The following is a 72,089-nucleotide window of genomic DNA, read 5'->3' on the forward strand; positions in this document are numbered from 1 at the left end:
CAATACCATTCCCCTCCCCTCCCTCCCACCTGTGCAGTATCTCTCCCCTCCCCTCCCCTCCCCTCTCCCATCTACTCCCCCATCCATGCCCCTTCTCTATCTCTCTCTCTCTGTCCCTCCCCCTTCTCTCTTTGTCCCACTCCGCTGATCCCGCCCAGTCCTGCAGAGACATAAAGCGTTATACATCATTTATTTTTCTGTTATTTACTAACAGGAGGCATAGATTTTGTAAGGATAGGGCATAGACTGGGCAACTGTGTGTGTGTGTGTGTGTGTGTGTGTGTGTGTGTGTGTGTGTGAGAGAGAGAGAGAGAGAGAGGGAGAGAGAGTCATCATTATAATCACTTTTAATAATGTTGCTAAGTTGCGGGTAAATTTATAACATGTATGTACCAGTGTATCAAACTTTATTCAATTCCTTCATGGTAGACAACAACAATAACATTCCCCAAAGTGTAGGACCTTATACCGAATGATTAATAAAGGCTAAATATATAAAGAAAAGCATAAAAAACACATCTATGGCAAGTCACTCAGTCTCACCCACCCCCGCGATGTGTCCTTGGATGGCACGGCCGTCGCCTGGGGTGTGGGAAGTCGCTCTCGTTGATGTTCTCATGTTTATCTAGGCATTTACACTCTGCCACACACACTAGAAGCTCTGTAACCCTCACACATCCACACACACTAGAAGCTCTGTAACCCTCACACATCTCATCCACACACACAAGAAGCTCTGTAACCCTCACACTTCTCATCCACACACACTTGAAGCTTTGTAACCCTCACACTCCTCATCCACACACACACTGGAAGCTTTGTAACTCTCACACTTCTCATCCACACACTCTAGAAGCTCTGTAACCCTCACACATCTCATCCACACACACTAGAAGCTCTGTAACCCTCACACATCTCATCCACACACTCTAGAAGCTCTGTAACTCTCACACATCTCATCCACACACACTAGAAGCTCTGTAACCCTCACACATCTCATCCACACACACTGGAAGCTTTGTAACCTCACAATTCTCATCCACAGACACTAGAAGCTTTGTAACTCTCACACTCGTCATCCACACACACTAGAAGCTCTGTAACCTCACTCATATCCACACACATTAGAAGCTCTGCAACGCTTCACACTTCTCATCCACTCTCCCATCACCCTGTCCTTTTCCAGTGATCGCCCTTTACCAATCCTTTTTTAGTGTTTGCCGGTTTGTGTAAATACTTCATTGTTCATCCTGTTTATATATTTATTTATTCAATTTATTTGTTATGGAGGATAATGGAGGTATGGGTAATTAGTACAGCCGTTAATTGTTTTACAGAAATGGACAGGTTAATTATACAGCCCCCTTGCTGTATATTCAGGTGGGAAAGGGGCAGGTGTGTGATTTCAATTGGACATTAAGGTACGAGTATATATGATTAAGATGTGGGCGGGCAGAGTGAGCTTGGGGTCAGCTGAGAGGATAGGGACCAGATGTAAATCAACAGGGTGCTTAGGTGGGCTGGGCAGGGTATGAGAGGACTGCTGGATAGTTGCAACGAAAGGCAGGATGATGATAGGAATGGGGTGTATTGCAGAGACAGGTGGGCGGGAATCACTTCTTGCCATTCCACTGAGTCCCGTTTCAGTAGAAAGTTATTTTAATCTGTATCATTAACATTATTTGCCATTAAGCTGAATGTTTAGCTACTCAGTCTCGCCGCACACACACACACACACACACACACACACACACACACACACACACACACACACACAGCGGAAAATATCACTTGGGTTCCAGTCTGTCGTATACAATAGTTTCAGAACTTTAATTATTAACAACCGTACATCCAGTGAATATGGGCGATGCAAACTGAGAAGCATTAGTAGTGTGAAAGTTTAAACACAACTTTCTCCAAGAACTTGAACAAAAAATGTAGGCACTCTTTGCTGTCACGTACTTTGTGTTCTAAGCAGGTACAAAAGTAATGCAACACCTCTGTTCCTCTAACACCAAATAAATATTTTATTAATGCTAACCTGTCTTAGCTTAAGGGTTAAATCTGCAGCCAGCATGAGCACCTTTAGGTTAGTATACATAGTAGGTGTCCAAGGGCAGTCGAGGTGCAAGTGGTAGCGGAGGCAGAAGCAGTACTTTAGAAAAAGGCCGTGGACACAGTGATGGACATAGAGCGTGAGGTGTCCCGTGGCCATAGTGGTGGACATAACGTCAGTGGCCACAGTGGTGAAAATAACCTCAGTTGCCCCATTTGAAGGTTAGTCCAAGCTCAGCGGTGTGTTTCTGGATCCACTGGTCCATCTTCTGGTTCAGTTCTGGCGACAGGTGATTCTTCCAGTCACCTGACACCCCTGTGGGAATAGGGCACCAGTGTTTGCTTTCAGTGACCTGTACTGATTCACCCATATTTCCTAAGCATTCCATTTTACCAAGCTTACATAATACGGTTCCCAGGGATTTAAAACTCTCAACGTCCTCATGCACCTCACATCCCTCCCCCCTATCTATGCCGTACTCTACGTCATCTTGCTTCCTCTTCCTACCCTATATCAGAATTTACTGTATCCTGCTTCTTCCTTTCAAATACCAGTGTCTGTGTGTTTATTTACTTGTTTGTTTTGGGCACGACAAATTTTCATGATATACAGAGATTCATACACCACCTTCGCAAAGCACTATCTTTCTGTATTTAAAAACTAAAAGTATCATGAGTATGCAGACCTTTTAATAGTTATATTGTATTCCATGATATTCCTACGCTGTTCACACACATTTTTTCCGTGCTCATCATCCACTCACTTCCTGATTTCTTTTATTATATGTGTTGCATCATTTACCATTTCCAATTCCTCAATCTTTACACGTTCTTGATACATTTTAGCCATATCCCTCTATGCCTTTTATTCACATTACATCCAGGTCTTTATTTGAACTGTGCATTGCCTTTCTTTTTAATGCTGTCATACCCAATTCTGCTTCATTTGTTTCTGGTACATCCTTCTCCACATCATTCAACATTCTCACTGTAACCTTATCCTCATGTACTATACTGTGGTTCCATTCTCATAGGCTCTCGTCGCGTAAGGAGACTCCCTATCACCTCTTCCTTAACGATTTATTTTCCCTTCTACCCTTTAATATTCCCTGTTTTGCTTATTATGTCATTTTTAATATCGACATAGATTGCATGAATAACACACAAGAATGTAGTAATAGGGAAGAATCAGAATTAAACCGGTACGGAAAAGGTGTCATTAAGTTTCCTGATTGCACGGGAATACCGCCTATAATCTGATATATTTGTCTCACCCTGATCTTATAACATTCAGCAGTTTTGCCCTTCTATATGCTCTTTAATCTTGCTTTTCCATTAGTGACCTCTGCTTTCTCTCATGGACTGTACTTTCATTTGTTTTTAATTTTAACCTCAGCTAATACCGCAACGTTGTCTGGAAGTTTTGATAACCATCTTATTGATGTTGCATCTATAACTCATCTTCTAAGCCTTTAATCCACCATTACATAATCAATGACTGCTTTTATTTATTTTCATCTCCAATCTGCCAGGATCAGAACTCACCTTTTCTGATGTATCCCCCGGATTTCTCGAGAACCTCTTTGTTAAAAGATTCCTTATACAGAGGTTCGCCCCGTGATTTCATTGAGGGGAAAGCTGCTTGTTTGGCTACCTGAGGGGAAAAAAGATTTAAGATGTTTCAAGACCCGTATTTCATGTCATAAAACATAAGACTCATCATATTATTTCCCGGGTTTAGATGAGGTGAGAACGTTTGGAACAAGGAGTTTTGTTTGTTGTGAGGATATAAGTCAGAGGAAAAATGAGGCCAAAGTTGTCTCCAGTCCCTCTCCCCACCTCGTGAAAAATAATTCAAATTAGTGCGGTCAGCCAGACTGGATTTTTCTCTACTGGTTACCTGCTTCACTATTTACTGCTTGATAAATACAGCTTCTAGTTTGTTTGTTCGAGTGCCAGTACCCATCCATACTATGTACAGTAAGCAACAATAATTGTGTCGTGAAATTTGGTGAAAACATAAGCTAATGGGCTAAGCGTCTGGTACATTCCGACGTCTGTCATACGGACGGTCCATAATGTTTCACGAGTTACATTTAATTTTCGGACAAAACCGCGACACGACTACTGTTGCTTACTGAACATCCTAGGGACTGTCGTATTCTGTACTGGTGTCATGGTTTATGCCGAGGTATTTTACTGACAGGTCAGTGGGTAGGTAAAAACACACCTTGTGAGGTGGAGGTCTTTACCAGTAACATCGTTTTGCTCTGAGTAATTTGACGAAGCTCAGTAGAGTGAAACGATATTGCTCAGTTAAAAACACCTCACGAGGTGTGTTTTACCTGTTCTGTCGGGTTTACCTGTTCTGTGAGCATTATCTGCCATATAATCGTTGCATGTCAGTGACACTTATAGCAGATTAATTAAAAGACTTTTTAACACAATTCAGACCCCATAAACTGTTCACTGTCCCAGCCTAAAATAATCGCTTTACCTCTTATTCAATTCCCCAGACCATATGAATCTGTCAGGGGTTTTGTTTTTTGAAAATCACTATATCTCTTATATATATATATATATATATATATATATATATATATATATATATATATATATATATATATATATATATATCCATCCATCCAATCCTACGTTGCCCCATGAGGAGCGTAGGAGCCCGGGGCTAGGCAGTTGGTCCTGACATTTAAGATGAGAGTGACCAACCTCACTCATCCCTGAGTGGCATTACGTGAGCATTAAACCCCAATCATCCCTTGGATATAAACCTTCACCGGCTCAATCCGATTGGAGCACAATAATTACCCGCTAAACCACCAGGCGCCAAAATTTGGTTATATGGTTACCACCCAGCGTAGTAAATGGTTTCCTGGTGTACAGGAAACTATTTGGCTTGTCACTCAGTGTAGAGTCACCCACAGGCAGAAGGAAGGGGAAAGAATGAAGGAATGAAAGACAAAAGAGGGAGTGTAAAGTCACCCGCAGGCAGAAAGACGAGGAAACAATGAAGGAAAGACAGAAGAAGATGGAAGGAAAGAAGGATGGAGGAGAGGACAGTATATATATATATATATATATATATATATATATATATATATATATATAGAGAGAGAGAGAGAGAGAGAGAGAGAGAGAGAGAGAGAGAGAGAGAGATATCATCTCACCAGCCGTTTGTGTGTCCACTGCAGGACCGGCCTATCCCGACCGAAGTGGGGACGACACAGCAATTGTATCTCTACCAAAGTGGCTTAGGTTGTCTAGTAGAGGTTTTATGAAAGGTCAGAAGTGCTTGTAAGTGTAATTGTAGTGTTGGAGTGACTTTGGATGTGTGTGTAGTCTGTGAACCATGTGTAATCGGCCCACGCAAGCCGACTGGGTGCAAGCATACTTTATAGTATGCGACACTGGTTCAACCACAGCACCCCTTGTGTCCGCCAATGCAGTACGTGGAAAGAAGAACGCTCCCAAAGGTTATTTCTCCGGCGGGGCGCGAACCCTACATATATATATATATATATATATATATATATATATATATATATATATATATATATATATATATATATATATATATATATATATTAATCTGTCTTGATAATCTAGTCACCAGCAAGCTTATTGTATGCTGTAATAAAGTACATGCATTGAGTGAGTGGTTTTGACAAAACTCCATACTGGCTTACATTCTCCAGCTGCTTCTGAGTCAAGTTGGTTCCCAAGAACTTGTTAATCTTGTGAAGTTCCGCCATGATGTCAGCTTGTAGGTCCTCATAGAAGACAATGAGCAGGTATGGATGATCTCGCCGTCGCCATGCATCTGCCAGGTGGGGCCAGTAGGGTCCAACTACCACTGTTGGCAACACAATCATTGCATTAACACTGAGCATGGCTGCTTGTACAGCAGATGTATTTGAGCCAGAAAATTTTGAATCATATGTGAAATCTGACATTTGTACAGTATAAACCCTGTTGGAATACTGATAGTGTTGGACAGAACCAGAAACCCCAGGCTTGGAGTCTCTTTAAACTTTTTTATACCATGACCAGTGGGGAGGAGTTGGGGTTGTACTAGTCTTTTGGAATTGTGGCCTTAGGCTCATCTGAACTTGAAGGCGGTGGACTACACGCTGAAGATGCCTTCCTGTACTACATCATTCTTCAATCCAGGTACAGGGAGGAAGTTCAGGGTCATTTATATAACTGCCAGTTACATCGATTCTGCCACGAAGGTGTACCTCTCATGCACCTGTAATTGTTTCTGCATCTGCCAAGGAAACCACCCTGACCACTAACTCACAATGACAGACCTGAGCCAGGAACATCTCGTGGGCTCTGCATGCCTCCATTATGCTTTTTCAGCTAGGGTGGCATCCTTGGTAGATGGCAAAACTGTACAGTAGCATGGGGGGTTGTGGCTGTCTGCGCCCTAACGGCAATGTCTGTACACACTGCACCGCACACCAGACAGAAACGTAATCAATTTGTCTAAATCATTATTGATGGTAATTTTTTATGTCTTGCATATATATTGGATAAAAACACACTAGAAAATAATAAATACAAAGATACTTGCAATTTTCATTTATAAATTCTTCAACAAAGTTCTCGAAGGTGCCTTGATAGCTGAACATTTTGAGAGAACGCCAGAAGTGATAATACGACACAACAGTGTCCTTTGGGTTCCTGGCCACATACACAACCTGCAACAACCAAATTATCACCATTATAACCAAAGTTCTTTTTATTGAACTTCAGTATACAGTTAGCCCCGAATATTCGCGTGGAATACGTTATAATATCCCTCGCGAATGGCTAATATTCATGTATAATGCGTGTAAAAAGAGTAATATTATTCCCTAAGATGGGTCCAGCAGTCCGACATTCCTCGATCCCAAGGCTTCTGTTAGTGGCTACACATAACTCGTTTCCTCATTTCATTAGTCATTTTAACCTAACCATACCCTCAGCTAGTTAACAAGAAACTAACTACCTAAGACCTGTTTAGGTATTGTTATTAATTCAAAGTGAGAGTGAGATGCGTAGATCGAAAACAATGTTGTTGCAGAGGCATGCGGTCTGTCACTGAGCCCAGACTTTTTCGGCACTTTCATAAATACATCATAAATAAATAGTAAATTAAGCATTATGTGGGTTAGATATGCACACACATGGAGCATGGAGTGATGGTGCATCGGTAGATTGTCAACAAAGTCAGCTGAGTACCTGCCATCAGACGCAAGGCAGCAGTGAAAGATTTGTTTATTCGTGTATTTCCACTTGAAAGAAGTTATTTAATACAAGATTATTTTCCGCTCAAAACTTACTACTAGATGTTGAATGTGAATAATTTAGTACCTTTTTGTTTATTTATTTATTTATTTTTACCAGGTCATCTCAATTTTATTATTATTTTTTTTTTTTACAGAGCCTGGGGGAAAAAACATCTTATTAATAATTCATATGCAACATCCACCAGTAAGTTGTGATGGTAAATTATTTTGCGTTAAATCATTTAAAGTGGAAATACACGAATTACAAAATGATCACAACCGCCTTGTGTTCGCTAGCAGGCAATCAACTGACTTTGTTTATAATCTACCAGTGTGCTTGGCGTGGTGCAGTCAATCCAAACTGTGTGTGTGTGTGTGTGTCTATCCAAGGCCGTCTTGATTTAAGACGGCCTTGGTCTAGCCCACAGAGTGCGCAGTTTGCTATATCTTTATAAAGAATATGTAAAAAATGTTATCGTTCAGTGATAGCTTGATATCTCCACGGCCACACTTCAAGGCTACTTCTGCATTTTTTAATATCTTGTATTTTCCTTACTTTCTATATGTGCATTTTTCGTCGTTTCTCCTTTTTTTCCCAAACTGATTCCCGAATAAGACAGGGACGCTTTGTTTTTTGTTTTGTTTTTTTGTTTTTTTCTGTGGAAGTTCAGCCTTGCTCTAGATACTGATGTTACATTACAATTAATTTCTGTTAATCTATTCGTACAATTAAAATTGCCCATAAAACTGAATTACAGAGCATGGATTAGTGTACCCAGTAATCTATGCAGTATTGTATAAGGTATGTAAGGAAATAATTCTTAGTCAGCAGTCGAGGCCACTTGTCAGATTTCCTCACTTGGTGTTGTATCATGCTGTCAGGGTGACGAGGCTTTTTATCAGGTTTATGCTTGTGTCCAGGAGGTGGCTGAAGGGGTAGTGTTAACAAGTCCCTTCGGTGGGACGAGGGATGGGATATTGCTAATGGGCACCTTAATATGTAATGTGGGAAAGGAGTGACGAGGCCAGTTTTAATAGGTATCTTAATGCAGTCAAGTGTGTAAGATGGGAGGAGGGTGATAGGATAGCGTTAATAGGTACCTCAATATGTGATGTGAGACGAAGGTGATGGGGTTAATGGGTACCTTATGTGTGCTCTGTGTGGGAAGAGGGTCTTGAGGTAGTGTTAATGGGTACCTTAGTGGTGTCGAGGAAGTTAGGTGGGAAGAGGGTGATTGGATAGTGTGACTTGATGACGCAGGGTCCTTGCATGACCTCCGCTATCTGCAGCAACACCCCGTCCTCATGGTTCCGGCCTGGGCATAGCTTGTCCAGCTTGTTGGTAAACAGCTCCGGCCTCATGTCGGGTATGGCCTTCCCATCATGCAGCATATCCTGACTGTACCGCGGCAAAATGAAAAATGTAATGTTAATCATCTAATCCTAATATGACACAGTCTACAAAAATCCAGCTGTCTTAGCCCAGTTTTCTGCGATAAAGGGAGATCTATAACACAAACCTATATTTTTCTTCCACATATAAATCAAGGGAAAAAAGATCCCACCTCTCTTGTGTTATCGGATAAATTCAGATTTTTCTAAACCATCAGCCTTTGCATACACAGAGACAGTGCTCAAGTAACGCTGTAGTCTGGACATTTAGGAGTTTCTTCCAGGCCGTTTAGGATTGTACAAGCATATGTTTTATTACTTACAGACACAAGAATCGTGTCATATTCTGCAGTCTGCCACCCACTGTATCACGAACCTACGAAATCAAGGTTTCCCCAGGGTTCCTATATTGCCATCTAGAAAAATATAGTAAAAAATAACACATACCTGTTGTCGGTCAGCCAGTCTATTAAAGTGACATGTGACAGATTTTATAGGCCTGTTGTGAAACAGTAGTGGATAATATTGACAAAACGCTTCAAATAAGCTCTTACTTGCAATGAACTGCATAGGAGTCTCGATTTTCATATTTTTTGCGACTTTTACATATATTTTCCAAGCCTCAGAGTGAACGGGAGCACTGTTAACTGACGCATCAACTTATTTTATCAGCTCTAATTCTGCGTGGAAGGGATCAATTTTCCGTTCAAGTGGAATCATTATATATATATATTTATTATGCCACAGAAGGTGTATTCGTGCAAGCGAAACCTGCACAATGCAAGGGGCGATTATACTGTACGTGTGACCTGTACATAAGAGTAAAAGTGATCAGAAACTCATTTATACCTAATATCCGGAGATCGAAGCAGGAGCGTTTCATTGGCGTCTGGGTTGTCGAGGTTTGGGTTGTGGAGCATCGTCCAGAGGATTTCCTGCGTCCACGTACCAGTCTTGGGATGGGTCACCACCACCACATCATCAGGACGGAACTGGAACAGCAGTTGCCACGCAGTGCATTTTCAACATAAAGTACTGGTATATATTCCACTGTAGTGAGCAAGAATGACTCTGTCCACTTATCCAGTGTACACTACATGCCAGTTTGGGCAAGCATAATTTAATGTACCCATAGATTTTTGTAAAAGTTGATGCTAGCCATTCTTCACATTGTCCAAAATAGATGATTGAGTTCTTTTAGAGCTTTTATTTTGTGCTGTATATTTTACCTCCGCCGACGAAAATGAGAGGAGGTGATGTATTTACCCCTGTTTGTCTGTGTGTTCACACGATATCTCAAAAAGTTGTTGATGGATTTCAATGATATTTTGTGATTTAATGGTTCAGGAGCCAAAGAAGGGTTGATTAAGTTTTGGTGATGTGACTCAGGGTCTTGGTTGAAGACATTTATTGTTCTTTTTTTCTTTTCTTGTCCACAAGATATCTCAAAAAGCTGAGGATGGATTTCAATGAAATTTGTGATTATGTGAGTCCTCGTCCGAGTTTATTATATTTTGGTGGTGGTCAGAGCTCGTGTTGCAGTTCAGGATTTTTTTTTTCACATCTCAAAATCTTATTAATAAATTTTAATGAAATTTTGTGGATAAATTGGTCATGGGCCAAGAAAAAGTTGATTAAACTTTGGTGGGAATCTGAGTTGTCTGGTACTGGTATTGGCGGGGGTATGCACACTGTGATGGCTGTCTACTTGTTTTATATTTGTACATTTGCTGTGTTTTAGTACTAAACTATTATAAACAAGTCCTTCCTTTATCAGCTCTCAATGTTACATGGAAGCTCTGTGTATTTCAGCACTTGGAATAACAGGAATTATATGTTCAGTAGAGAAAACGAAGAGTCTTTTCATTCATAAATTTTATACATGCAAAATGATTCCAGTTCCATGGATGCTGAAATGTAAATGAATATAAGTTGACTGATGTGCAGCTACCAGCAGTGAGGGACTTTGTTCATATGAGCATAGGAAATTCCAGATTATGTCTTCCTTACAAGGATAACTCTGCTTCTGGCTGGTAAAGAGTCCCTTGTGTTGTTCTGAAGGTATACGGATAATATACCAAGCGATAACAAATTGTACTGTAGTTAATGTACAAAGTATACTATAAGAGAAGTAGTCTTAGACAGCTTTCTTAGCCCGTGAAAATACTGTCTCTAGGAAGTTAAGTCACCTTAAAATGTTGCAATTTGTCAAGGAAGAAGGTTGCCGTGGAGGGGTAGAGCCATCCCTCTGGCATGATGCGCACCATTCCTTTGTTGAAGAGCTGTCTTGTCTCCGGCTTCTCTGCCATCCACTCCTCACTCATGGGCACCACCTCATGTCCAGAAGCCAGCTGCTTGCTCATCCTGCCTCAGACACCTGCCTTCCCATAGACAGTTAATTGTGGTCAGTATTTTCCCAGCCCACACTAGCTATACTTCATTCATTTTAACTTGGCCTAAAATTGCCATCTTTCCATTTTGAATGTTGAGTTTCAATAGAGATTAACACTACAATATGATGCTGGGCACGAAGCACAAAATAAAAGGAAAAGAGCTCCGTTGGGCCACTCAGCACTTATCCACATTGATCCCGTCTGTAAATCACACACTGCTTTGCAGGAAGTGCTTTGAAGGTCGAGTTCCCAAATGAGGATCATTTCTGAACAGCTACCACCACCACCACCATAGCCACAACAACCACCATCATCATCACAGCTACCATCACCACCACCACAGCCACAACCACCCCCATCATCATCACAGCTACCACCACCACCACCACAGCCACAACCACCACCATCATCATCACAGCTACCACCACCACAGCCATAACCACCACCATCATCATCACAGCTACCACTACCACCACCACAGCCACAACCACCACCATCATTATCACAGGTACCACCACCACCACAACAGCCACAACCACCACCATCATTATCACAGCTACCACCACCACCACAACAGCCACAACCACCACCATCATCATCACAGCTACCACCACCACCATCACAGCCACAACCACCACCATCATCATCACAGCTACCACCACCACCATCACAGCCACAACCACCACCATCATCATCACAGCTACCACCACCACCATCACAGCCACAACCACCACCATCATCATCACAGCTACCACCACCACCATCACAGCCACAACCACCACCATCATCATCACAGCTACCATTGAACCACTGTCACTACCACAGCTACCACCACCACCACCACAATCACAGCTACCACCAGTCACAGCTCCCACCACCACTATCACAGCACCACACCACAGTTACAATCACCACCATCATCAGAGCAACCACCACAACCATAATCATCAAAGCCATCACCATCATCACCACCACATTCACCACAGCTACCACCACCACTACTAATTATCACAGCTAACACCACCACCATAACAGCAACCCATACCATCATCATCACATCTACCACCACCACCACAGTTACCGCTACCACCACCATCATCATCACAGGTATCACCACCACCAAAGCTGCCACCATTTTCTGCCCCCCCCCAAAAAAAAAAAAAAAAAAAAAAATCTTTTGTTCGTAGCATCAGTGAAGTAACTGACATCGGACTGTAGATGTACAACCCTCTCTCTCTCTCTCTCTCTCTCTCTCTCAAAAGAAGAAGAAGAAGAAGAAGAAGACGAAGCATGAAACAATGAAGCTTCACGGAAATGCCCTGCCATCTGTTCAACATGTGTGTAATGTAACACCAGTGGGGACAATTACTGGGGGCCAAAACACCCCCTCAGACTGAATCAATCGACATGAAATTGAAGCTGGCCCATCAGGGACCCAATTCCATCCATCTTGTCAAGTTTCATCAAAATCCGTCTCCCAGTTTTGGTTGTGTCCTCCTCTCCCCCCCATGCACACACACACACACACACACACACACACACACACACACACACACACACACACACACACGCCCGGGATTATAGTATATTAGATGCAAAGCCGTAGCATTATCCGTATCTGCCACTGGGCTTTGGGAATTAAGCTGTAAAAGGACGAGAATCAGGACCAAAATTAAATGAATGAGCTGTTGAATCACTGTAGTTCAGATCACACTAAAATAAACACAGGATAATTTTTTTTTCCCAGACGGTAAACAAATACTAACCATGACAATTCCAGACCTTGATCCTTCTATTCATTAAGAGTAGGGGAAATTTTTAACACACTACTCAATACTGCATTGTGTTCTTTCTCATTTTTTCATGCCAGTTTCCTCTGGTGTGTATGGTGAGTGGGGGACCTCGTTCTTTACTTTACGTCTCTTATCTAACTACAGTAGCTTAGTCACACTTGTAGGAGCTGCCTAGCGTGGGTCAACTGGCCTACTGCAGTTGTCCTCTCTTTTATGTTCTTTATGCAGCAGTTGACGTCGGTACCGGTAGTTACTTTACACTCTAAAAACAACTTTAAAACTAAATAATTTTTAGTCAGGTTCAAACTACACATAATGAAACTGGAATTCCAGAAGTATAGATAAAACAACACGGTAAATCGAATACCTGTTTCATAATACCCCTTTTGGGCAGGGGAGAGCAGACGGATGGGTGATTATGGACTTTTTAGAAATTATAAAATGAAACACCGATGATAGTCTTTTATTTATTGACGATTCGCCTCACGATTTCTCCAGAATACTCGTACTTCTGCAGAGTACATATAGTACAGTAGCACCTCCACCCCACCGCCCACACACCTTCACCTCGCCTATTTCCGTCTCCTTAGCAGCACCTCCACGCCACCCTCCCCCCACACCACCTTGCCTCACCTCTCCGTCTCCGGAACAACACCTCCACGCAACCCCCCCACACCACGTTACCTCACCTCTCCGTCTCCGTAGCAACACCTCCACGCCGCCCTCCCACACCACCTTGCCTCACCTCTCCGTCTCCGGAACAACACCTCCACGCAACCCCCCCACACCACCTCACCTCACGTCTCCATCTCCATAGCAGCACCTCCATGCCACCCCCACCTCTTGTATGTAGTTGTAAGCCAGTCGTGTGTCTGAATAATTTCTTTCTTTACCCTCTCGCTTTCAACGATGGCATGTCTGGCTTTGATTTGCAGGGGAGACACGGATTATTGCCTTCAACTGTACGCGTTATGTGTACGGTATACACATCATAAACATTATATACACGCCATGCACACCATACAATGCCCTCTGTGTACACCATAAACGTTATACACACGCCATGCATACCATACCACACACTCTCTACACAACATAAACTATATATATAAAATATGCACACCATACCACACACGCCATACACATCATATCCACCCCATTAGATGATAACTGTCACGAAGAAGTGCTATGGGAACGACCTAGATCAGCAGCAGCATTTTTTTTTTTCTGCCATAGAGCTACGTGAAATAAGCATCAAAGGGACGAAAATCTGTGCCAGGTAAAGATGAATCAACTATAGCAAGTAAAAAAAAAAAGGAGGGGGGTCCAAAACTGGCATTACAAGACAAGTATTATGATAGGAAAGAGGGAGAGCGTTGCATCAGAACAGCGGGTGAGAATGTGTGTGTGCGTGTGTGTGTGTGTGTGTGTGTGTGTGTGTGTGTGTGTGTGTGTGTGTGTGTGTAACTCTAAAACAACTTACAAATGACGTCTCCGAACACCCTGAATGTTAGTCCGCCTCCTACTCAACCTAGAAGTAGACTGAGCTGACCTTGGAGGCTTGAGTCATCTCATAGTACTTATGTAGCTGCTGAGTAACCGAATAGTACTTTTACGCATTCTTTCTATATCTTTCTCGGGGTTTTTTATATGCTCTCACCTACGGGTATCACGTAAACACCCTCGCATAGTTCCCTTCCCATTCCCCACGACACCCCTAATCTGCAACAATCCTTCCTTAACCCTCAACATGTCTCTCTTCTTCCCCACCTTTCTCACCCCTTCGCTTCTTCACTGGTTCCTTTCTAAACTCTCCCCCTCCTCATATCTCCCCTTCTCCCCCAACATCACTCTCTCCTTAACACTTCTCTCCCTCTCCACCCCTCCCTTCCTCTCCCCTCCTTACCAGTCCCATCCTTTGACGAGGCTTTTCTAGCATTCCTCCCTTTTCTCCACTTCTGCCCCCCCCCCCCATCACTCCCAGCTACCTCCCTGCATTCGCCATCTCCCCTCTCCTGGCTCTTATCCTCCCCTATGCTGTTCACCTTTTTCCTCTACTCTTACCTCTCTCCCCGTTTCCACACCTTCCCTCACCATCCCCTTTTTATCCCGCCTCCCCCCACCTTTCTCCTCCCCTCCCAAGCCCTCTCCACCTCTCTCCTGCCCTCCCGAGCCCTCTCCACCTCTTTCCTACCCTCCCAAGCCCTCCCCACCACTCTCCTCCCCTCCCGACCCCTCCCCGCCCCTCTTCCCGTCCTGGCAAAGAGGGGAGGTAGCGTTTCCTATATTGAGGCCACAGCAATCTGCCCCTCGACATTCCCTTATGGCTTTTACGTTTATAGCGCTTGTTAGCTGCGGCAGGCCTGAATTACTGGGTAGTCTGCCGAGTGGTACGGGGCGGTGAGAGAGAGAGAGAGAGAGAGAGAGAGAGAGAGAGATGGGGGGGGGCATGGACAAAAAGGCACTAGGGAGGGATGCTCTGAGAAAGGAAGGATATGTTTAAGAGGAAGTGTGTTGAAAAAGATAACTCGATCTGATGTGAGAGGTGTAAGACTGAGAGGAAGACCACGAATAGGATGGATGGACAGTGTGAAGAGAGCGCTGGATGCGAGAGGGATGTCCGTTGAGCAAGGAAGAGTGGCTGTGCGTGACAGAAATAAATGGAGAGAAATTGTGAATGAATAAGTGATGACGCAGCCCTGAGGGGATATTCTCCCGCATTTGGTCTGATCAGCTAGTCAGGTCAGGTGCGGGTAAGGGGATGGGTCTGTTATGATGTGGCAGGGGTAAACCAGTTCTGCTGTCGGGCCCTGCTGTGGATGTCACTGCTTGCATTGCGCAGTTGACCCTTGTGCGGTGTGATGCGGTGAGGATGTGTCCGTTCTCCCCTTTGGGGCTAAGATGCGAATGAATGTGTTTGAATGGATGAGTAAATGGAGAGTGAGTCGTCCTGTCTCGGCTACCTCCCTTTCCTTGGGGGAAGCAGCCTAGGTATATAGATAGATAGATAGATAGTGTTGAGAAGGGACATAGGTGCAGGGGGAGGGGGAGAGCTGCTGGGGTAGGAAAGAAGGGAGGGAAGTGCCGGGGGAAGAAGAAAGATAGGTACTGGGAGGGAAAGAAGGTACTGAGGAATAAAGGGAGGTATTTGGGCAGAGGGTAGGGTACTGAGGAAGAAAGGGAGGTATTAGAGGAGAGAGGAAGACACCGGGGGAAGGAGGGAGATGCTGGTGGAGGGAGGAAGGTGCTGGGGGTGGGAGGTACTGGAGGGAGGTGCTGGGGGAGGGAGGAAAGTGGTGGGGGGAGGGAGGTACTGGGAAGAGAGAGAATTATTACCTAGGTGCTAATCTCATACCCTTAAACACCTGAATAACGAAGGAACATAACCCCCCTCCTTCCCATACCTTTCCCCTCCCCTCCCTCCCACCTGTGCAGTATCTCTCTCCTCCCCTCCCCTCCCCTCTCCCATCTACTCCCCCATCCATGCCCCTTCTCTCTCTCTCTCTCTCTGTCCCTCCCCCTTCTCTCTTTGTTCCACTCCGCTGATCCCGCCCAGTCCTGCAGAGACATAAAGCGTTTACATCATTTATTTTTCTATTATTTAGTAACAGGAGGCATAGATTTTGTAAGGATATGGCATAGACTGGGCAACTGTGTGTATGTGTGTGTGTGTGTGTGTGTGTGTGTGTGAGAGAGAGAGAGAGAGAGAGAGAGAGAGAGAGAGAGGGAGAGAGAGTCATCATTATAATCATTTTTAATAATGTTGCTAAGTTGCGGGTAAATTTATAACATGTATGTACCAGTGTATCAAACTTTATTAAATTCCTTCATGGTAGACAACAACAATAACATTCCCCAAAGTGTAGGACCTTATACCGAATGATTAATAAAGGCTAAATATATAAAGAAAAGCATAAAAAACACATCTATGGCAAGTCACTCAGTCTCACCCACCCCCGCGATGTGTCCTTGGATGGCACGGCCGTCGCCTGGGGTGTGGGAAGTCGCTCTCTTTGATGTTCTCATGTTTATCTAGGGATTTACTCTCTGCCACACACACTAGAAGCTCTGTACCCCTCACACATCTCATCCACACACACAAGAAGCTCTGTAGCCCTCACACATCTCATCCACACACACTTAAGCTTTGTAACCCTCACACTCCTCATCCACACACACACTGGAAGCTTTGTAACTCTCACACTTCTCATCCACACACTCTAGAAGCTCTGTATCTCTCACACATCTCATCCACACACACTAGAAGCTTTGTAACCTCACAATTCTCATCCACACACACTAGAAGCTCTGTAACTCTCACACTCCTCATCCACACACACTAGAAGCTCTGTAACCCTCACACTCCTCATCCACACACACTGGAAGCTTTGTAACTCTCACACTTCTCATCCACACACTCTAGAAGCTCTGTATCTCTCACACATCTCATCTACAGACACTAGAAGTTTTGTAACCTCACAATTCTCATCCACAGACACTAGAAGCTTTGTAACTCTCACACTCCTCATCCACACACACTAGAAGCTCTGTAACCCTCACTCATATCCACACACATTAGAAGCTCTGGAACGCTTCACACTTCTCATCCACTCTCCCATCACCCTGTCCTTTGTCCAGTGATCGCCCTTTACCAATCCTTTTTTAGTGTTTGCCGGTTTGTGTAAATACTTCATTGTTCATCCTGTTTATATATTTATTTATTCAATTTATTTGTTATGGAGGATAATGGAGGTATGGGTAATTAGTACAGCCGTTAATTGTTTTACAGAAATGGACAGGTTAATTATACAGCCCCCTTGCTGTATATTCAGGTGGGAAAGGGGCAGGTGTGTGATTTCAATTGGACATTAAGGTACGAGTATATATGATTAAGATGTGGGCGGGCAGAGTGAGCTTGGGGTCAGCTGAGAGGATAGGGACCAGATGTAAATCAACAGGGTGCTTAGGTGGGCTGGGCAGGGTATGAGAGGACTGCTGGATAGTTGCAACGAAAGGCAGGATGATGATAGGAATGGGGTGTATTGCAGAGACAGGTGGGCGGGAATCACTTCTTGCCATTCCACTGAGTCCCGTTTCAGTAGAAAGTTATTTTAATCTGTATCATTAACATTATTTGCCATTAAGCTGAATGTTTAGCTACTCAGTCTCGCCGCACACACACACACACACACACACACACACACACACACACACACACACACACACACACACACACACACACAGCGGAAAATATCACTTGGGTTCCAGTCTGTCGTATACAATAGTTTCAGAACTTTAATTATTAACAACCGTACATCCAGTGAATATGGGCGATGCAAACTGAGAAGCATTAGTAGTGTGAAAGTTTAAACACAACTTTCTCCAAGAACTTGAACAAAAAATGTAGGCACTCTTTGCTGTCACGTACTTTGTGTTCTAAGCAGGTACAAAAGTAATGCAACACCTCTGTTCCTCTAACACCAAATAAATATTTTATTAATGCTAACCTGTCTTAGCTTAAGGGTTAAATCTGCAGCCAGCATGAGCACCTTTAGGTTAGTATACATAGTAGGTGTCCAAGGGATAGTCGAGGTGCAAGTGGTAGCGGAGGCAGAAGCAGTACTTTAGAAAAAGGCCGTGGACACAGTGATGGACATAGAGCGTGAGGTGTCCCGTGGCCATAGTGGTGGACATAACGTCAGTGGCCACAGTGGTGAAAATAACCTCAGTTGCCCCATTTGAAGGTTAGTCCAAGCTCAGCGGTGTGTTTCTGGATCCACTGGTCCATCTTCTGGTTCAGTTCTGGCGACAGGTGATTCTTCCAGTCACCTGACACCCCTGTGGGAATAGGGCACCAGTGTTTGCTTTCAGTGACCTGTACTGATTCACCCATATTTCCTAAGCATTCCATTTTTACCAAGCTTACATAATACGGTTCCCAGGGATTTAAAACTCTCAAGGTCCTCATGCACCTCACATCCCTCCCCCCTATCTATGCCGTACTCTACGTCATCTTGCTTCCTCTTCCTACCCTATATCAGAATTTACTGTATCCTGCTCTTTCCTTTCAAATACCAGTGTCTGTGTGTTTATTTGTTTGTTTTGGGCACGTTAAATTTTCATGATATACAGACTGTGAGATTCATACACCACCTTCGCAAAGCACTATCTTTCTGTATTTAAAAACTAAAAGTATCATGAGTATGCAGACCTTTTAATAGTTATATTGTATTCCATGATATTCCTACGCTGTTCACACACATTTTTTCCGTGCTCATCATCCACTCACTTCCTGATTTCTTTTATTATATGTGTTGCATCATTTACCATTTCCAATTCCTCAATCTTTACACGTTCTTGATACATTTTAGCCATATCCCTCTATGCCTTTTATTCACATTACATCCAGGTCTTTATCTGAACTGTGCATTGCCTTTCTTTTTAATGCTGTCATACCCAATTCTGCTTCATTTGTTTCTGGTACATCCTTCTCTACATCAATCAACATTCTCACTGTAACCTTATCCTCATGTACTATACTGTGGTTCCATTCTCATAGGCTCTCGTCGCGTAAGGAGACTCCCTATCACCTCTTCCTTAACGATTTATTTTCCCTTCTACCCTTTAATATTCCCTGTTTTGCTTATTATGTCTTTTTTAATATCGACATAGATTGCATGAATAACACACAAGAATGTAGTAATAGGGAAGAATCAGAATTAAACCGGTATGGAAAAGGTGTCATTAAGTTTCCTGATTGCACGGGAATACCGCCTATAATCTGATATATTTGTCTCAGCCTGCTCTTATAACATTCAGCAGTTTTGCCCTTCTATATGCACTTTAATCTTGCTATTCCATTATTGACCTCTGCTTTCTTTCATGGACTGTACTTTCATTTGTTTTTTATTTTAACCTCAGCTAATACCGCAACGTTGTCTGGAAGTTTTGATAACCATCATATTGATGTTGCATCTATAACTCATCTTCTAAGCCTTTAATCCACCATTACATAATCAATGACTGCTTTTATTTATTTTCATCTCCAATCTGCCAGGATCAGAACTCACCTTTTCTGATGTATCCCCCGGATTTCTCGAGAACCTCTTTGTTAAAAGATTCCTTATACAGAGGTTCGCCCCGTGATTTCATTGAGGGGAAAGCTGCTTGTTTGGCTACCTGAGGGGAAAAAAAGATTTAAGATGTTTCAAGACCCGTATTTCATGTCATAAAACATAAGACTCATCATATTATTTCCCGGGTTTAGATGAGGTGAGAACGTTTGGAACAAGGAGTTTTGTTTGTTGTGAGGATATAAGTCAGAGGAAAAATGAGGCCAAAGTTGTCTCCAGTCCCTCTCCCCACCTCGTGAAAAATAATTCAAATTAGTGCGGTCAGCCAGACTGGATTTTTCTCTACTGGTTACCTGCTTCACTATTTACTGCTTGATAAATACAGCTTCTAGTTTGTTTGTTCGAGTGCCAGTACCCATCCATACTATGTACAGTAAGCAACAATAATTGTGTCGTGAAATTTGGTGAAAACATAAGCTAATGGGCTAAGCGTCTGGTACATTCCGACGTCTGTCATACGGACGGTCCATAATGTTTCACGAGTTACATTTAATTTTCGGACAAAACCGCGACACGACTACTGTTGCTTACTGAACATCCTAGGGACTGTCGTATTCTGTACTGGTGTCATGGTTTATGCCGAGGTATTTTACTGACAGGTCAGTGGGTAGGTAAAAACACACCTTGTGAGGTGGAGGTCTTTACCAGTAACATCGTTTTGCTCTGAGTAATTTGACGAAGCTCAGTAGAGTGAAACGATATTGCTCAGTTAAAAACACCTCACGAGGTGTGTTTTACCTGTTCTGTCGGGTTTACCTGTTCTGTGAGCATTATCTGCCATATAATCGTTGCATGTCAGTGACACTTATAGCAGATTAATTAAAAGACTTTTTAACACAATTCAGACCCCATAAACTGTTCACTGTCCCAGCCTAAAATAATCGCTTTACCTCTTATTCAATTCCCCAGACCATATGAATCTGTCAGGGGTTTTGTTTTTTGAAAATCACTATATCTCTTATATATATATATATATATATATATATATATATATATATATATATATATATATATATATATATATATATATATATATATATATCCATCCATCCAATCCTACGTTGCCCCATGAGGAGCGTAGGAGCCCGGGGCTAGGCAGTTGGTCCTGACATTTAAGATGAGAGTGACCAACCTCACTCATCCCTGAGTGGCATTACGTGAGCATTAAACCCCAATCACCCCTTGGATATAAACCTTCACCAGCTCAATCCGATTGGAGCACAATAATTACCCGCTAAACCACCAGGCGCCAAAATTTGGTTATATGGTTACCACCCAGCGTAGTAAATGGTTTCCTGGTGTACAGGAAACTATTTGGCTTGTCACTCAGTGTAGAGTCACCCACAGGCAGAAGGAAGGGGAAAGAATGAAGGAATGAAAGACAAAAGAGGGAGTGTAAAGTCACCCGCAGGCAGAAAGACGAGGAAACAATGAAGGAAAGACAGAAGAAGATGGAAGGAAAGAAGGATGGAGGAGAGGACAGTATATATATATATATATATATATATATATATATATATATATATATATATATATATATATATATAGAGAGAGAGAGAGAGAGAGAGAGAGATATCATCTCACCAGCCGTTTGTGTGTCCACTGCAGGACCGGCCTATCCCGACCGAAGTGGGGACGACACAGCAATTGTATCTCTACCAAAGTGGCTTAGGTTGTCTAGTAGAGGTTTTATGAAAGGTCAGAAGTGCTTGTAAGTGTAATTGTAGTGTTGGAGTGACTTTGGATGTGTGTGTAGTCTGTGAACCATGTGTAATCGGCCCACGCAAGCCGACTGGGTGCAAGCATACTTTATAGTATGCGACACTGGTTCAACCACAGCACCCCTTGTGTCCGTCAATGCAGTACGTGGCCAGAAGAACGCTCCCAAAGGTTATTTCCCTGGCGGGTCGCGAACCCTATTTATATATATATATATATATATATATATATATATATATATATATATATATATATATATATATATATAATCTGTCTTGATAATCTAGTCACCAGCAAGCTTATTGTATGCTGTAATAAAGTACATGCATTGAGTGAGTGGTTTTGACAAAACTCCATACTGGCTTACATTCTCCAGCTGCTTCTGAGTCAAGTTGGTTCCCAAGAACTTGTTAATCTTGTGAAGTTCCGCCATGATGTCAGCTTGTAGGTCCTCATAGAAGACAATGAGCAGGTATGGATGATCTCGCCGTCGCCATGCATCTGCCAGGTGGGGCCAGTAGGGTCCAACTACCACTGTTGGCAACACAATCATTGCATTAACACTGAGCATGGCTGCTTGTACAGCAGATGTATTTGAGCCAGAAAATTTTGAATCATATGTGAAATCTGACATTTATACAGTAGAAACCCTGTTGGAATACTGATAGTGTTGGACAGAACCAGAAACCCCAGGCTTGGAGTCTCTTTAAACTTTTTTATACCATGACCAGTGGGGAGGAGTTGGGGTTGTACTAGTCTTTTGGAATTGTGGCCTTAGGCTCATCTGAACTTGAAGGCGGTGGACTACACGCTGAAGATGCCTTCCTGTACTACATCATTCTTCAATCCAGGTACAGGGAGGAAGTTCAGGGTCATTTATATAACTGCCAGTTACATCGATTCTGCCACGAAGGTGTACCTCTCATGCACCTGTAATTGTTTCTGCATCTGCCAAGGAAACCACCCTGACCACTAACTCACAATGACAGACCTGAGCCAGGAACATCTCGTGGGCTCTGCATGCCTCCATTATGCTTTTTCAGCTAGGGTGGCATCCTTGGTAGATGGCAAAACTGTACAGTAGCATGGGGGGTTGTGGCTGTCTGCGCCCTAACGGCAATGTCTGTACACACTGCACCGCACACCAGACAGAAACGTAATCAATTTGTCTAAATCATTATTGATGGTCATTTTTTATGTCTTGCATATATATTGGATAAAAACACACTAGAAAATAATAAATACAAAGATACTTGCAATTTTCATTTATAAATTCTTCAACAAAGTTCTCGAAGGTGCCTTGATAGCTGAACATTTTGAGAGAACGACAGAAGTGATAATACGACACAACAGTGTCCTTTGGGTTCCTGGCCACATACACAACCTGCAACAACCAAATTATCACCATTATAACCAAAGTTCTTTTACTGAACTGCAGTATACAGTTAGCCCCGAATATTCGCGTGGAATACGTTATAATATCCCTCGCGAATGGCTAATATTCATGTATAATGCGTGTAAAAAGAGTAATATTATTCCCTAAGATGGGTCCAGCAGTCCGACATTCCTCGATCCCAAGGCTTCTGTTAGTGGCTACACATAACTCGTTTCCTCATTTCATTAGTCATTTTAACCTAACCATACCCTCAGCTAGTTAACAAGAAACTAACTACCTAAGACCTGTTTAGGTATTGTTATTAATTCAAAGTGAGAGTGAGATGCGTAGATCGAAAACAATGTTGTTGCAGAGGCATGCGGTCTGTCACTGAGCCCAGACTTTTTCGGCACTTTCATAAATACATCATAAATAAATAGTAAATTAAGCATTATGTGGGTTAGATATGCACACACATGGAGCATGGAGTGATGGTGCATCGGTAGATTGTCAACAAAGTCAGCTGAGTACCTGCCATCAGACGCAAGGCAGCAGTGAAAGATTTGTTTATTCGTGTATTTCCACTTGAAAGAAGTTATTTAATACAAGATTATTTTCCGCTCAAAACTTACTACTAGATGTTGAATGTGAATAATTTAGTACCTTTTTGTTTATTTATTTATTTATTTTTACCAGGTCATCTCAATTTTATTATTATTTTTTTTTTTTACAGAGCCTGGGGGAATAATCTTATTAATAATTCATATGCAACATCCACCAGTAAGTTGTGATGGTAAATTATTTTGCGTTAAATCATTTAAAGTGGAAATACACGAATTACAAAATGATCACAACCGCCTTGTGTTCGCTAGCAGCCAATCAACTGACTGTTTATAATCTACCAGTGTGCTTGGCGTGGTGCAGTCAATCCAAACTGTGTGTGTGTGTGTGTGTGTGTGTGTGTGTGTGTGTGTGTGTGTGTGTGTCTAGCCAAGGCCGTCTTGATTTAAGACGGCCTTGGTCTAGCCCACAGAGTGCGCAGTTTGCTATATCTTTATAATGCACATGTAAAAAATGTTATCGTTCAGTGATAGCTTGATATCTCCACGGCCACACTTCAAGGCTACTTCTGCATTTTTTAATATCTTGTATTTTCCTTACTTTCTATATGTGCATTTTTCGTCGTTTCTCCTTTTTTTCCCAAACTGATTCCCGAATAAGACAGGGACGCTTTGTTTTTTGTTTTGTTTTTTTGTTTTTTTCTGTGGAAGTTCAGCCTTGCTCTAGATACTGATGTTACATTACAATTAATTTCTGTTAATCTATTCGTACAATTAAAATTGCCCATAAAACTGAATTACAGAGCATGGATTAGTGTACCCAGTAATCTATGCAGTATTGTATAAGGTATGTAAGGAAATAATTCTTAGTCAGCAGTCGAGGCCACTTGTCAGATTTCCTCACTTGGTGTTGTATCATGCTGTCAGGGTGACGAGGCTTTTTATCAGGTTTATGCTTGTGTCCAGGAGGTGGCTGAAGGGGTAGTGTTAACAAGTCCCTTCGGTGGGACGAGGGATGGGATATTGCTAATGGGCACCTTAATATGTAATGTGGGAAAGGAGTGACGAGGCCAGTTTTAATAGGTATCTTAATGCAGTCAAGTGTGTAAGATGGGAGGAGGGTGATAGGATAGCGTTAATAGGTACCTCAATATGTGATGTGAGACGAAGGTGATGGGGTTAATGGGTACCTTATGTGTGCTCTGTGTGGGAAGAGGGTCTTGAGGTAGTGTTAATGGGTACCTTAGTGGTGTCGAGGAAGTTAGGTGGGAAGAGGGTGATTGGATAGTGTGACTTGATGACGCAGGGTCCTTGCATGACCTCCGCTATCTGCAGCAACACCCCGTCCTCATGGTTCCGGCCTGGGCATAGCTTGTCCAGCTTGTTGGTAAACAGCTCCGGCCTCATGTCGGGTATGGCCTTCCCATCATGCAGCATATCCTGACTGTACCGCGGCAAAATGAAAAATGTAATGTTAATCATCTAATCCTAATATGACACAGTCTACAAAAATCCAGCTGTCTTAGCCCAGTTTTCTGCGATAAAGGGAGATCTATAACACAAACCTATATTTTTCTTCCACATATAAATCAAGGGAAAAAGATCCCACCTCTCTTGTGTTATCGGATAAATTCAGATTTTTCTAAACCATCAGCCTTTGCATACACAGAGACAGTGCTCAAGTAACGCTGTAGTCTGGACATTTAGGAGTTTCTTCCAGGCCGTTTAGGATTGTACAAGCATATGTTTTATTACTTACAGACACAAGAATCGTGTCATATTCTGCAGTCTGCCACCCACTGTATCACGAACCTACGAAATCAAGGTTTCCCCAGGGTTCCTATATTGCCATCTAGAAAAATATAGTAAAAAATAACACATACCTGTTGTCGGTCAGCCAGTCTATTAAAGTGACATGTGACAGATTTTATAGGCCTGTTGTGAAACAGTAGTGGATAATATTGACAAAACGCTTCAAATAAGCTCTTACTTGCAATGAACTGCATAGGAGTCTCGATTTTCATATTTTTTGCGACTTTTACATATATTTTCCAAGCCTCAGAGTGAACGGGAGCACTGTTAACTGACGCATCAACTTATTTTATCAGCTCTAATTCTGCGTGGAAGGGATCAATTTTCCGTTCAAGTGGAATCATTATATATATATATTTATTATGCCACAGAAGGTGTATTCGTGCAAGCGAAACCTGCACAATGCAAGGGGCGATTATACTGTACGTGTGACCTGTACATAAGAGTAAAAGTGATCAGAAACTCATTTATACCTAATATCCGGAGATCGAAGCAGGAGCGTTTCATTGGCGTCTGGGTTGTCGAGGTTTGGGTTGTGGAGCATCGTCCAGAGGATTTCCTGCGTCCACGTACCAGTCTTGGGATGGGTCACCACCACCACATCATCAGGACGGAACTGGAACAGCAGTTGCCACGCAGTGCATTTTCAACATAAAGTACTGGTATATATTCCACTGTAGTGAGCAAGAATGACTCTGTCCACTTATCCAGTGTACACTACATGCCAGTTTGGGCAAGCATAATTTAATGTACCCATAGATTTTTGTAAAAGTTGATGCTAGCCATTCTTCACATTGTCCAAAATAGATGATTGAGTTCTTTTAGAGCTTTTATTTTGTGCTGTATATTTTACCTCCGCCGACGAAAATGAGAGGAGGTGATGTATTTACCCCTGTTTGTCTGTGTGTTCACACGATATCTCAAAAAGTTGTTGATGGATTTCAATGATATTTTGTGATTTAATGGTTCAGGAGCCAAAGAAGGGTTGATTAAGTTTTGGTGATGTGACTCAGGGTCTTGGTTGAAGACATTTGTTCTTTTTTTCTTTTCTTGTCCACAAGATATCTCAAAAAGCTGAGGATGGATTTCAATGAAATTTGTGATTATGTGAGTCCTCGTCCGAGTTTATTATATTTTGGTGGTGGTCAGAGCTCGTGTTGCAGTTCAGGATTTTTTTTTTCACATCTCAAAATCTTATTAATAAATTTTAATGAAATTTTGTGGATAAATTGGTCATGGGCCAAGAAAAAGTTGATTAAACTTTGGTGGGAATCTGAGTTGTCTGGTACTGGTATTGGCGGGGGTATGCACACTGTGATGGCTGTCTACTTGTTTTATATTTGTACATTTGCTGTGTTTTAGTACTAAACTATTATAAACAAGTCCTTCCTTTATCAGCTCTCAATGTTACATGGAAGCTCTGTGTATTTCAGCACTTGGAATAACAGGAATTATATGTTCAGTAGAGAAAACGAAGAGTCTTTTCATTCATAAATTTTATACATGCAAAATGATTCCAGTTCCATGGATGCTGAAATGTAAATGAATATAAGTTGACTGATGTGCAGCTAACAGCAGTGAGGGACTTTGTTCATATGAGCATAGGAAATACCAGATTATATCTTCCTTACAAGGATAACTCTGCTTCTGGCTGGTAAAGAGTCCCTTGTGTTGTTCTGAAGGTATACGGATAATATACCAAGCGATAACAAATTGTACTGTAGTTAATGTACAAAGTATACTATAAGAGAAGTAGTCTTAGACAGCTTTCTTAGCCCGTGAAAATACTGTCTCTAGGAAGTTAAGTCACCTTAAAATGTTGCAATTTGTCAAGGAAGAAGGTTGCCGTGGAGGGGTAGAGCCATCCCTCTGGCATGATGCGCACCATTCCTTTGTTGAAGAGCTGTCTTGTCTCCGGCTTCTCTGCCATCCACTCCTCACTCATGGGCACCACCTCATGTCCAGAAGCCAGCTGCTTGCTCATCCTGCCTCAGACACCTGCCTTCCCATAGACAGTTAATTGTGGTCAGTATTTTCCCAGCCCACACTAGCTATACTTCATTCATTTTAACTTGGCCTAAAATTGCCATCTTTCCATTTTGAATGTTGAGTTTCAATAGAGATTAACACTACAATATGATGCTGGGCACGAAGCACAAAATAAAAGGAAAAGAGCTCCGTTGGGCCACTCAGCACTTATCCACATTGATCCCGTCTGTAAATCACACACTGCTTTGCAGGAAGTGCTTTGAAGGTCGAGTTCCCAAATGAGGATCATTTCTGAACAGCTACCACCACCACCACCATAGCCACAACAACCACCATCATCATCACAGCTACCATCACCACCACCACAGCCACAACCACCCCCATCATCATCACAGCTACCACCACCACCACCACAGCCACAACCACCACCATCATCATCACAGCTACCACCACCACAGCCATAACCACCACCATCATCATCACAGCTACCACTACCACCACCACAGCCACAACCACCACCATCATTATCACAGGTACCACCACCACCACAACAGCCACAACCACCACCATCATTATCACAGCTACCACCACCACCACAACAGCCACAACCACCACCATCATCATCACAGCTACCACCACCACCATCACAGCCACAACCACCACCATCATCATCACAGCTACCACCACCACCATCACAGCCACAACCACCACCATCATCATCACAGCTACCACCACCACCATCACAGCCACAACCACCACCATCATCATCACAGCTACCACCACCACCATCACAGCCACAACCACCACCATCATCATCACAGCTACCATTGAACCACTGTCACTACCACAGCTACCACCACCACCACCACAATCACAGCTACCACCAGTCACAGCTCCCACCACCACTATCACAGCACCACACCACAGTTACAATCACCACCATCATCAGAGCAACCACCACAACCATAATCATCAAAGCCATCACCATCATCACCACCACATTCACCACAGCTACCACCACCACTACTAATTATCACAGCTAACACCACCACCATAACAGCAACCCATACCATCATCATCACATCTACCACCACCACCACAGTTACCGCTACCACCACCATCATCATCACAGGTATCACCACCACCAAAGCTGCCACCATTTTCTGCCCCCCCCCCCCAAAAAAAAAAAAAAAAAAAAAAATCTTTTGTTCGTAGCATCAGTGAAGTAACTGACATCGGACTGTAGATGTACAACCCTCTCTCTCTCTCTCTCTCTCTCTCTCTCTCTCTCTCTCAAAAGAAGAAGAAGAAGAAGAAGAAGACGAAGCATGAAACAATGAAGCTTCACGGAAATGCCCTGCCATCTGTTCAACATGTGTGTAATGTAACACCAGTGGGGACAATTACTGGGGGCCAAAACACCCCCTCAGACTGAATCAATCGACATGAAATTGAAGCTGGCCCATCAGGGACCCAATTCCATCCATCTTGTCAAGTTTCATCAAAATCCGTCTCCCAGTTTTGGTTGTGTCCTCCTCTCCCCCCCATGCACACACACACACACACACACACACACACACACACACACACACACACGCCCGTGATTATAGTATATTAGATGCAAAGCCGTAGCATTATCCGTATCTGCCACTGGGCTTTGGGAATTAAGCTGTAAAAGGACGAGAATCAGGACCAAAATTAAATGAATGAGCTGTTGAATCACTGTAGTTCAGATCACACTAAAATAAACACAGGATAATTTTTTTTTCCCAGACGGTAAACAAATACTAACCATGACAATTCCAGACCTTGATCCTTCTATTCATTAAGAGTAGGGGAAATTTTTAACACACTACTCAATACTGCATTGTGTTCTTTCTCATTTTTTCATGCCAGTTTCCTCTGGTGTGTATGGTGAGTGGGGGACCTCGTTCTTTACTTTACGTCTCTTATCTAACTACAGTAGCTTAGTCACACTTGTAGGAGCTGCCTAGCGTGGGTCAACTGGCCTACTGCAGTTGTCCTCTCTTCTTATGTTCTTTATGCAGCAGTTGACGTCGGTACCGGTAGTTACTTTACACTCTAAAAACAACTTTAAAACTAAATAATTTTTAGTCAGGTTCAAACTACACATAATGAAACTGGAATTCCAGAAGTATAGATAAAACAACACGGTAAATCGAATACCTGTTTCATAATACCCCTTTTGGGCAGGGGAGAGCAGACGGATGGGTGATTATGGACTTTTTAGAAATTATAAAATGAAACACCGATGATAGTCTTTTATTTATTGACGATTCGCCTCACGATTTCTCCAGAATACTCGTACTTCTGCAGAGTACATATAGTACAGTAGCACCTCCACCCCACCGCCCACACACCTTCACCTCGCCTATTTCCGTCTCCTTAGCAGCACCTCCACGCCACCCTCCCCCCACACCACCTTGCCTCACCTCTCCGTCTCCGGAACAACACCTCCACGCAACCCCCCCACACCACGTTACCTCACCTCTCCGTCTCCGTAGCAACACCTCCACGCCGCCCTCCCACACCACCTTGCCTCACCTCTCCGTCTCCGGAACAACACCTCCACGCAACCCCCACACCACCTCACCTCACGTCTCCATCTCCATAGCAGCACCTCCATGCCACCCCCACCTCTTGTATGTAGTTGTAAGCCAGTCGTGTGTCTGAATAATTTCTTTCTTTACCCTCTCGCTTTCAACGATGGCATGTCTGGCTTTGATTTGCAGGGGAGACACGGATTATTGCCTTCAACTGTACGCGTTATGTGTACGGTATACACATCATAAACATTATATACACGCCATGCACACCATACAATGCCCTCTGTGTACACCATAAACGTTATACACACGCCATGCATACCATACCACACACTCTCTACACAACATAAACTATATATATAAAATATGCACACCATACCACACACGCCATACACATCATATCCACCCCATTAGATGATAACTGTCACGAAGAAGTGCTATGGGAACGACCTAGATCAGCAGCAGCATTTTTTTTTTTCTGCCATAGAGCTACGTGAAATAAGCATCAAAGGGACGAAAATCTGTGCCAGGTAAAGATGAATCAACTATAGCAAGTAAAAAAAAAAAGGAGGGGGGTCCAAAACTGGCATTACAAGACAAGTATTATGATAGGAAAGAGGGAGAGCGTTGCATCAGAACAGCGGGTGAGAATGTGTGTGTGCGTGTGTGTGTGTGTGTGTGTGTGTGTGTGTGTGTGTGTGTGTGTGTGTGTGTGTAACTCTAAAACAACTTACAAATGACGTCTCCGAACACCCTGAATGTTAGTCCGCCTCCTACTCAACCTAGAAGTAGACTGAGCTGACCTTGGAGGCTTGAGTCATCTCATAGTACTTATGTAGCTGCTGAGTAACCGAATAGTACTTTTACGCATTCTTTCTATATCTTTCTCGGGGTTTTTTATATGCTCTCACCTACGGGTATCACGTAAACACCCTCGCATAGTTCCCTTCCCATTCCCCACGACACCCCTAATCTGCAACAATCCTTCCTTAACCCTCAACATGTCTCTCTTCTTCCCCACCTTTCTCACCCCTTCGCTTCTTCACTGGTTCCTTTCTAAACTCTCCCCCTCCTCATATCTCCCCTTCTCCCCCAACATCACTCTCTCCTTAACACTTCTCTCCCTCTCCACCCCTCCCTTCCTCTCCCTCCTTACCAGTCCCATCCTTTGACGAGGCTTTTCTAGCATTCCTCCCTTTTCTCCACTTCTGCCCCCCCCATCACTCCCAGCTACCTCCCTGCATTCGCCATCTCCCCTCTCCTGGCTCTTATCCTCCCCTATGCTGTTCACCTTTTTCCTCTACTCTTACCTCTCTCCCCGTTTCCACACCTTCCCTCACCATCCCCTTTTTATCCCGCCTCCCCCCACCTTTCTCCTCCCCTCCCAAGCCCTCTCCACCTCTCTCCTGCCCTCCCGAGCCCTCTCCACCTCTTTCCTACCCTCCCAAGCCCTCCCCACCACTCTCCTCCCCTCCCGACCCCTCCCCGCCCCTCTTCCCGTCCTGGCAAAGAGGGGAGGTAGCGTTTCCTATATTGAGGCCACAGCAATCTGCCCCTCGACATTCCCTTATGGCTTTTACGTTTATAGCGCTTGTTAGCTGCGGCAGGCCTGAATTACTGGGTAGTCTGCCGAGTGGTACGGGGCGGTGAGAGAGAGAGAGAGAGAGAGAGAGAGAGAGAGAGAGATGGGGGGGGGGCATGGACAAAAAGGCACTAGGGAGGGATGCTCTGAGAAAGGAAGGATATGTTTAAGAGGAAGTGTGTTGAAAAAGATAACTAGATCTGATGTGAGAGGTGTAAGACTGAGAGGAAGACCACGAATAGGATGGATGGACAGTGTGAAGAGAGCGCTGGATGCGAGAGGGATGTCCGTTGAGCAAGGAAGAGTGGCTGTGCGTGACAGAAATAAATGGAGAGAAATTGTGAATGAATAAGTGATGACGCAGCCCTGAGGGGATATTCTCCCGCATTTGGTCTGATCAGCTAGTCAGGTCAGGTGCGGGTAAGGGGATGGGTCTGTTATGATGTGGCAGGGGTAAACCAGTTCTGCTGTCGGGCCCTGCTGTGGATGTCACTGCTTGCATTGCGCAGTTGACCCTTGTGCGGTGTGATGCGGTGAGGATGTGTCCGTTCTCCCCTTTGGGGCTAAGATGCGAATGAATGTGTTTGAATGGATGAGTAAATGGAGAGTGAGTCGTCCTGTCTCGGCTACCTCCCTTTCCTTGGGGGAAGCAGCCTAGGTATATAGATAGATAGATAGATAGTGTTGAGAAGGGACATAGGTGCAGGGGGAGGGGGAGAGCTGCTGGGGTAGGAAAGAAGGGAGGGAAGTGCCGGGGGAAGAAGAAAGATAGGTACTGGGAGGGAAAGAAGGTACTGAGGAATAAAGGGAGGTATTTGGGCAGAGGGTAGGGTACTGAGGAAGAAAGGGAGGTATTAGAGGAGAGAGGAAGACACCGGGGGAAGGAGGGAGATGCTGGTGGAGGGAGGAAGGTGCTGGGGGTGGGAGGTACTGGAGGGAGGTGCTGGGGGAGGGAGGAAAGTGGTGGGGGGAGGGAGGTACTGGGAAGAGAGAGAATTATTACCTAGGTGCTAATCTCATACCCTTAAACACCTGAATAACGAAAGAATATAACCTTCCTCCTTCCCAAACCTTTCCCCTCCCCTCCCGCCCACCTGTGCAGTATCTCTCTCTCCTCCTCCCTCCCCTCTCCCATCTACTCCCCCATCCATGCCCCTTCTCTCTCTCTCTCTCTCTGTCCCTCCCCCTTCTCTCTTTGTTCCACTCCGCTGATCCCGCCCAGTCCTGCAGAGACATAAAGCGTTTACATCATTTATTTTTCTATTATTTAGTAACAGGAGGCATAGATTTTGTAAGGATATGGCATAGACTGGGCAACTGTGTGTATGTGTGTGTGTGTGTGTGTGTGTGTGTGAGAGAGAGAGAGAGAGAGAGAGAGAGAGAGAGAGAGAGAGAGAGGGAGAGAGAGTCATCATTATAATCATTTTTAATAATGTTGCTAAGTTGCGGGTAAATTTATAACATGTATGTACCAGTGTATCAAACTTTATTAAATTCCTTCATGGTAGACAACAACAATAACATTCCCCAAAGTGTAGGACCTTATACCGAATGATTAATAAAGGCTAAATATATAAAGAAAAGCATAAAAAACACATCTATGGCAAGTCACTCAGTCTCACCCACCCCCGCGATGTGTCCTTGGATGGCACGGCCGTCGCCTGGGGTGTGGGAAGTCGCTCTCTTTGATGTTCTCATGTTTATCTAGGGATTTACTCTCTGCCACACACACTAGAAGCTCTGTACCCCTCACACATCTCATCCACACACACAAGAAGCTCTGTAGCCCTCACACATCTCATCCACACACACTTAAGCTTTGTAACCCTCACACTCCTCATCCACACACACACTGGAAGCTTTGTAACTCTCACACTTCTCATCCACACACTCTAGAAGCTCTGTATCTCTCACACATCTCATCCACACACACTAGAAGCTTTGTAACCTCACAATTCTCATCCACACACACTAGAAGCTCTGTAACTCTCACACTCCTCATCCACACACACTAGAAGCTCTGTAACCCTCACACTCCTCATCCACACACACTGGAAGCTTTGTAACTCTCACACTTCTCATCCACACACTCTAGAAGCTCTGTATCTCTCACACATCTCATCTACAGACACTAGAAGTTTTGTAACCTCACAATTCTCATCCACAGACACTAGAAGCTTTGTAACTCTCACACTCCTCATCCACACACACTAGAAGCTCTGTAACCCTCACTCATATCCACACACATTAGAAGCTCTGGAACGCTTCACACTTCTCATCCACTCTCCCATCACCCTGTCCTTTGTCCAGTGATCGCCCTTTACCAATCCTTTTTTAGTGTTTGCCGGTTTGTGTAAATACTTCATTGTTCATCCTGTTTATATATTTATTTATTCAATTTATTTGTTATGGAGGATAATGGAGGTATGGGTAATTAGTACAGCCGTTAATTGTTTTACAGAAATGGACAGGTTAATTATACAGCCCCCTTGCTGTATATTCAGGTGGGAAAGGGGCAGGTGTGTGATTTCAATTGGACATTAAGGTACGAGTATATATGATTAAGATGTGGGCGGGCAGAGTGAGCTTGGGGTCAGCTGAGAGGATAGGGACCAGATGTAAATCAACAGGGTGCTTAGGTGGGCTGGGCAGGGTATGAGAGGACTGCTGGATAGTTGCAACGAAAGGCAGGATGATGATAGGAATGGGGTGTATTGCAGAGACAGGTGGGCGGGAATCACTTCTTGCCATTCCACTGAGTCCCGTTTCAGTAGAAAGTTATTTTAATCTGTATCATTAACATTATTTGCCATTAAGCTGAATGTTTAGCTACTCAGTCTCGCCGCACACACACACACACACACACACACACACACACACACACACACACACACACACACACACACACACACACACACACACACACACACACACACACACAGCGGAAAATATCACTTGGGTTCCAGTCTGTCGTATACAATAGTTTCAGAACTTTAATTATTAACAACCGTACATCCAGTGAATATGGGCGATGCAAACTGAGAAGCATTAGTAGTGTGAAAGTTTAAACACAACTTTCTCCAAGAACTTGAACAAAAAATGTAGGCACTCTTTGCTGTCACGTACTTTGTGTTCTAAGCAGGTACAAAAGTAATGCAACACCTCTGTTCCTCTAACACCAAATAAATATTTTATTAATGCTAACCTGTCTTAGCTTAAGGGTTAAATCTGCAGCCAGCATGAGCACCTTTAGGTTAGTATACATAGTAGGTGTCCAAGGGATAGTCGAGGTGCAAGTGGTAGCGGAGGCAGAAGCAGTACTTTAGAAAAAGGCCGTGGACACAGTGATGGACATAGAGCGTGAGGTGTCCCGTGGCCATAGTGGTGGACATAACGTCAGTGGCCACAGTGGTGAAAATAACCTCAGTTGCCCCATTTGAAGGTTAGTCCAAGCTCAGCGGTGTGTTTCTGGATCCACTGGTCCATCTTCTGGTTCAGTTCTGGCGACAGGTGATTCTTCCAGTCACCTGACACCCCTGTGGGAATAGGGCACCAGTGTTTGCTTTCAGTGACCTGTACTGATTCACCCATATTTCCTAAGCATTCCATTTTTACCAAGCTTACATAATACGGTTCCCAGGGATTTAAAACTCTCAAGGTCCTCATGCACCTCACATCCCTCCCCCCTATCTATGCCGTACTCTACGTCATCTTGCTTCCTCTTCCTACCCTATATCAGAATTTACTGTATCCTGCTTCTTCCTTTCAAATACCAGTGTCTGTGTGTTTATTTACTTGTTTGTTTTGGGCACGACAAATTTTCATGATATACAGAGATTCATACACCACCTTCGCAAAGCACTATCTTTCTGTATTTAAAAACTAAAAGTATCATGAGTATGCAGACCTTTTAATAGTTGTATTGTATTCCATGATATTCCTACGCTGTTCACACACATTTTTTCCGTGCTCATCATCCACTCACTTCCTGATTTCTTTTATTATATGTGTTGCATCATTTACCATTTCCAATTCCTCAATCTTTACACGTTCTTGATACATTTTAGCCATATCCCTCTATGCCTTTTATTCACATTACATCCAGGTCTTTATCTGAACTGTGCATTGCCTTTCTTTTTAATGCTGTCATACCCAATTCTGCTTCATTTGTTTCTGGTACATCCTTCTCCACATCAATCAACATTCTCACTGTAATCTTATCCTCATGTACTGTACTGTGGTTCCATTCTCATAGGCTCTCGTCGCGTAAGGAGACTCCCTATCACCTCTTCCTTAACGATTTATTTTCCAAACTACCATTTAATATTCCCTGTTTTGCTTATTATGTCATTTTTAATATCGACATAGATTGCATGAATAACACACAAGAATGTAGTAATAGGGAAGAATCAGAATTAAACCGGTACGGAAAAGGTGTCATTAAGTTTCCTGATCGCACGGGAATACCGCCTATAATCTGCTATATTTGTCTCAGCCTGATCTTATAACATTCAGCAGTTTTGCCCTTCTATATGCTCTTTAATCTTGCTTTTCCATTAGTGACCTCTGCTTTCTCTCATGGACTGTACTTTCATTTGTTTTTAATTTTAACCTCAGCTAATACCGCAACGTTGTCTGGAAGTTTTGATAACCATCATATTGATGTTGCATCTATAACTCATCTTCTAAGCCTTTAATCCACCATTACATAATCAATGACTGCTTTTATTTATTTTCATCTCCAATCTGCCAGGATCAGAACTCACCTTTTCTGATGTATCCCCCGGATTTCTCGAGAACCTCTTTGTTAAAAGATTCCTTATACAGAGGTTCGCCCCGTGATTTCATTGAGGGGAAAGCTGCTTGTTTGGCTACCTGAGGGGAAAAAAAGATTTAAGATGTTTCAAGACCCGTATTTCATGTCATAAAACATAAGACTCATCATATTATTTCCCGGGTTTAGATGAGGTGAGAACGTTTGGAACAAGGAGTTTTGTTTGTTGTGAGGATATAAGTCAGAGGAAAAATGAGGCCAAAGTTGTCTCCAGTCCCTCTCCCCACCTCGTGAAAAATAATTCAAATTAGTGCGGTCAGCCAGACTGGATTTTTCTCTACTGGTTACCTGCTTCACTATTTACTGCTTGATAAATACAGCTTCTAGTTTGTTTGTTCGAGTGCCAGTACCCATCCATACTATGTACAGTAAGCAACAATAATTGTGTCGTGAAATTTGGTGAAAACATAAGCTAATGGGCTAAGCGTCTGGTACATTCCGACGTCTGTCATACGGACGGTCCATAATGTTTCACGAGTTACATTTAATTTTCGGACAAAACCGCGACACGACTACTGTTGCTTACTGAACATCCTAGGTGGACTGTCGTATTCTGTACTGGTGTCAGGGTTTATGCCGAGGTATTTTACTGACAGGTCAGTGGGTAGGTAAAAACACACCTTGTGAGGTGGAGGTCTTTGCCAGTAACATCGTTTTGCTCTGAGTAATTTGACGAAGCTAAGTAGAGTGAAACACCTCACGAGGTGTGTCTTACCTATTCTGTCGGGTTTACCTGTTCTGAGAGCATTATCTACCATATAATCGTTCCATGTCAGTGACACTTATAGCAGATTAATTAAAAGACTTTTTAACACAATTCAGACCCCATAAACTGTTCACTATCCCAGCCTAAAATAATCGCTTTAACTCATATTCAATTCCCCAGACAGTATGAAGCTGTCAGGGGTTTTGTTTTTTGAAAATCACTATATCTCTTATATATATATATATATATATATATATATATATATATATATATATATATATATATATATATATATATATATATATATCCATCCATCATCCAATCCTACGTTGCCCCATGAGGAGCGTAGGAGCCCGGGGCTAGGCAGTTGATCCTGACATTTAAGATGAGTGACCAACCTCACTCATCCCTGAGTGGCATTACGTGAGCATTAAACCCCAATCACCCCTTGGATATAAACCTTCACCGGCTCAATCCGATTGGTGCACAATAATTACCCACTAAACCACCAGGCGCCAAAATTTGGTTATATGGTTACCACCCAGCGTAGTAAATGGTTTCCTGGTGTACAGGAAACCATTTGGCTTGTCACTCAGTGTAGAGTCACCCACAGGCAGAAGGAAGGGGAAAGAATGAAGGAATGAAAGACAAAAGAGTGAGTGTAAAGTCACCCGCAGGAAGAAAGACGAGGAAAGAATGAAGGAAAGACAGAAGAAGATGGAAGGAAAGAAGGATGGAGGAGAGGACAGTATATATATATATATATATATATATATATATATATATATATATATATATATATATATATATATATATATATCATCTCATCTCACCAGCCGTTTGTGTGTCCACGCAGGACCGGCCTATCCCGACCGAAGTGGGGACGACACACCAATTGTATCTCTACCAAAGTGGCTTAGGCTGTCTAGTAGAGGTTGAATGAAGGGTCAGAAGTGCTTGTATGTGTAATTGTAGTGTTGGAGTGACTTTGGATGTGCGTGTAGTCTGTGAACCATGTGTAATCGGCCCACGCAAGCCGACTGGGTGCAAGCATACTTTATAGTATGCGACACTGGTTCAACCACAGCACCCCTTGTGTCCGCCAATGCAGTACGTGGCCAGAAGAACGCTCCCAAAGGTTATTTCCCTGGCGGGTCGCGAACCCTATTTATATATATATATATATATATATATATATATATATATATATATATATATATATATATATATATTAATCTGTCTTGATAATCTAGTCACCAACAAGCTTATTGTATGCTGTAATAAAGTACATGCATTGAGTGAGTGGTTTTGACAAAACTCCATACTGGCTTACATTCTCCAGCTGCTTCTGAGTCAAGTTGGTTCCCAAGAACTTGTTAATCTTGTGAAGTTCCGCCATGATGTCAGCTTGTAGGTCCTCATAGAAGACAATGAGCAGGTATGGATGATCTCGCCGTCGCCATGCATCTGCCAGGTGGGGCCAGTAGGGTCCAACTACCACTGTTGGCAACACAATCATTGCATTAACACTGAGCCTGGCTGCTTGTACAGCAGATGTATTTGAGCCAGAAAATTTTGAATCATATGTGAAATCTGACATTTATACAGTAGAAACCCTGTTGGAATACTGATAGTGTTGGACAGAACCAGAAACCCCAGGCTTGGAGTCTCTCTGAACTTTTTTATACCATGACCAGTGGTGAGGAGTTGGGGTTGTACTAGTCTTTTGGAATTGTGGCCTTAGGCTCATCTGAACTTGAAGGCGGTGGACTACACGCTGAAGATGCCTTCCTGTACTACATCATTCTTCAATCCAGGTACAGGGAGGAAGTTCGGGGTCATTTATATAACTGCCAGTTACATCGATTCTGCCACGAAGGTGTACCTCTCATGCACCTGTAATTGTTTCTGCATCTGCCAAGGAAACCACCCTGACCACTAACTCACAATGACAGACCTGAGCCAGGAACATCTCGTGGGCTCTGCATGCCTCCATTATGCTTTTTCAACCAGGGTGGCATCCTTGGTAGATGGCAAAACTGTACAGTAGCATGGGGGGTTGTGGCTGTCTGCACCTTAACGGCAATGTCTGTACACACTGCACCGCACACCAGACAGAAACGTAATCAATTTGTCTAAATCATTATTGATGGTCATTTTTTATGTCTTGCATATATATTGGATAAAAACACACTAGAAAATAATAAATACGAAGATACTTGCAATTTTCATTTATAAATTCTTCAACAAAGTTCTCGAAGGTGCCTTGATAGCTGAACATTTTGACAGCACGCCAGAAGTGATAATACGACACAACAGTGTCCTTTGGGTTCCTGGCCACATACACAACCTGCAACAACCAAATTATCACCATTATAACCAAAGTTCTTTTTATTGAACTTCAGTATACAGTTAGCCCCGAATATTCGCGTGGAATACGTTATAATATCCCTCGCGAATGGCTAATATTCATGTATAATGCGTGTAAAAAGAGTAATATTATTCCCTAAGATGGGTCCAGCAGTCCGACATTCCTCGATCCCAAGGCTTCTGTTAGTGGCTACACATAACTCGTTTCCTCATTTCATTAGTCATTTTAACCTAACCATACCCTCAGCTAGTTAACAAGAAACTAACTACCTAAGACCTGTTTAGGTATTGTTATTAATTCAAAGTGAGAGTGAGATGCGTAGATGGAAAAGAGTGTTGTTGCAGAGGCATGCGGTCTGTCACTGAGCCCAGACTTTTTCGGCACTTTCATAAATACATCATAAATAAATAGTAAATTAAGCATTATGTGGGTTAGATATGAACACACACATGGAGCATGGAGTGATGGTGCATCGGTAGATTGTCAACAAAGTCAGCTGAGTACCTGCCATCAGACGCAAGGCAGCAGTGAAAGATTTGTTTATTCGTGTATTTCCACTTGAAAGAAGTTATTTAATACAAGATTATTTTCCGCTCAAAACTTACTACTAGATGTTGAATGTGAATAATTTAGTACCTTTTTATTTATTTATTTATTTATTTTTACCAGGTCATCTCTATTTTATTATTATTATTTTTTTTTACAGAGCCTTGGGGAAAAAATCTTATTAATAATTCATATGTAACATCCACCAGTAAGTTGTGATGGTAAATTATTTTGCGTTAAATCATTTAAAGTGGAAATACACGAATTACAAAATGATCACAACCGCCTTGTGTTCGCTAGCAGGCAATCAACTGACTTTGTTTATAATCTACCAGTGTGCTTGGCGTGGTGCAGTCAATCCAAACTGTGTGTGTGTGTGTGTGTGTGTGTGTGTGTGTCTAGCCAAGGCCGTCTTGATTTAAGACGGCCTTGGTCTAGCCCACAGAGTGCGCAGTTTGCTATATCTTTATAATGCACATGTAAAAAATGTTATCGTTCAGTGATAGCTTGATATCTCCACGGCCACACTTCAAGGCTACTTCTGCATTTTTTAATATCTTGTATTTTCCTTACTTTCTATATGTGCACTTTTCGTCGTTTCTCCTTTTTTCCCCAAAACTGATTCCCGAATAAGACAGGGACGCTTTTTTGTTTTCTTTTGTTTTTTTCCTGTGGAAGTTCAGCCGTACTCTAGATACTTATGTTACATTACGATTAATTTCTGTTAATCTGTTCGTACAATTAAAATTGCCCATAAAACTGAATTACAGAGCATGGATTAGTGTACCCAGTAATCTATGCAGTAGTGTGTAAGGTATGTAAGGAAATAATTCTTAGTCAGCAGTCGAGGCCATTTGTCAGATTTCCTCACTTGGTGTTGTATCATGCTGTCAGGGTGACGAGGCTTTTTATCAGGTTTATGTTTGTGTCCAGGAGGTGGCTGAAGGGGTAGTGTTAACAAGTCCCTTCGGTGGGACGAGGGATGGGATATTGCTAATGGGCACCTTAATATGTAATGTGGGAAAGGAGTGACGAGGCCAGTTTTAATAGGTATCTTAATGCAGTCAGGGGAGGAGGGTGATAGGATAGCGTTAATAGGTACCTCAGTGTGTGATGTGAGACGAAGGTGATAGGGTTAATGGGTACCTTATGTGTGCTCTGTGTGGGAAGAGGGTCTTGTGGTAGTGTTAATGGGTACCTTAGTGGTGTCGAGGAAGTTAGGTGGGAAGAGGGTGATTGGATAGTGTGACTTCATGACGCGGGGTCCTTGCATGACCTCCGCTATCTGCAGCATCACCCCGTCCTCATGGTTCCGGCCTGGGCATAGCTTGTCCAGCTTGTTGGTAAACAGCTCCGGCCTCATGTCGGGTACGGCCTTCCCATCATGCATCATGTCCTGACTGTACCGAGACAAAATGAAAAATGTAATATTAATCATCTAATCCTAATATGACACAGTCTACAAAAATCCAGCTGTCTTAGCCCAGTTTCCTGCGATAAAGAGAAATCAATAGCACAAACTTTTGTTTTTCTTCCACATATAAATCAGGAGAAAAAAGATCCCACCTCTCTTGTGTTATCGGATAAATTCAGATTTTTCTAAACCATCAGCCTTTGCATACAGTACACAGGGACAGTGCTCAAGTAACGCTGTAGTCTGGACACTATTAGGAGTTTCTTCCAGGCCGTTTAGGACTTTAAAAGCATATGTTTTATTACTTACAGTCACGTGAATCGTGTCATATTCTGCAGTCTGTCATCCACTGTATCACGAACCTACGAAATCAAGGTTTCCCCAGGGATCCTATATTGCCCTCTAGAAAAATAAAGTAAAAGATAACACATACCAGTTTTTGGTCAGCCAGTCTGTTGAAGTGACATGTGACAGATATTATAGGCCTGTTGTGAAACAGTAGTAGATAATATCGACAAAACGCTTCAAATAAGCTCTTACTTGCAATGAACTGCATAGGAGTCTCGATTTTCATATTTTTTGCAACTTTTACATATATTTTCCAAGCCTCAGAGTGAACGGGAGCACAGTTAACTGAAACATCAACCTATTTTATCAGCTCTAATTCTGCGTGCAAGGGATCAATTTTCCGTTCAAGTGGAATCATTATATATATTTTTTATGCCACAGAAGGTGTATTCGTGCAAGCGAAACCTGCACAATGCAAGGGGCGATTATACGTGTGGCCTGTACATAAGAGTAAATTATACAGTGATCAGAAACTCATTTATACCTAATATCCGGAGATCGAAGCAGGAGCGTTTCATTGGCGTCTGGGTTGTTGAGGTTTGGGTTGTGGAGCATCGTCCAGAGGATTTCCTGCGTCCACGTCGTGCCAGTCTTGGGATGGGTCACCACCACCACATCATCAGAACGGAACTGGAACAGAAGTTGCCACGTAGTGCATTTTCAGCATAAAGTACTGGTATATATTCCACTGTACTGTGCAAAAATGACTGTCCACTTATCCAGTGTACACTACATGCCAGTTTGGGCAAACATAATTTAATGTACCCATAGATTTGTGTAAAAGTTGATGCTAGCCATTCTTCACATTGTCCAAAATAGATAATTGAGTTCTTTTAGAGCTTTTAATTTGTGCTGTATACTTTACCTCCACCATCGAAAATGGGAGGAGGTGCTGTATTTACCACTGTTTGTGTGTCCACACGATATCTCAAAAAGTTGTTGTTGGATTTCAATGATATTTTGTGATTATATTGTTCAGGAGCCAAGGAAGGGTTGATTAAGTTTTGGTAGTTATGTCACTCAGGGTCTTGGTTCAGGACTTTTTTTGTGTGTGTGTGTGTGTGTTCGTTTTTTCTTTTCTTGTCCACAAGATATCTCAAAAAGCTGAGGATGGATTTCAACGAAATTTGTGATTATGTGAGTCATCGTCCGAGTTGATTATATTTTGGTGGTGGTCAGAGCTCGTGTTGCATTTCAGGATTTTATTTTCCACAGGATATCCCAGACTGTTATTGATAGATTTTGATGAAATCTTGTGGATAAGTTGATCATGGGCCAAGAAAAAGTTTATTAAACTTTGGTGGGAATCTGAGTTGTCTGGTACTGGTATTGGCGGGGGTATGCACACTGTGATGGCTGTCTACTTGTTTTATATTTGTGCGTTTGCTGTGTTTTAGTACTAAACTGTTATAAACAAGTCCTTCCTTTATCAACTCTCACTGTTACATGGAAGCTCTGTGTATTTCAGCACTTGGAATAACAGGAATTATATGTTCAGTAGAGAAAACGAAGAGTTTTTTCATTCATAAATTTTATACATGCAAAATCATTCCAGTTCCATGGATGCTGAAAAGTAAATGAATATAAGTTGACTGAAGTGCAGCTAACAGCAGTGAGGGACTTTGTTCATATGAGCATAGGAAATTCCAGATTATATCTTCCTTTTGTGTGTGTGTGTGTGTGTGTGTGTGTGTGTGTCCGACTCTGGGCAAAGGCTTCAGGGCCTATATCTCGGGGGCAGTAGCCTAGCCCAAGGCCCAGTAGTCCTCCTACACCTCCACATGTCACCACTTCGGCGCTAACACCCACCGTCCATATTGAATACATGCTAGGGCTGTCTCATACAGGACTGGTGTATTGGTATTAGCGGGGGTACTTTTATGACATGTCGGCGGGTCATCTGGTAGATCATGAAAGTCTGCTTCTATGAAATTCAAATCCTTAAACTGTTCCCTGCCCCAGCCGGGATTCGAACCTGGGTCCATCAGGACTGCAGGCCGCCTCTCTACCGATTCAGCCACCGCCTCCCCAAGGCTTCTGGCTGGTAAAGAGTCCCTTGTGTTGTTCTAAAGGTATACGGATAATATGTCAAGCGATAACAAACTGTACTGTGGTTAATGTACAAAGTATACTATAAGAGAAGTAGTCTTAGGCAGCTTTCTTAGCCCGTGAAAATATTGTCTCTAGGAAGTTAAGTCACCTTAAAATGTTGCAATTTGTCAAGGAAGAAGGTTGCCGTGGAGGGGTAGAGCCATCCCTCTGGCATGATGCGCACCATTCCCTTGTTGAAGACCTGCCTTGTCTCCGGCTTCTCTGCCATCCACTCCTCACTCATGGGCACCACCTCATGCCCAGAAGCCAGCCGCTTGCTCATCCTGCCTCAGACACCTGCCTTCCCATAGACAGTTAATTGTGGTCAGTATTTTCCCAGCCCACACTAGCTATACTCCATTTATTTTAACTTGGCCTAAAATTGCCATCTTTCCATTTTGAATGTTGAGTTTCAATAGAGATTAACACTACAATATGATGCTGGCCACGAAGCAACACGACAGAAGGGAAAGAGCTCCGTTGGGCCACTCAGCACTATCCACATTGAACCCGTCTGTAAATCACACACTGCTTTGCAGGCAGTGCTTTGAAGGTCGAGTTCCCAAATGAGGGTCATTTCTTAACAGCTACCACCACCACCACCACAGCCACAACCACCACCATCATCATCACAGCTACCACTACCACAGCCATAACCAGCACCATCATCATCACAGCTACCACTACCACCACCACAGCCACAACCACAACCATCAATATCACAGCTACCACAACCACCGCAACAGCCACAACCACCAACATCATCATCACAGCTACCATCACAGCCACAACCACCATCATCATCACAGCTACCATTGACACCTCTATCACTACCACAGCTACCACCACCACGACCACCACCACCACTATCACAGCTACTATCACCACCACCACAGCTACAAGCATCACCATCATCATCACCGCTACCACCACCACCACCACCACAGCCACAACCACCACCATCATCATCACAGCTACCATCACCACCACCACAGCCACAACCACCACCATCATCATCACAGCTAACCACGACCATCACAGCCACAACCACCACCATCATCATCACAGCCACAACCACCACCATCATCATCACAGCCACAACCACCACCATCATCATCACAGCCACAACCACCACCATCATCATCACAGCCACAACCACCACCATCACAGGCACAACCACCACCATCATCATCACAGCTACCACCACCACCATCACAGCCACAACCACCACCATCATCAACACAGCTACCACCACCACCACCATCACAGCCACAACCTCCACCATCATCATCACAACTACCATCACCACCACCACAGCCACAACCACCACCATCATCATCACAGCTACCACCACCACCACCATCACAGCCACAACCTCCACCATCATCATCACAACTACCATCACCACCACCACAGCCACAACCACCACCATCATCATCACAGCTACCACCACCATCACAGCCACAAACACCACCATCATCATCACGCTACCACCACCACCATCACAGCCACAACCACCACCATCATCATCACAGCTACCACCATCACAGCCACAATCAGCACCATCATCATCACAGCTACCATTGAACCACTGTCACTACCACAGCTACCACCACCACCACCACCACCACTATCACAGCTGCCACCAGTCACAGCTACCACCACCACTATCACAGCACCACACCACAGTTACAATCACCACCATCATCAGAGCTACCACCACAACCATAATCATCAAAGCTATCACCATCATCACCACCACATTCACCACAGCTACCACCACCACTACTAGTTATCACAGCTAACACCACCACCATAACAGCAACCCCTACCATCATCATCGCATCTACCACCACCACCATAGTTACGCTACCACCACCATCATCATCACAGGTACCACCACCACCACCACCAAAGCTGGCACCATTTTCTGCCACCCCCCCCAAAAAAAAAAAAAAAATCTTTTGTTCGTAGCATCAGTGAAGTAACTGACACCTAATGTCTGACTTGGCTCGTATCTCTGACTGGGGCAAAAATAATATGGTTGTCTTTAATGCATCTAAGACTCAGTTCTTACACCTATCAACCCGACAAAATCTTCCACAGGTATACCCACTAATGTTTAATAATATTCAGCTTAATCCTGCATCATCCTTGAACATGCTTGGGGTTTCATTTACTCGGGACTTATCTTGGAAAAATCATATTACATCTCTTGTAAAATCTGCTTTCAAGAGATTGGGTGTGCTAAGCCGACTCCGCTCTTTCTTTACCCCTGCACAATTGTTGACTCTATACAGGGGTTTTATCCGCCCCTGTGTGGAGTACAACTCTCATGTCTGGGGAGGCTCCCCACATACAGCTCTTCTCAATAGGGTGGAGTCAAAGGCTTTTCGTCTCATTAACTCTCCTCCTCTTACTGACTCCCTTCAACCTCTGTCTCTTCGCCGCTCTGTTGCATCTTTATCTCTTTTCTATCGCTACTTTAATGGTCACTGCTCCTCTGAACTGTCTGCTTGCATTCCTCCACCTCTACGACGGGCGCGTAGCACCCGTCTGGCAGCAAACTCTCATCCCTTTTCTGTCCAACTCTCTAATGCAAGAGTTAACCGTTATTCCCAGTCTTTCATTTATGCAACAGGTCAGCTCTGGAACTGCCTCCCTCTGTCTGTATTTCCTGCTGCCTATGATCTCCAGTCTTTCAAACGCAGTGTGTCCAGGCATCTCAAAATGATCGGATCTTGAATTTGGCTCTCTATTGTATTTTGTTTTTCTCTTGGAGGGAACTGTTACTGCGGGCTCATGGCCTTTGGTTCCTTCTTCCTCGCATAAAAAAAAAAAAAAAAGATGTACAACCCTCTCCCTCCCTCTCTCTCTCTCTCTCTCTCTCTCTCTCTCTCTCTCTCTCTCTCTCTCTCTCTCTCAGAAGAAGAAGAAGAAGACGACGAAGCATGAAACAATGAAGCTACACGGAAATGCCCTGCCATCTGTTCAACGTGTGTATTGTAACACCAGTGGGGACAATTACTGGGGGCCAAATCACCCCTTAGACTGAATCAATCGATATGAAATTGAAGCTGGCCCATCAGGGACCCAATTCCAGCCGTCTTGTCAAGTTTCATCAAAATCCGTCTCCCAGTTTTGGTTGTGTCCTCCTCCTCCCCCCCCCCACACACACACACGCCCGGGATTATAGTATACGAATATTAGATGCAAAGCCGTGGCATTATCCGTATCTGCCACTGGGCTTTGGGAACTACGCTGTAAAAGGACGAATATCGGAACAGGATTAAATGAATGAGAAATTGAATCACTGTGGTTCAGATTACACTAAAATAAACTCAGGATCAGTTTATTTTCCAGACGGTAAACAGATACTGACCATGATATTTCCAAACCTTGATCCTTCCATCCATTAAGGGTAGGGGGAATTTTTGACACACTGCTCAATACTGCATGGTGTTCTTTCTCATTTTTTCCTGACAGTTTCCCCTGGTGTGCTTGGTGAGTGTGCGACCTCCTTTACTCTACGTCTCTTATCCAACTAGCTTAGTCACTCTTGTAGGAGCTGCCTAGCGTGGGTCAACTGGCCTACTGCAGTTGTCCTCTCTTCTTATGTTCTTTATGCAGCAGTTGACGTCGGTACCGGTAGTTACTTTACACTCTTAAAACAACGTTAAAACTAAATAATTTTTAGTCAGGTTGAAACTACACTTACTTAACCTGGAATTTCGAAAGTATAGATAAAACAACGCGGTAAATCGAATACCTGTTTCGTAATACCCCTTTTGGGCAGGGGAGAGCAGACGAATGGGTGATTATGGACTTTTTAGAAACTAAAAAATGAAACACTGATAATGATTTGTTATGCACTGACGATTCGCCTCACGTTGTCTTCAGAATACTCGTACTTTTGCAGAGCACATACAGTACAGCAGCACCTCCACGCCACCCCCCCCCCCACACCACCTCACCTCACCTCTCCGTCACCATAGCAACACCTCCACGCCACCCCTCCCCCCCCCCCGACACCATCTCGCCTTGTAAGCCAATCGTGTGTCTGAATGATTTCTTTGAACGATGGCATGTGTGGGTTTAGTTCCAGGGGGGACAGAGATTATTGCTTTCAGTTGTACACGTTATGTTTACAGTATATACCGTACATAATAATCCTTATATACACGCAATGCACACCATATCATGCACTCTGTACACACCTTGGACGCCATATACACACCATGCACACCATACCACGCACTCAATACACCATAAAGTATATATATATATATATATATATATATATATATATATATATATATATATATATATATATATATATATAAAGCTTTGCGAACCATACCACACACTCCATACACAACATATCCACCACATTGGATGATAACTGTCACGAAAAAGTGCTCTGGGAACGACTTAGATCAGCGGCAGCATTTTCTTTTTCTGCCACAGAGCTACGTGAAATAAGCATCAAACGGACGGAAATCTAAGCCAGGTAAAGGTGAACCAACTATAGCAGGTACATTAAAAAAAAAAGGGGGGGAGGGGTCCAAAACTGGCATTACAAGTATAATGATGAGAGAGAGGGCGAGCGCTGCATCACAACAGCGGGTGTGTGTGTAACAGGACAAGTAACAGTCTGATGGGATTGCGGGTGAGACAAGAGCGTTGCATCACAACAGTGTGTGTGTGTGTGTGTGTGTGTGTGTGTGTGTGTGTGTAAAACAACTTACAGATGACGTCTGCGAACACCTTGAATGTTAGTCCGCCTCCAACTCACCCGGAAAGAAGACTGAGCTGGTCTTGAATGCTTGGGGAAACTTTAGTCCTTGTGCAACGGCTGGGTTACTGAACAGTGTTTTTCTTTACATATCATTCACGGAGTTTTTATATGCACTTACGTATTACACAAACACCTTCGTATAGTAATATTAATTTTTATTTAATACTATAAAGTGTGCGTGTGGATTTTTGAAGGACGTTTTTAATTATCTTGGAGGGGTCGGGAGTTCACCTTTTATAGATTATTTTTTTCTTGTACCGTTTTCCATACTGTATATTGTTGCAGCGCCAAGCTTTTATGTGATAGTTTAATTCCGTCAAAACGTATGGGGTTCAATTCGATCAAAACGTGTGGCGCAGAAGGGTGACAATGATATTCGAAGTGCGCAGTGTAGCTTATCAGGGCTAATACTCATCCCTTACTATCTTCATAAAGTTTTATCTGTTTTCATCTGAATATGCGGATGCTGACCTTAGTGATAAAAAATACCACAAGCAAACGATTATAACACCTATGTAAAGACAACTGAAGGGAATCATCGTTGGCCATTTTTCCCAAGAGCTTTCGTCCTGGTGTCAATGTTTTGCGCTCAGTGTATGCTCCAACATGCCACTTGATCTCAGGCTAAGTTTTTGCTTGTAACGCTGAATCGTATTATCATCTGGCGTCTTAGTCATCGTTGCATCTTTGTCTTAGCGATTTTTCTAGAATATTACTCCTTTGGTGGACATCTGTGCTGGTAAGGGGTTGGCAATAGCCAACACCTACTTTCGTCATAAGATGATCCACCGGTATACATGGAGAGTAATGAGGAGGATGGATGGTGAACTTGTTGAACGAAAGGCAATGATAGACTACGTGTGTGTGGATGAGCGAATGAGAAGACAAGTGTTGGATGCAAGGGTGTGGAGAGGGTGGGGGAATGGAGTCTCGGACCATCACTTAGTGATGGCCAAGGTAGAGCTGCAAAGAAAGTGGTTGAGGAGGCGAAGGGGAAGATAGGAGGAAGCAGCTCCTGTGAGAAGAGTGGAGAAATTGCAAGATAGTGAGAAGAGGACAGAGTATAAGAGCATAGTGGAAGAAAGATTGGGAAGGTATGAGCTAGAGCAGATGGAAGGGGTGGAAGACGTATGTAAGATATTCACGGAAGAGATAAGCACAGCGTGTGAGGCGGTTTGTGGAGTGAGGGAGGAGATGCAAGGGTGTGCAAGGGACAGCATGGTGGAATGATGAGGTGAAACGAGCTGTGGAACAAAAGAAGAAGGCATATGGTGAATGGTTGGCGAGTAGAGGTAGGGGAGAAGATGAGAGAGAGAAGAGAGAAGTATATGTGAGCAGGAGAAGGGAGGTTAAGAGACTGGTGAAGGAGAGTAAGAAGAAAGTGGATGAAGAGTTTGGGAGGAATCTGAGTGTGAAATGGAGGGAGAGTAAGAAATTGTTTTGGAAGGAGGTAAAGAAAGTAAGGCAGTGTGAAAGGGGAAATAGTAGGGGAGTGAAAGATAGGAATAATAGATTGTTGGTGGAGAAGAGAGAGAAATTGAGGAGATGGAAGGAGCACTTTGAGGATTTGTTGAATGTGGAGAGTGAGAGCAGTGTGAGTATAAGTGGAATGGCTGGGAGAAGAAGAGATGAGAGGGAGGGAGGAAGAGATCAGTAGGTCGGAAGTAGTGGAAGCGATGAAGAAGATTAAGCTGGGAAAGGCCCCAGGAATTGATGGAGTGTGTGGTGAAATGCTTAGGTATGGGGGTGAGATTGTTGTGGAGTGGATATGGAAGTTGTGTAGATTGGCTTGGGAAGAGGGAAGGGTTCCAGAGGACTGGAAATCAGGTATAATTGTTCCTCTGTACAAAGGAAAAGGGGAGAGAGAAGTATGTGGTAACCATAGGGGTATTTGCCTTCTTAGTGTGACTGGTAAAATATATGGTAGAATACTCATTGATAGGGTTAGGCATATGACAGAGGAGCTAGTTGGAGAAGAACAAGGGGGATTTAGGAAGGGAAAAGGGTGTGTAGATCAGATATTTGTTCTAAGATGTTTAGTGGAGAAGTATCTAGAGAAGGGAAGGAAAGTGTACGCTGCCTTCATGGACTTGGAGAAAGCTTATGACAGAATAGATAGGAAAGGTATGTGGAAGGTATTAAGAATATATGGAGTGGAGGGGAAATTGTTGAGTGCTGTGAAGAGTATGTACGAGGGAGCTAGGGCTACGGTGCGAGTGGATGGTGAGCTGAGTGAGTTCTTTGATCTCAATGTGGGACTGAAACAGGGGTGTGTAATGTCTCCTTGGCTGTTTAATATATATATGGATGGGGTCGTAAAGGAGGTACAAGGTAGGGCAGTGGATGTGGGGGTGGCCTTAATGAATGAGGGTGAGATTTGGAAGCTTCCGGTGTTGCTGTTTGCTGATGATACAGTATTGTTGAGTGAAGATGAATGGGAGTTGCAAGGTTTGGTGAATGAATTTGGGACAGTGTGTAGGAGGAGGAAGCTGAAAGTTAATGTAAACAAAAGTAAAGTTATGGTGTTTGAGAGGAATGAAGTCACAGAGTGTGCAGTGAGGTTGGATGGTGAGGATATGGAGAATGTGAGTGCATTCAAGTACTTGGGTAGTGAGATGAGTAAGGATGGAACTTTGGGGGATGAAGTACGTGAAAGGGTACAGCAGGGAAGGAAGGTTGTTGGCACACTGAAAGCAGTGATGAGAAATAGGGAGGTGAGTATGGAAGTTAAGAAGTCACTGCATGATGGTATTGTGATCCCTACCCTGACGTATGGAAGCGAGGCGTGGACCTTGCAAGAGGGGAACAAGTCAAGAGTGAGAGCAGTGGAAATGAGTTACTTGAGAGGAGCATGTGGAGTGACATGGAGGGACAGGTTGACGAATGAAGAAGTGAAGGAACGTTGTGGGGTAGATGTGGATGTGGTTGAAAAGATTAGGAGAAATACACTGAGGTGGTTTGGACATGTGGAGAGGATGGAGAATGAAAGACTGACTAAGAGGGTGTATGTAGGTGAGGTGGAGGGAGGGAGAGGGAGGGGTAGACCGAGGATGAGGTGGAGGGATGGAGTTGAGAGGTATATGAGGGAGGGGGGGTGAGTTGGGGGGAGGGGAGTCAAATGGTGGGTGACAGAGTGACTTGGAGGCGTTTTGTCTGCGGCCACCCTTTGCGGGATTAGGGCGTCGGGCTATAGATAGATAGATAGATAGATCTTCCTCTTGTTTATACGGTTTGAGAATTGGCATACTTTGCATCAGTTATATACAGAAGGGTACTGACGTGTATTATGGAGAATCATTCGCATAGGAAGGGGAGTTACCGGTTGTGCCAGGGAGATGGATATGGTAATCACTGTTTTTCCCCTCCCCTCTTATTTAAACATGTATGCTTTCATTAGCCACACACGATATTAATCTTTCCTTCGACGAGTCTCTTACCAAAGCGCATATATATCTCCCAAAAATAAAATAGCTTCCCTTCTCGTGCAACAAACACCTCTCCACAACTTTCAGCTTTCCTCAACCGCCCTCCCTCCCCCGTTCATCCGCCTACTCCATCCTCTCTTCCTCCCGCCCTAACAGCTCCCCCTTCCTCCTTCCCCCTTTACTTTCTCATTAATCATGCATTCACTCCTTCCACTGTCCCGACCCCCCCCCTCTCTCTCTCTCTCTCTCTCTCTCTCTCTCTCTCTGTTTTGTCCTCGCTCTCGCGCGTCTATGTGTGTGTGTGTGTGTGTGTGTGGGTGGGTGGGTGTGTAATAATAATAATAATAATATTTTTTTGTTTATTGCCTTCAGCCAGTGGCTGAATATACACATGTCCTTACCCTAGTATCAACTTAAGGGGGTCAACAGGCTGACCTTGGCTGTTCCTGAGGAGCGCCGACACATTACCAAACCTTATCGAGGTTGGAGTAAGGCGTAGGTACAGACGTTGGAATAAGTTCGTTTCCTTTTCTGTGTTTGTAACACTGCTTGATGGAGTGGTATCTCCTCCTCCTCCTCCCCTCGTTCCCACACTCCCACCTAACCCCCCCACTTTTCTCTTCGACCCCATAACCCCACCCGGTACCCTCCATACTCTCGCTCACAGCCAGCTAGGGGTATCTGTACTTCAAGCATCTCTCTAATGGGGTGCTTTCAAAGCATTCCGGTAGCTATCACCACCATTGGGACAAACACATTCCCCGCGCTGTTTAAGAAGCATATTTTTCTTTGTTAAATATCTACACTGTTGTGTGAAACTGTGAATCATTGTAATGTCATATACCGTAATATAATACAAACAGAGCACGTATATATAACGTAGCGTGAATTGTTTATGTTTATCATAAACTGAAATTAAAATATCATTGACGAAATATGATGGCAACCCGCCATTTCAGTTGTCCTATATTATTTAATTTCTGCTACATTTAGTACAAGTTAGGTTTACATAGTTTGTTCAGACTGTAAATTGACTCGTTCAGTCTCTATGTGGGTAGAAACTTAATGTAAAGTAAATACTGGGACTCAACATTTTGCTTACTCCCTTCACGCATGCGCACAAGACAGTCCAGTGTTCAAGTTTTTTCACGAGAGATTTGTTTTCAAAACAAACGCATGAGGACTAATGCTTAAAACAATACAATTTAGACTACTTGTGGCCTCTTTGGGTTAGATAAAGTAGGGTACTGTAATTGCTTTGGAGGGTCTGAGTGGGCAAGCACCACGGCCTTCTCACGCCGTGGCAGCACGGGTCTTGTGGTGTGCATGGGTGAAGGGAGTAAGCAAAATGTTGAGTCCCAGTATTTACTCAACATTAAATTTCTGGCCACATAGAGACTGAATGAGTCAACATACCCACTAGGCGTAATTTACAGTCTGAACAAACTATGTATTAAGAACCTAACTTGTACTAAATGTAGCAGAAATTAAATAACATAGGACAACTGAAATGGCGGTTGCCATCATATTCCATCAGTGATATTTTAATTTCCGTTTATGTTCAATATAAACAATTCACGCTACGTTATAAAATAATATACGTGTTCTATTTGTATATATTACTGTATATGACATTACTATGATTCACAGTTTCACACAACAGTGTAGATATTTAACAAAGAAAAATATGCTTTTTAAACAGCGCGAGGACTGTCTTTGTTCAAATACTAGGCTTTTCAGAAGCACCCTATTACATGTAGTCCGAACAACTAATAAAGAAATAGGACAGTATATATCATAAACCGAGTTAGGAAAAGGTTTACTGCACTGAGAGAGAGAGAGAGAGAGAGAGAGAGAGAGAGAGAGAGAGAGAGAGAAAATAAATCTGCTGATTAAATGTTGCGGTAGTAGACGCCTCTTTTATAGAGAGAGAGAGAGAGAGAGAGAGAGAGAGAGAGTTATAAGGAAAAGTTAGGATCTTAATGACTATGCAGCCCATACTGTGGAGATACTTCTTGTTTGCCTGGGAATGCATATCCAATTCACATTTATTCTATTGTAAGATCCTGCCGATGAATCCCTTAAACTTCTCTACTGTAGTGTTAACAACGTCCACGTTGAGTCAGTTCCATGTGGAGCAGATCTTGCTCGGGAAAAAGTTTTCACGTAATTCTGCTGGTTAATTTTTTTCATTTACAGCTTCCAACTATGGTTGTGTGCCAAGTCCGTGTTAAGAGTAAGCAACTTTCTATGTAATGATTGTGAAACCCATTCAGACTTTAAACACTTTATTGAGCTGATCTCGTAGTCTACGAGTTTCTCCTAAAAAATAAAGTTCCACAGCCCTCAGGCGAACCTGATACCTTAGTCTCCTGAACTATTTTTAATTCGACGTATGTCTTTTTCAAGTTACCAAAATTCCACAGCAACTCAGGAAGTGGCCGTATTAAGGAGGTATAGACTGGAGAACAATCTATTCCCAGAGAGAGAGAGAGAGAGAGAGAGAGACTTGGAATGGTAAGAACAATCGGAGAAATACTGATAAGAAAAGAGAGGAGAAACTGAAGCAGAGAAGAGGAAAATACGCAGGTGAAAAAATGGAACAGTGTTATAGAAGAGACACAGGGACGGAAGCACACACACACACACACACACACACACACACACACACACACACGCACAAACGCAACTTTCTGAATATTTGTCGCCCTATCCGTCTGTGCCTGTCTGTGTACTGCTCCTCCCTCCCCCCCTCATCTTTCTCTGGATCCTTTGTCTCATCCCCAGTTTCCTTTTCCCTTCTTCCTCTTTCTTTTATATCTATCTGCTTAGTCCCTACCTTCCTCCCTCTCTCCTTTCCTTCGTCTCCCCCTCTGTCACTCCCTCCTTACCTCACGCTTCTTTCTCCCTCCCTGTGTCACAACTTTGTCTTACTTTTTTCATGTCATATGTGTTACCTTTTTTTCTCCATTACTCTCTTCGTATTACTTGTACTAAACCCATTTCCTTCACTGCTTTCTTTTCCCGGTAATAACTGCATGCTCCTTTTTCCTCTCTCCGTCTCTCCCTGTCACCCGAAATCTCTTCTTTCATTCCGTTCTTCTGGTTTATTATATATCCTGGTTTATGATATATACTGTACTATTCCTTTATTAGTTGTTCGGATTGCAGGTAATTAGAGAGGTGCTTGAAGTACAGAAACCCCTAGCTGGCTGTGAGCGAGAGTATGGAGGGTACCGGGTTGGGTTATGGGGTCGGAGAGAAATGTTGGGGGGTTGGGTGGGAGTGTGGGACTATGAGGAAGGGAGGAGGAGGGGATAGCTCTCTATCGAGCAGTGTTACAAACACCTTAGTCCACGGAAAAGGAAACGAACTTATTCCGACGTCTGTACAGCTCCGTTCAGAAGTTCGTACTACACCCATTGTTTAAAGCGCTAGTCCCTGCCCCTCCTTCCCCGGCGACAGGTTACAGCTTCGAACCTCCCACGAGCATCCAGAATTTGGCTGGTATCGAGGCAGATTCATTCGCTCACCAATGTTAAATTAAATGAAAATGTTATTTTCATACTCGTAGATATCATTCGATCTTACTGCTGATTTAATTATGAAAGTATGTTTATATTCGCCTGCCTCAGAAAGTATAACATAATAATAAATAGCAGAAAAAGCACGTAGCCTACCAGAATATGAGAAGGTCGGCTATAAATCAATCTAATTATGCGAGCTAGTGAGCTATCACATGTCTTACTCCCTAGACACGGCCAGTATTTCAGCAAACCATCTTAGCTCAGTATCTATGAACAGTTCTACAGCTTCAAGGAAAATCCAAGCAGCCAAAAATAATTTGTATGCAATCAAGATCTTCAAACATTTGAGAAAAATCTGAACAGCTAAAACTCATATTCATACTCAAAACTAGATGAAGACGATTGGTGGAGTCTAAGGAATAATGGAAATCACATGTTTTAAGATGAAGTAGCTTACATGATATTTCCCCTACATAACCGTCGGTCTCTCTCTCTCTCTGGGGTGTGGAAGGGGGGGGGTCAGCCGGGGTATTTTGGCTATCCTCTGCTCATAGGCTTCATGTGCCCCAGTAAGTCGACATGAATCGGCGAGACGACAAATTCGTGCTTAGAGGTCAAATTATCGCTCTCCGTGATAATGGCTTTTCCATCAGGGCAATAGCGCATCAGCTTTGCCTCACTACAAAAACTGTAATGAAGTGGATAAAGAGATGGGAGGGGAGTAGCAACCTTCAGGACCAACGTCAGTCATAAGTCTTTTGTAATACAGTAGTGTCATACTAATAATGAATAATTGTGAACAATAGCTTCCCATTATATTCCAGTGCTAACAGAAACTAAAAGTAGTTTTCGGTCCCTATGGAAGATTTCAGTGAAAATAGCTACGGTATATACAGTAGCGTAGGAAGGGGGCAGAGGGTGGGAGTGGGTTTGCAACCTTCTCGAGCATGAATTTTTGGGAGGGTGGCAAATTACATCCTGAGTATATAATAAACGTTCACATTTTACTTTTTGACGGTGTTTGGCCGACTAATGGAAAGAATCTGCAACGGATGTAAAAATAGTAAAAATTATTATGCATTATTTCCATGCCCAGGTATCCCCTACACTACATTCACAATTACTAGTGGCTGCCAGAGCCAGTGGCGGCGTCACGCACGGTGGCCGATGTTCACTTCGCTTCTTTTGTTGCTTTTTTCACGTCCACACACCTCACACCTGGATGTTCATTATGCCTAGTAAATTCATGACTTACATGCAATATATAATGTTCCGTGATACTTTCCCAGCCAATGTTTGCTGGACTAAGTCTTGGTGTTTCACAAAATATCAGATTTCGGTCCAGTGATGCATTGTCCACACTGGGTGTGGGGGTGGGGATATGGAGGTGTGGGTGTGGGTGTGGGTGTGGGTGTATGGATGTGCATGTGGGAGTATGGGAGTGGGTGTGGGGTGTGGAGGTGGCGTTGTGTGTGTGTGTGTGTGTGTGTGTGTGTGTGTGTGTGTGTGTGTGTTTGTGTGTGTGTGGGTGTGGTCTCTTGAAACTCTTTGTATGGCATAAGGGCGAAAATTTTAGATTAAGGGCATTGGAAATGGGACTTTTCTTGGAATGTGTATCGAGTGCGTAAAGTGGCTTGAATAAGGAATATTATGAATTGAGAAATTGTTGGTGTGAGGAACATGTTGATAACATACAAGTATATAGTTGGCATTATCATGAAGAGAGAATGGATCTTGATAAGGTGGTGAAAAAGTAAACTCGAGTTTGAAAGCGGGCGGAGGTTAGGATGTTGTAATTGTTGTTATTGCAACCCCAGATTCATCTCGTTGCGATCCCTGTGGAAATCGGAAGCTTCTACCGGTCGCATCCATAAGTCTTTAGTTGAGGTTATATTGAAAGACCGTGTTGCAATAGTGACGTGCATGTGGTGAATGAATGTGCTGTGGCGCGGGGGGCTGCCTTGCAGTGTGGGCAAAGCAACTTGTTTGTGACTTGTATTTTGTGTCGGAATCGTGGCAGGGAACAGTGGTGACCACATCTCAGTCTGACTACACTCATTATTTTTTTTACTGAGCTGAAGATGCACTTGACAGGTTGGTGATGACTGGCTGAATGCGACATGTCCGAATAACATCGTTGTATTTCAAATAATTACCAAGTAACGTGGCGTTACCTGGTAATTATTTGAAATATAAGGATGAAATTCACACATGTTGCATTCAGCCAATAATCACCAACCTGTCAAGTGCATTTTCGCCTCAATAAAAACAATACTGAGAATAGGTGTGCTCGCGTCTCTGGGTAGGGAACTTTCTGAGGCGTGAATGTCTGGTGGTGGTTCACGAAGGGCGTTGTTTGGCTGAAGGGCTTGGATGGCTATGGTGCCTGACAGCTAGGTGTTTATGCACTGTATGTGTCTGTGATTTACAGTGTTGGGCGATCTGTCATTTGTATTGTTCGATGGAGAGGGGCTATGTTGCCAAGATGCACTATGTTGTGTTGGGCAGTTGTTCGTTTGTTTATTTTTGATGGAGGTGATACAACATGAAATTGTAAGGGTGGGATGGGCATTGAGCTGAGGTAATTCACTGTGTGTCTCTGGTATTCATATGATCTTTGACAATATTTTTACTTCTTGATGAAAGTGATCTATAATTATGATTTTGATGCATAGTGTATTTATTCTTTAAGGCTTTGTTTTGTGGTGATGAAGCTTGTCCATGTCAGATTCATGCCAGACCAAAGTATGCGTATTACACACATTTTCCAGGTTTAATACATAGTGCGCTGATTTATAATCTTTCTTCTTAACTCTGCTGACTTCCTTTGGTCTCTCTCTCTCTCTCTCTCTCTCTCTCTCTCTCTCTCCACACACACACACACACACACACACACACACACACACACACACACACACACACACACACACACACGCCACTGTTCCTCTGAATTCTCTGCTTGCATCTCTCCCCCATTATGACGGAAAAGAGGGACCAGCCTTGCCACACCCTCTCACCCGCTGTGTAATGCAACAGTTAACTGGTAATCTGCCTTTCTTGTTTACGACTGGTTATTTGTTGAAATGTCTTAGCATGTATTTTTCCAATGCAGTGCCACATTATTTCAAACACTGTGTCCAGGCATCTCAGTGGAATGGATATTTGTGTGTTTACGTTTCTCTGGAAGGAACTGAAAGGGTTTTGACTTAGCTATGACAGTCACATACAAATCAGTCGTAATTATTCAATGAACGAAACTTCAATTCCCATCTCCTTATGTAGCTGTTGTTGTTGTTGTTGTTGTTGTTGTTGTTGAGTAACCCTGGTCTGTCTGGACGAGCTGAGGCACGAACCGCAGGCAAGCAATCGCCTCTGCAGGGCTGTCCCATGCTGTGACGGGGTGAAACTAGGATATCTTGCCTTTAGCAGCATTTAGCTTCGTTACGCCACTAGCTTTATAGGCAGCAGTTTGTTTAGTACAACTGTTGCCCTTGTAACAATATTTACATATCAAATAATTTATTTTAACAAGTATACATAATGTTGTTTGCAAACTCAACTTCCGATGTTGATTTTTATTAGTTTCATATTTAGCAATAGCGAAAACTTTCTTGATAGAAAGGACGGGAGCCCCTCGAAGAACCACCCAAGCTGATTATGCTGCTATAGTCGCACAGAGGCAACATTTCTTACGAACGAGGGGGCCATAAGGGACAGTTTTCATTTAGAAGTGTCTGCACTGACCGTCAGGCGAAGGCTGCATGGCCCTGGCATACACCATAGCAATCCAGCAATGAAGGAACTCGGCACAACAACACAGAGCGGGGAGGTTAGTTTTTGCTCAACGTTGCTCCCAGGAAAATCTAAACTTTTGGTCGCGCGTCATCTTCACGGATGAGAAGTGTTTCTCCTCCACCTCACGTGGCAGGGTTCACTGCTGGAGGAGAAACAACACCAGGTATATGATATTACCATTTTTATTACTGATAAAATTCCCTACTCTTATTGCCCCCCTCCAGCCTCTGTCTTTGTTGCAGTCATCTGTTTTCTGTCCACCTCTGTTACAATAGTTAACTGATATTCAGACCTTCATGTATAGAACAGGTCAATTATAAAACTGTCTTCCACAGTCTGCAAACCCCTCCGTCCTTCATCTCCAGTCTTTTAAAGACAATATGGTTCGGCATCTAAGAGAATCATGATTCCATATTTTGGTCTTATCCTGTTCAGATTGCCCAGGAAAAAGACATGATTCCTTCTAGTCTTTGCCTCTGTTTTCTTTGCACAAAGACATTAGCACCAAAAAAAAGTTTGATGAATCAATTCTAAATAATATAAGGTCAGGCAGGGGGACATGTTATCAACTAGTATTCTCTCAAATGGCTGCAATTTAAAAAAGTGAATATATACATATATATATATTCCACATGCATATACGAGAGGGTCAACATTTTTGAGGAGACACGATCGGGTCACGTTACCAGTAACATCTGGGGGATACCTGACTCTAAATGGCCTGGGTGACACGTTCAGCACGAGGGGCGTCTTACTGCTGACCAATACGTCCATATCCTGGAGAAAGTTTCCTGTCATCATTACGGGCAAAGAGTTTCCCATTCCCAGATGGACCTGATATTTTCATGCATGACCGGTGCCCCATCCACACCGCACGTGTAGTACAGCAGTGGTTTCAGAGACAGGACACACTTCAGCTCTTAGACTGGCCTGGCAAGGGGGCCGATGTAAATGTAACAGAACATATAGGGCTGAAATGATTAATACCTGGCAGCTAGGAGACGAGAGGACAAGAAATGGACGGCTCAACCACGTAATCGCTCAGTTGGAACTTTGCCGACGCAAACACGACTTCATCTGTGGCCGTGTAAGCTCCTTGCCTAACAGGTTGCAAACAGTGATTGAGAAAGAGGGAAGCTGTTCCCGATACTGATGTGAAAAGTTAGGCAACAATTATCATTACATTTAGGATGTATGCATTATTACAAATATATATTTTTTTAATAAAATCTACAGTGTTATGAAATTTTGCCTTCTGTTCCTTATATCTACCTTATATATATATATATATATATATATATATATATATATATATATATATATATATATATATACACACACACACGAGAAAGGATAATTATATGGATGTTTGAAAACATCCGTATAATCATCCTTATTTATTATCCACCGCCTGCTAGAAGCAAGATCACTCACACGTAATAACTATATTGTGTTCCATGGCCTTTCCACACAAATCGGACGGATGAAGTAGACTAAATGTATTTTCCTTCATATGCGATTTGTTTAGGCGTCGGCGGTGATAGTGGTGGATGGTGGGTGTTGGCGCGTGGCGATGGTGGTGGCGGGTGGTGGCAGCGGCTGTTTTGGTGGGTGGTGGGTGGTGGTCGGTGGTTGTGGTGGGTGGCAGGTGGTGGGTGGTGGTCGGTGGTTGTGGTGGGTGGCAGGTGGTGGCGTCGGTGGTCGTGGTGGCTGTTGTTGTTCTTGTGTGTGTGTGTGTGTGTGTGTGTGTGTGTGTGTGTGTGTGTTTCAGTGAGAGAATATTAAACTCATAAATCATTTAATGCTTCATATCAGACATTATCTTCATTTCCCTCTATTTCTGTATTTGACATTGTTATTTGTATACATGTTTTCATCACAGCTGCAGAATGTCCAGGTATTGCCTTCATTAATCTGTAAAAATATTTGCCAATATTTAAGTAAAAATCCATTTCATCACAAATTTAGCATTTGCTGTGTGACTGAAACTGCTCCGGTACTTGCTGCTCTCTCTGTGGTAGCGAGAAGTTCGGGTTATTAACATGTCGTCCAGAAAGAGCGGACCGAGGTTTGTGCCTTCCACTTTGGGTGTAGTACGAATTTCTGAACGGAGCTGTACATGGAGACGGATCACCTAATCTTTATTCCGCCGAGTTTCGAACTCTTGGGAGTCATCCACGACCTCTCTCTCTGGCCGCGCTGCTTGCGTAGTGAAGGTGAGCTCTCCTCTGTGTAGGGTTGCTCAGGGCGAACTCGAGTCACTTGAATTGGGAGTCTGTCTGTTAACACTATAGCTCACACATTCTTTATCCGACTTTAACCAGAGATTGTGGAGGGGCTGAGGGCCAGCCTAGAAGTTGACCTGTTTTTCAAGAACAGTAAGTCAAAGGCCAAAGTTACATGGCAGTTTCAGCTTAATACATCTTACTCTTTTATGACATGATGCTGGACAGGGACGCCTTCATGTGGTGGCACTGATAGAGCATGCGGCCACACTGCACGGGTATACAAACGTACCCAGCTTCCTCCCTATATTCTGAATGGAGAATAGTGGACTTCAGGAAGAGAACAGTTTCAGCCTGCAGTTCACTGGGTTGACATTCAGTTGAACTTGGGGCCACAACTTCCATTACTGCCGTTTCGACTTAGGTTTCGTTAGTAACAAAGAAAATTATATTGACACACACTCATGCTTACGTCTCTTCTAATATTTTCTTCTGGCTAACGTGGGACGATTTTATTCAGCTGAGAGTTAACGTAGAAGCTTGAGAGTTTATTATGGCCTACAGAAACTCTCTCTTGGCAGGAACAACACTAGATTGTTGTTCCAGGTAACCCCAGACGATATCATTCTACAGAGAGTGACTTCTAAAACCCTGAGAGTGTTGATGGCACCTGGTAACGAAAATAGCCAAGAAGCGTTACCTAAATCTCCCATGGCCTAAGCTAATAAGACTGTCACCCCTTTTTCCTCTTTATCAGATAATTCGTCCCCTGTGAAGAGAGTCACTTGGCCGGTTTAACAGTACAGTGTTTACGTCAGTGGCGGAGTGAGTAGTAGAGTACCTGCGACCCCAGCTCATCCGCAGGATAGTTATTCTTTTCCTGCAGTCCACCATCCTTCTTTTGGGGGATAGGGAGGGAACTGAAGGGCTTTTGTACCATCAGGCAGCTGACTCATTTTACGTGAACTTGGCCTGGCATTGCTCTCTCTCCACCCTAAATGCTGAGTTGTAACAAGAGAGTAATACTAGAACATAATGCTAGTCGCGAAGAAGTGCAATGCAAAGGATGTCCAGCCATTATAATGTCCTTTTCTGTCGCCGGGCTACCTGAAATAAGTGCAAAGGAACGAAGATCCGGGCCAAGTCAAGATGAAAGAACTATTGTAAGATGTGTGTGGAATGAAAGCCGTATACTCATAATAGATTCTTAACACCTTTTCCACAGCGACTTCATTCGTAAATTACACCTTGATATCTTACTATATATGTAAACTGTTGATGGAAAACGTGTCCACATTTACCCTCCAGTCCCGAAAGGTTTGCAAGTGACGAATCAACTCATCCAGAATAATTGTTGTTGTGACCAGGCAGTTGTGTCGCCCGGGTATATCAGTGTCACCACCTGAAGGCGTATCTCTTCAGCAGCAGAGTAAAAACAGATAAAACGTCCCCTGGATTTTACAGATTTATCGAGCCAGTTCTAACTCCCAAATAGTAGAATTTCACCAGGTTTTTATACGCACACCAGTTTCACCAGGCCTTAACTCTTTGCCCTCAGAGTTTCACCAAGTTTTATTTCTCAGTCCAGTGTTTCACCAAGTTTTATTTCTCAGACCTTGAAGTTTCACCAAGTTTTATTTCTCAGTCCAGTGTTTCACCAAGTTTTATTTCTCAGTCCAGTGTTTCACCAAGTTTTATTTCTCAGTCCAGTGTTTCACCAAGTTTTATTTCTCAGACCTTGAGGTTTCACCAAGTTTTATTCCTCAGACCTTGAAGTTTCACCAAGTTTTATTTCTCAGACCTTGAAGTTTCACCAAGTTTTATTTTTCAGACCATAAAGTTTCACCAAGTTTTATTACTCAGACCTTGAAGTTTCACCAAGCTTTATTTCTCAGATCTCAGAGTTTTACCAGAGCTTTACCAGAGAGAGAAGTGAAAAGAGGGCGGAGGGAGAAGGAAACTAGGAGGGAAGGGGAAGGGAGATGGAAGCAGGAAGAGAATTGACAACACGAAGGAATAGCTCTCGAGACAGACATACAAATAAGCTGAAAGTGAAGTAGGGTTAACGTTAGGCTCTCCTCCCAGCGATTCTCGAGCCTATAATTACGTAACTAGAAATTATACAGCTGATAGCAGACGTAGATAAGGCGATTGGCTGACCCCCTAGAGTGGTAGATATACTGTAGGGTAGAGCAGCCAAAAGTTACAGGTATATCAGTAGATGGACAGGTTTAATTGATGTTGATGCCCTAGATTGCTGTATCGGAATCTACATCCTCGTTTTTCACCCTAACTTAGCCCATATTTTTTTTTTCCTTTTGTATTAGTGGTAGGTGGGGGCACTCACCATCCACTCACTCGATGTAGTGCTGCTCTCGGGTGTCTGCCTTTTCCTCCCCATCCTTCTTTCCTTCCATTCTCTTCTGTCTTTCTTTCCTTCATTCTTTCCTTGCCCTTCTCCCTACGGGTGACTTTACACTCCCTCTTCTGTCTTTCTTTCCTTCATTCTTTCCTTATCCTTCTCCCTACGGGTGACTTTACACTCCCTCTTCTGTCTTTCTTTCCTTCATTCTTTCCACTTCCTTCAGCCTGTGGGTGACTCTTCACTGAGTGACAAGCCAAATGGTTTCCTGTGCACCAGGAAACCATTTACTACGCTGGGTGGTAACCAAATAACCAAATTTTGGCGCCTGGTGGTTTAGTGGGTAATTATTGCTCTCCAGTCGGATTGAGCCAGTGAAGGTTTATATCCAAGGGGTGGTTTGGGGTTGATTGCTCATTTAATGCCACTCAGGGATGAGTGAGGCTGATCACTCTCATCTTAAATGTCGGGACCAACTGCCTAGCCCGGGCTTCTACGCTCCTCATGGGACAATGTAGGATTGGATGATGGATGGATGGATGGATCTTATTTCACGTAGCTGAGTGGTTGGGAAAGACAAGAGGCTGTACATCCTTTCCATAGCACTTCTTCATGACTAGCATCACATTCTAGTATTAATCTCTTGGAGAGGTGACAATTTTTTGGCCAGGGTGGAGTGAAACGAGTATAGTAGTGGTTGTTGTAGTCCTTGGTCCGTCTAAAAAGGTGAACCCAGTGGACTGCAGGCTGAAGTTCCCCCCCCCCCGCACCTGTTAACCTGCTTCCTTATGGGGGATAGGGAAGTAGATGAAGGACGTTTGTATAACCAAGTCTGGGTTATGTCAGTGCTACCACGTGTGCAAGAAACGGAATCTAAATGTGAATGTAGGGAAGAGTAAAGTGATGGTCTTTGAGAGAGGTGAAGTCAGTGAATGTACAGCGAGGCTGGATGGTGAGGAATTGAAAAATGTGAGTACGTTTAAGTACTTGGGTAGTGTGATGAGTAAGGATGGAGGTTTGGAGGGTGAAGTGCTTGAAAGGGTACAGCAGGGAAGAAAGGTTGCTGGTTCTTTGAAAGCAATGATAAGAAACAGGGAAGTGAGCATGGAAGTGAAAAAGTTACTACATGACAGTATTGTGATACCAACTCTAACGTATGGAAGTGAAGCTTGGACATTGTTGGAAGGACACAAGTCAAGAGTGAGAGCAGTGGAAATGAGTTATTTATGAGGAGCCTGTGGAGTCACATGGAGAGACAGGCTGACGAATGAAGATATAAAGGAGCGTTGTGGTGTGGATGTGGATGCGATAGGAAGTGTTATGAGCAACACACTGAGGTGGTTTGGCCATGTGGAGAGGATGAAGGGTGAAAGACTGACGAAGAGAGTGTATGTGAGTGAGGTGGAGGGGGGAAGAGGGAGGGGGAGGCCGAGGGTGAGATGGAGGGATGGGGTGAAGAGGTATATGAGAGAGGGGGGTGTGAGTTGGGAGCAGGGCAGTGAAATGGCGGGGGACAGGACGACGTGGAGGCGATTTGTTTGTGGCCACCCCAAACGGGATTGAGGCATCTGGCAATAGATAGATAGATAGAAGATTTGAGTGGTTTCTGAGTTGGTTTTGGAAGTGTAAAGAAATTACTGACAGCAAGTGCATGCTGGTAGTAAATATATATATATATATATATATATATATATATATATATATATATATATATATATATATATATATATATATATATATATATCCTTATTCCTGTCCAGCTTTATATAAATGATGAGGTTCAGAACTGTTACGGTCAGTTTTGGTTTACTACAGATTAAGAAACTGATTTTGATGATATTTTTACCTGTGATTCAAGCCTCTTTGCTTATAACTAAGCGCGAGAAGGGAGGAGCCACCGACTTTAGCTGTTCATTCTGGGTTACAAGTTCGTGTATCACCTCTTTGTTAGTTTACTCTCCTGACTAGCATTCCAGGGCAGAGAAAGGCTTTGAATGTTTCTCGGCGCATAGATTAGCCTTTTTTCGTATAATGCATAATGATACTTAATGAACATTCCATACATATGAAGTAGACACTGGAATTTTAGGTGTACTTTTGTCACTGAATGTACAGTCATGAGCAACAGTTCATCAATAGTTCTCTGGTGGTTGTGGTAATGGAAGGTACTATATAAGTTATTTTTATATGATGGCATTACGATTAGGACAGTAAGAGGGTTTGAGAAGGAATGATACTCTCTGTGTTTGAAGAGGGATGAGAATTATGGAGGGCAAGACACTATGTTACCGGAGACTTGTTGCCGATTTTTTTTTTTTCCCTTAGTATTACGTATGACGGTAGGTGTGTGAGACAGGATGAGCATGCGGCTGGCAACTGGGCATGAGGTGGTGCCCATGAGTGAGGAGTGGATGGCAGAGAAGCCGGAGACTAGACAGATTTACCACAGGGGAATGGTGCGCATCATGCCTGAAGGATGGCTCTACCCGGCCACAGCCCCGCACTTCCTCAATAAGATACAGGACTTCAAGGTGACTTTATTTCCATCTCACTTCAAGTATGTTTGAGGGGCGATTTTTTTTAGACACCTCTTACTGGATTAAGACTTCTGAATATAGATAGTTAGATAGATAGACTTCAAGTAATTTTTCTGCATCAGTATCCAGAAAGTTAGAAAAGATCTCTTATAACTAAAACTCCTTCCCTGTTACAGAGAATATCCTTCCTTTTCAGATTCTTTTTTTCGGGTGCCTCATATTGCTGTCACATAAAAAAATCATTCACGCAACACCTTCCTGTTGCCAAAGTCGCGAAGAAGTGTTGCCGAATATTCGTTCATGGTCATATACACACACACACATGAACATACACTCTGAACAGACATCCCAGTATCACACTATGAAATGTACAGTTGGCTACATATGAACCTTGGACAGCATCAGTATGTGGCAGGGATCTGGCATTTGGTACACTTGACAACCCTGACATAATCACATATTTGTTGGTGCCACTGACATGAATGAACGGAGGTGTCAAATGTTAGTTGAAATGACCAAGCAACCGTGATGCATGAACGTCGGAAATTGTAGCAAGACCTCCACCCACACCAACACTGCCCCAGGTTTAGAATTATTAGTTGAAATGACCATGTAACTGTGATGCATGAATGTTGGAAATCGTAGCTAGACCTGCACTTCTCACCGACGCTGTCCCAGGTTCATGCGTGTTCAGCTGTACGTGCTTATTCCAGTTCCGTGCCGAGGATGTGCTGGTGGTCACGTTTCCCAAGAGCGGCACAACATGGATGCAGGAAATTGCATGGACGATGCTGCACAACCCAGACCTCGACAACCCAAATGCTCATGAGTCCCTCTTGGTTCGATCCCCGGATATCAGGTATAAGTGTGGCTCCTTAACGCCTTTTCCGAAGCGATTTATTTTGCTTCTTACACCTTACTTCCCTATTCTGCGTTATGTAAATCCTTCAGTAATGCCATACTCTGCATAAGTAACCTACAAAAATATATTAACCAGCCATATCCAAAAATAAATCGCTAAGGAAGAGGTGTTCGTTCTGTACCCGGATATCAGGTAAAAGTGTGGTTCTGGTCACCTTGTCCGGTATTCTTAACACCTGTTCCTAAGCGATTTATTTTGATTTTTACACCTTACTGCCCTATTCAGCGTTATATAAATCCTCCCAGTATCGCCGTATTCTGCAAATGTAACGTACAAAGGGACATTAACCATATCGAAAAATAAATCGCTAAGGAAGAGGTGTTAAGGAGTCTCCTTGACGAGAACACGAGTCTTTTGTTATGCAAGTCACAATTACATCACTGTGTGTTTGTCTGAAATTATACCCCATATTACATGCATATATTTACTGTGGATTTTTAGTGTGGATATTTATGTATTTATTTATCTATTCTTTTGATATTTGTAAAGTAAAATCAGAGTTACCTGGGGACTGGGAATCAAAACATTATCGATGTGGAAATGTTGGGTGTGAGAGAGACACAGGTTAGATTCTGAGTATGTAGTTTATTTTCACTAATTTTTCGGACCACACAGAACCCATCCTCAGAGGGTTTTTGTGTAGCCCGAGACGATTGAGAAAGACGATAGAGAAAGTAAAGAACCCACGCTCAAATCTGTGTCTCTTTCCCACCCAGCATTTCCACTTGTAAGAGATCGTCAACACTGTCCACGTATTCTCTGTGTGTCGTGGTGTGATTTATAATAGTAGCCGACCTGCACATACCTCACACAGACGGGGAACAACACTCTATAGGCACCTTCCTCGCATCTTGATAAACCGCTGTTTCTTGAAACCAAGGCACTCTTTTTTTTTTTCCCCTTTGTTTTTTCCATTTGTTAGTGGAATTGTGACTCTTGCTTCAAATGTAGGTATTAAATGTGAGAGTGCGTTATTTTGTCATCTATGCATATACACTTTCAACACCTGCTTATGTAATGGGAAATGTTGCGCACACACACACACACACACACACACACACACACACACACACACACACACACACACACACACACACACACACACACACACACACACACACACACACACACACACACACACACACTCTCTCTCTCTCTCTCTCTCTCTCTCTCTCTCTCTCTCTCTCGCATCTACCAGACAAATTTTCTCAGCTTATGAAATGCCCCCAGATGACACAAGTCTCTATGGAGCACCTCTAGCTCTAAGAAATATTACGTAAACCAAATAGAGTCAATTGGTGGTTATAAAAATATGCAAAATACGTCATCTCAGAGTTAAATGTTCAAGATTTTAGCCAGGAAATGACACACGATGGGAAGATGATACCCAAAGATCAGCTGGAGATGTTTAACAAGAAGCTTGAGACGCTGAGGCCTGGGAGTCGTGTCGAGGATGGGGTGGTGATGCAGTTGTTGGAGATTATGCCAGGCCCCCGAGTCATCAAGTCACACTACCCCATCACTCTCTTCCCACCTAACCTCCTTGACACAACTAAGGTACCATCTGACACCACCTACTGTTGTCAAAGTTTTGTCATTCAGTTTCCTTTCCCTTCACTTGATTTTATTCGTGGCCACGTTACCCCATCACTTTCTTGCCACGTAACATCCTGGACACCGCTAAGGTACCCATAACACTACCTGCTCAGTCTCTCACAATTTAGCCTCCTCCTTCTCAACCTTTCATTCGACCTTTCCTCATGACCACCTTCATATCTCCTGACACTTGACCCCTTCGTGCTGGATAGCCTCCTACTGGCCTCTTCCCCTCACACAACCACCTCCTGCTCCTCCTCCTCCTCCTCCTCCTTGATCTCCTCTGTGTCAGTCCTCCCCCCCCACCCACCCCCCGCTTGACCTCCCTGCTCTCTATCTTGTCATATTTAGTCTTCCCACTGACCCTCTCCCACTCAGCTTCCTTTCGTTCAACCTCCTCCCATGTAGCTTCCTCCTACTTGACTTGCTACCCCTTGATACTCCTCCTCCACCTCCTTCCTGTCTTTCTCCTCGTGTATTTGTCTCCTCTCCCTTGACCCTCTCTCACTCAGTCTCCTTTCCCTCAGCCTCCTCCCATTCAGTCTCCTCTTAACCTGCTGCCCCTTGACCTACTCCTCCTCGACCTCCTTCCTCTTGACTTCTTCCCTCTTGACCCTGTATTGATAAGCTTTGATACTTCAGTTGTTATGAATACCTAAGAGTCCCAAAGAAATGTTCATATGTCTCATCATTGTAGCTGAGCAGTGATGTAGGAGCACTGAAATCATTATTGTGTCATTCTATATAGCTTTTAACAGTGATTCTTTATCTAAAACGAAAAATAAATTCATAAGGTACACCATTTGTCTATGAACGTATTAACAGAATATTGATACTAATATATCTGAAACTTAAAATTCCTTCAGCGTATATTATAATCTACTTAGAAAAAATACTCTTAAGGTAGACATATGTATGAGCTCAGTCTTGTGTTTGTTGCTGTGGGGAAAAAATTTTTGAGAATACATTGAGGGTTGACAGTACGGGTGTTGCAGGTTGTGTACGTGGCCAGGAACCCAAAAGATACAGTTGTGTCTTTTTATCACTTTTGTCGCGTCATCAAAGTATTCAATTATCAAGGCAGTTTTGACAACTTTGTTGAAGAATTTATGAATGATGGTTGTAAGTATTCTGGCATTTGTATTCTTTTTACTGTTCTTATACTGAAGCTGTTGATTTTCATGAGATAATGATGTGTACATTATTGAAAACATTATATTACCTTAAATGCGTTATAAAATTATAATGGGCTTCTTAATCATACATTTCTCAGATTTCTCCTTTCGTCTGTGCCGTACATCCTTTGCCCATTAAATTGCAGTATTGCTGTCCTGCATCTCATCAGAGCTAATTATTACTGTAAAGTTTGTCACCGGCAGTGACATTTGGACCGTACTGGCCCCACCTGGCAGACGCATGGCGACGGCGAGATCATCCAAACCTGCTCATTGTCTTCTATGAGGACCTACAAGCTGACATCATGGCGGAACTTCACAAGATTAACAAGTTCTTGGGAACCAACTTGACACAGAAGCAGCTGGAGAATGTAAGTTAAGCTGTGACAGGGGAAACATCTGGCCAAAGGTCTGTACAGTGAGGCAGGTACCTGGGAGAGTACTTCACATTTAGCCTAGATATGCAGTGAGATTCAGGATAGACACAGGACAGGGCAGCACAGCACAGCACAGCACGGGGCAGTATAGGTGTTGATGCTATTGTGGCTAAAGGTTCCTTTAGACGTAAACCCAGTGGACGGCAGGAAACTGGGCACTTCAACCTGGTGCTTCCAGAGAGTTTGTGTTTTACTGAAAGATTGCCTGTGCTGTGGTAGTGAGGTGAATGAGGTGGATCAGTGTGTGGTGGTGTGGGGGAGACATGGCAGTGTGGTGGGCATAGTGGAGCGTTTGTGAGTTGTATTTTATGTTGGCGTTGAGGTAAGGAAGAGCAATGAATATCTGGGTGCAATCATGTTTCTGAAGTAAGGGCGGTTTTTGTGGGATGAATTTCTGGTGGTGGTTCGTGAAGGATGCTACTTGAATAGAGGTTTGTGATGATTGAGGTGGTTTTGTGTTTGTGTATATGTTTGTGAACTGTAGTACTGAGTGGGGGAGGAGGGCAAGTTGTTACACCCGTGATCCCGAAGCGAGAGCATTATGTTTTGCTCGACTGTGTGTGTGTGTGTGTGTGAAGTAAGTGGAAGTAGCACAAGTAGCTAGATGGGTAGTTAGTTGGTACATAATATATTAAAAGTCAGTTATAATGGTTAAGAAGCCTTAAATTAAACCAGAGCAATCAGAACTTGGCACCGGTAGGTGATTGTGCAGAAACCTGACTGGTGCAGATCGGCAGCCCTTGCATTGTAATCCCATTGAGAATACACATCTCCTACCTCAGCAGGGCACAAAGACAAGGATAATGTCAGTCGAGAACAAGTGCCAGTACGCATATCGAAAAACAGGCAGATAAACCCTGTGGAGTGGTTATGACTCGGTTTTTTCCCGTTTTCTTTTTTTTTCTTTTTTTCCTTTTTTTTTCTTTTTTTTTAGGGCACAGAGCAAGATTGACATGGTGAAAATTAGATGGCCGTAGCTCTTCGTAGACGGGGAACCAGCGTTAGTGAAGACAGTGCAAGCAGCTCCCTCTCGGCCGTTATCAAGGACAGAACCGTCAGTGTAGACGTGGATAGGATGGGAAGGGTAGTCGTGGGCTACGGAGTTAGAGGTTTGAAACAGTAACTTACTTTAGTATTACCTACATTTAGTCGGAAAGAGAATGTGTGCAGCAAGTACAGTGAAAGAAGCAGGATGGCGACCAAGGTAAACTTGTCTAGTTTTATAGAGTGGCGAGGAGTGTTCTGTGCCGCAGCTCCCGTACATACCAGTAAGTAACATGTCCTTAGAGATTGGAAGGCCGTTGTCTGGTAGCCGTAGA

The 72,089-nt window shown here is 43.2% G+C and overlaps 4 protein-coding genes across 4 annotated transcripts in view; 1 reads left to right on the plus strand and 3 right to left on the minus strand.

The window, feature by feature from the left end:
- Positions 1 to 2,258: 2,258 nt before the first annotated feature.
- LOC145400445 (sulfotransferase 1C4-like) lies at positions 2,259 to 11,101 on the minus strand. The gene is made up of 7 exons (XM_080272958.1): positions 10,928 to 11,101; positions 9,588 to 9,730; positions 8,544 to 8,745; positions 6,650 to 6,776; positions 5,760 to 5,926; positions 3,601 to 3,709; positions 2,259 to 2,371 (listed from the first exon to the last, which is right to left on the minus strand). The coding sequence occupies exons 1-7, from the start codon at positions 11,099 to 11,101 to the stop codon at positions 2,259 to 2,261; spliced, it is 1,035 nt and encodes a 344-aa protein (XP_080129084.1).
- Positions 11,102 to 18,649: 7,548 nt separating this feature from the next.
- Positions 18,650 to 27,507, minus strand: LOC145400446 (sulfotransferase 1C4-like). The gene is made up of 7 exons (XM_080272959.1): positions 27,334 to 27,507; positions 25,997 to 26,139; positions 24,954 to 25,155; positions 23,034 to 23,160; positions 22,144 to 22,310; positions 19,995 to 20,103; positions 18,650 to 18,762 (listed from the first exon to the last, which is right to left on the minus strand). The coding sequence occupies exons 1-7, from the start codon at positions 27,505 to 27,507 to the stop codon at positions 18,650 to 18,652; spliced, it is 1,035 nt and encodes a 344-aa protein (XP_080129085.1).
- Positions 27,508 to 35,084: 7,577 nt separating this feature from the next.
- LOC145400447 (sulfotransferase 1C4-like) lies at positions 35,085 to 44,254 on the minus strand. Its single transcript, XM_080272960.1, has 8 exons — positions 44,081 to 44,254; positions 42,365 to 42,510; positions 41,317 to 41,518; positions 39,425 to 39,551; positions 39,159 to 39,299; positions 38,535 to 38,701; positions 36,428 to 36,536; positions 35,085 to 35,197 (listed from the first exon to the last, which is right to left on the minus strand). The coding sequence occupies exons 1-8, from the start codon at positions 44,252 to 44,254 to the stop codon at positions 35,085 to 35,087; spliced, it is 1,179 nt and encodes a 392-aa protein (XP_080129086.1).
- Positions 44,255 to 66,460: 22,206 nt separating this feature from the next.
- The window catches only part of LOC145400448 (sulfotransferase 1B1-like), a 7,859-nt gene continuing 2,230 nt past the window's right edge, over positions 66,461 to 72,089 (plus strand). The window contains exons 1-5 of the mRNA XM_080272962.1: positions 66,461 to 66,634; positions 67,354 to 67,499; positions 68,918 to 69,119; positions 70,154 to 70,280; positions 70,538 to 70,704. Of these exons, the coding sequence (XP_080129088.1) occupies positions 66,461 to 66,634; positions 67,354 to 67,499; positions 68,918 to 69,119; positions 70,154 to 70,280; positions 70,538 to 70,704 (816 nt within the window). The remainder of the gene's footprint in view (positions 66,635 to 67,353; positions 67,500 to 68,917; positions 69,120 to 70,153; positions 70,281 to 70,537; positions 70,705 to 72,089) is intronic.

The sequence above is a fragment of the Coenobita brevimanus genome, chromosome 52 (genome assembly GCF_032717465.1).
Source record: "Coenobita brevimanus isolate Jiangsu-jjx chromosome 52, ASM3271746v2, whole genome shotgun sequence".
NCBI classification, from domain to species: domain Eukaryota; kingdom Metazoa; phylum Arthropoda; class Malacostraca; order Decapoda; family Coenobitidae; genus Coenobita; species Coenobita brevimanus.

Bases quoted from the DNA above. Each gene is read 5' to 3' on its own strand.
- LOC145400445 (XM_080272958.1), bottom strand. From the start codon at position 11,101: ATGAGCAAGCAGCTGGCTTCTGGACATGAGGTGGTGCCCATGAGTGAG. The intron at 8,746-9,587 runs GTATAAATGAGT...GCCGCGGTACAG, and splicing joins CTTCGATCTCCGGATATTAG to TCAGGATATGCTGCATGATG. The intron at 6,777-8,543 runs GTACCCATTAAC...TGGTTGTTGCAG, and splicing joins ACTTCCTCGACACCACTAAG to GTTGTGTATGTGGCCAGGAA.
- LOC145400446 (XM_080272959.1), bottom strand. From the start codon at position 27,507: ATGAGCAAGCAGCTGGCTTCTGGACATGAGGTGGTGCCCATGAGTGAG. The intron at 22,311-23,033 runs GCAAGTATCTTT...TGTTGCCAACAG, and splicing joins AGAATTTATAAATGAAAATT to TGGTAGTTGGACCCTACTGG. The intron at 20,104-22,143 runs GTAAGCCAGTAT...TTTTCCCCTCAG, and splicing joins CTCAGAAGCAGCTGGAGAAT to GTAGCCAAACAAGCAGCTTT.
- LOC145400447 (XM_080272960.1), bottom strand. From the start codon at position 44,254: ATGAGCAAGCGGCTGGCTTCTGGGCATGAGGTGGTGCCCATGAGTGAG. The intron at 42,511-44,080 runs GTGACTTAACTT...CTTCTGTTCCAG, and splicing joins ACAAATTGCAACATTTTAAG to TTCCGTTCTGATGATGTGGT. The intron at 38,702-39,158 runs GTCTGTCATTGT...TGTTGCCAACAG, and splicing joins ACGAGATGTTCCTGGCTCAG to TGGTAGTTGGACCCTACTGG.